At 41.0% G+C, this 68,597-nt stretch overlaps 8 protein-coding genes and 1 long non-coding RNA gene across 15 annotated transcripts in view; 6 read left to right on the top strand and 3 right to left on the bottom strand.

The window, feature by feature from the left end:
* ankdd1a (ankyrin repeat and death domain containing 1A) overlaps window positions 1-8,023 on the top strand; it is an 11,422-nt gene extending 3,399 nt beyond the window's left edge. The window contains exons 7-15 of one of the 2 annotated variants that reach the window (XM_068710752.1): window positions 764-862; window positions 1,276-1,374; window positions 1,505-1,603; window positions 2,095-2,193; window positions 2,341-2,439; window positions 3,478-3,570; window positions 4,207-4,408; window positions 4,693-4,824; window positions 5,112-8,023. In XM_068710752.1, the coding sequence (XP_068566853.1) occupies window positions 764-862; window positions 1,276-1,374; window positions 1,505-1,603; window positions 2,095-2,193; window positions 2,341-2,439; window positions 3,478-3,570; window positions 4,207-4,408; window positions 4,693-4,824; window positions 5,112-5,173 (984 nt within the window). In that variant the 3' untranslated portion in view covers window positions 5,174-8,023. Of the gene's footprint in view, window positions 1-763; window positions 863-1,275; window positions 1,375-1,504; window positions 1,604-2,094; window positions 2,194-2,340; window positions 2,440-3,474; window positions 3,571-4,206; window positions 4,409-4,692; window positions 4,825-5,111 lie in introns of both variants that reach the window. The other variant, XM_068710751.1, reaches the window with a different exon arrangement.
* A 617-nt stretch (window positions 8,024-8,640) lies between these two features.
* On the top strand, window positions 8,641-11,956 carry znf414 (zinc finger protein 414). The gene is made up of 5 exons (XM_068710749.1): window positions 8,641-8,757; window positions 9,065-9,175; window positions 9,632-9,737; window positions 9,816-10,363; window positions 10,837-11,956. Exons 1-5 carry the CDS (start codon window positions 8,709-8,711, stop codon window positions 11,004-11,006), a joined length of 984 nt encoding a protein of 327 aa, XP_068566850.1. The 5' UTR covers window positions 8,641-8,708; the 3' UTR covers window positions 11,007-11,956.
* A 422-nt stretch (window positions 11,957-12,378) lies between these two features.
* Window positions 12,379-19,719, bottom strand: mtch2 (mitochondrial carrier homolog 2). Its single transcript, XM_068710750.1, has 13 exons — window positions 19,613-19,719; window positions 18,284-18,368; window positions 17,894-18,000; window positions 17,354-17,380; window positions 17,205-17,261; window positions 16,018-16,075; window positions 15,790-15,841; window positions 15,635-15,694; window positions 14,847-14,940; window positions 14,229-14,276; window positions 14,067-14,134; window positions 13,901-13,976; window positions 12,379-13,222 (listed from the first exon to the last, which is right to left on the bottom strand). The coding sequence occupies exons 1-13, from the start codon at window positions 19,697-19,699 to the stop codon at window positions 13,136-13,138; spliced, it is 906 nt and encodes a 301-aa protein (XP_068566851.1). The 5' UTR covers window positions 19,700-19,719; the 3' UTR covers window positions 12,379-13,135.
* Window positions 19,720-26,596: 6,877 nt separating this feature from the next.
* On the top strand, window positions 26,597-33,568 carry LOC137872506 (high choriolytic enzyme 1-like). The gene is made up of 10 exons (XM_068710739.1): window positions 26,597-26,702; window positions 27,219-27,249; window positions 27,337-27,402; window positions 27,641-27,793; window positions 30,042-30,159; window positions 30,359-30,537; window positions 31,258-31,339; window positions 32,102-32,226; window positions 32,448-32,546; window positions 33,374-33,568. The coding sequence occupies exons 1-9, from the start codon at window positions 26,640-26,642 to the stop codon at window positions 32,501-32,503; spliced, it is 873 nt and encodes a 290-aa protein (XP_068566840.1). The 5' UTR covers window positions 26,597-26,639; the 3' UTR covers window positions 32,504-32,546; window positions 33,374-33,568.
* Window positions 33,569-37,748: 4,180 nt separating this feature from the next.
* On the bottom strand, window positions 37,749-40,808 carry LOC137872508 (hatching enzyme 1.2-like). 2 transcript variants are annotated; one of them, XM_068710741.1, is made up of 9 exons: window positions 40,745-40,808; window positions 40,515-40,603; window positions 39,837-39,912; window positions 39,564-39,719; window positions 39,223-39,343; window positions 38,956-39,134; window positions 38,321-38,402; window positions 37,997-38,121; window positions 37,749-37,887 (listed from the first exon to the last, which is right to left on the bottom strand). In XM_068710741.1, coding segments are annotated over exons 2-9 (819 nt in total). In that variant the 5' UTR covers window positions 40,593-40,603; window positions 40,745-40,808; the 3' UTR covers window positions 37,749-37,885. The 2 variants fall into 2 exon arrangements, with proteins under 2 accessions (XP_068566842.1, XP_068566843.1); XM_068710742.1 differs by having other exon boundaries at window positions 37,749-37,884.
* Window positions 40,809-41,814: 1,006 nt separating this feature from the next.
* On the bottom strand, window positions 41,815-44,156 carry LOC137872342 (uncharacterized). Of its 2 annotated transcripts, none has more exons than XR_011102866.1 (4): window positions 44,078-44,156; window positions 43,191-43,315; window positions 42,871-42,969; window positions 41,815-42,049 (listed from the first exon to the last, which is right to left on the bottom strand). It is a non-coding gene; the product is annotated as an uncharacterized lncRNA (long non-coding RNA). The 2 variants fall into 2 exon arrangements; XR_011102865.1 differs by lacking the exon at window positions 44,078-44,156 and adding an exon at window positions 43,650-44,005.
* A 2,169-nt stretch (window positions 44,157-46,325) lies between these two features.
* Window positions 46,326-64,165, top strand: LOC137872510 (hatching enzyme 1.2-like). Of its 4 annotated transcripts, none has more exons than XM_068710747.1 (9): window positions 46,326-46,403; window positions 46,545-46,634; window positions 47,237-47,311; window positions 47,429-47,584; window positions 47,831-47,951; window positions 48,040-48,218; window positions 48,867-48,948; window positions 49,066-49,190; window positions 64,030-64,165. In XM_068710747.1, coding segments are annotated over exons 2-9 (819 nt in total). In that variant the 5' UTR covers window positions 46,326-46,403; window positions 46,545-46,555; the 3' UTR covers window positions 64,032-64,165. The 4 variants fall into 4 exon arrangements, with proteins under 4 accessions (XP_068566848.1, XP_068566845.1, XP_068566846.1 ...); XM_068710744.1 differs by having other exon boundaries at window positions 64,027-64,165; XM_068710745.1 differs by lacking the exon at window positions 64,030-64,165 and adding an exon at window positions 49,303-49,437.
* Window positions 56,801-62,696, top strand: LOC137872507 (low choriolytic enzyme-like). Its single transcript, XM_068710740.1, has 10 exons — window positions 56,801-56,903; window positions 57,434-57,464; window positions 57,552-57,617; window positions 57,856-58,008; window positions 59,519-59,636; window positions 59,836-60,014; window positions 60,767-60,848; window positions 61,219-61,343; window positions 61,565-61,663; window positions 62,463-62,696. The coding sequence occupies exons 1-9, from the start codon at window positions 56,841-56,843 to the stop codon at window positions 61,618-61,620; spliced, it is 873 nt and encodes a 290-aa protein (XP_068566841.1). The 5' UTR covers window positions 56,801-56,840; the 3' UTR covers window positions 61,621-61,663; window positions 62,463-62,696.
* A 3,657-nt stretch (window positions 64,166-67,822) lies between the features above and the next one.
* LOC137872952 (hatching enzyme 1.2-like) overlaps window positions 67,823-68,597 on the top strand; it is a 4,798-nt gene continuing 4,023 nt past the window's right edge. Inside the window, exons 1-2 of the mRNA XM_068711492.1 lie at window positions 67,823-67,919; window positions 68,098-68,189. Of these exons, the coding sequence (XP_068567593.1) occupies window positions 68,111-68,189 (79 nt within the window). The 5' untranslated portion in view covers window positions 67,823-67,919; window positions 68,098-68,110. The remainder of the gene's footprint in view (window positions 67,920-68,097; window positions 68,190-68,597) is intronic.

Raw genomic sequence — 68,597 nt, 5'->3', positions numbered from 1 at the left:
AAAAATATGTTTTGAAAGCAAATTTCTCGCACTGCAATCAAAAATCAAGTAGCTTTTGGTTTTGAAAGCAAAGGTTTTTGTTTTGCAACCAAAAATTATAGTTTCATAAGCAAAACTAACAAATAATTTATTCTCAGTTTATATATTTTCACTTACAAACTTGATTTTTGATTGCAGTGCGAGAAATTTGCTTTCAAAACATATTTTTTTGTTTGCGTAATAAAGACACAAATCTACCTTCATAGGCAACAGGCCACCATAGACTATGGCTGGTGGTTGCCATGTGTTGTGTGCCACACAAACATTCCATCAGAGGTAGTTTGATTTTTATATTAAACAATTTTTGTTGGGGTTATAGCAGATGTTCATGGAGCTCCACAGTGTTCAATATTAAATAAATAGGTAACTCTTTGCTCCATAATGTCACTTTTTAATTGTGACATTCAACTTGACCTGAAATAAATACGGAGGCCCTGAGATGCAAGTAAGATGAATCAAATTGAGGCGATCCATTTTTTGAAGTCTGATCTAAATAGTTCTCTCTCCTGTTTACGACTTGAGAACTGGTGAATACATTGTGCGGTAGGTAGCATGTTACATTAAAACTGGTTTATGTGGCGATAGTCGACACACTCCCCCTCTCGGGTTTAGACCGTCACACCGGCGAGGTGTTGACAGCCGCTCTTGACTTGTTTTGCTGGACACGCTGCGGTGTAGAGGAAGTAGTCTCAGATCGTAAAGCGCTGTTATGTCTGGACTACAGGAAGGGAACACAGCCATGCATCTGGCAGCGAAGTGTGGGCACACAGAGGTCCTGCAGAAGATGGTGGAGACCGGAGTCGACGTCGACGACAGGAATGCAGTGAGTGGACTGGACTGGGCCGCATACTCCAAGGCCCGGTTTGTGTTACTCAATTACTGGGGCTGTGGTGCATAATTGGCAGCTTGTCTGCATTTTTTTTCCCAGTTACACTTGTCACAGTAGTACCTTTTATACAGTTTAACTGCAGTGTGTTTTCTTGCACCATCAAATACATGAAATAAATTCTGTGTGGAGAAATAAAATATAAGTAAAAATAAAAGTAAAATATATATAGGATATATATACAGTTCAATGGCTAAAACCTGATAGTTGTGTGTAACAAAAAAAATATAAAATGATATTACAAAATGAATATATAAAAATACATTAAAACAGATTATAAATGAATGAAAACACCCCGTCACAAACAAAGCAGCACCATGCTATCTCCGATGTACCTGTTGTGTTTTTAGGATGGTCTCACAGCTTTGCACCTGGCAGCTGATGGAGGTCACTACGAATGTGTCAGACTGCTGCTGGAGTCCGGCTGCAATGCCAACGCACAAACTAATGTACGGTTTGTGCGTTCCATGTCATATATCACTTGCAATAAACACAAGGTCTAACTTTGCACTTTCATTTTTATCGTTCGACACACTGAAAGACCTCCGAGATGAAATCCTTGTTTTGTTCTGTCTGCAGAAGAATATGAATGCTCTCCATTACGTGGCTCAGCATGGCTTTGACAGGGAAGCCAGTTTGCTGCTGGAGGCAGGAATCAACAGAGATGCTGTAGACAATGTAAGTAGCGGTCGCTCCCATGCGACGCACGTCTTGGTTCATATGATGTAGAAGACGCAAGCGGCTGGTGCTGAAATATGGAACAAACTGCAGTTCCTCAAATGGCCACATAGACATGTTTACAGCCTGGTACAAAAAAAACAAACATTTTAGTCTCTATAGCTAATATTCCGGTTTGGGACAACTGTACGGGGGCTGAGATTCTGCCAGTTTAATGTTGATTTTTGAAACCCAAGGTATCGATTTAGGGGAAATTTGAGCGTTTGGGTCCAAAACATCAAAATCAAAGAGTGCATCGTTAAGGTCTGCTTCTGAAATTCCCACATGACTAAAGAATCATTTTCAATTGTATGATCTTTGAAACTAAATAGCCATGTTTAGTGTAAAGAGGAAAACATCGTAATAGGCAATATAACAGACAGCGTAGCATAAGATCTGCTATTCATTCACATGTCAGATGTTCTTCATCTTTCTCTTGTGTTTGAAAACAGCAACACAACACAGCGCTCCACTTAGCTGTGTTCAACAACCACACCGAGGTTTTACGGCTGCTTATAGATGCCGACTGTGACCTGGACATCACTGACAGCGTGAGTACAAACCTCTGCAGCTGTTAAACACATTGATGAACAGAAAAGCAGCTGGCTCCGCGCGACCACGTTCAAGAATGCACATTTCAGAAACGACACAGCGGCTACAGTGCAATCGTGTCAGATTTTCCGTCATGTGGTTCGCAGAGACAACAGACTGCTTTGCACATAGCGGCAGAGCACGGCTGGCAGGGCCTGGCTGAGATGATGCTGATCTCTGGTGTTAACCTCAATCTGACCGACAAGGTACCGCACAGCACACGGCGTCACCCGGGACACAATACAGCGTCATGATTTGCTGCTTTTTATTATGGACCACGGCAGTGTATCAGAAGTGATGCTGTTGTTGCTAATCATTGATATATCTCACTGAGGGGAAAAAAAGTATTTCGTAAACAGAAAGTAATATTAAAACAAAATGTCATAAGAACAGTGGCATTATGTAAACAAACTGTGACTTAAAGTGTTAAAATTCTGAAAATAAAGGCATATTTGGTAATTATGATCAGGACTGAAGTTGGTTACTTAATATGATATGATATAATGGAAGTATAGAAGTTAAGTACGAGTAGCTCAGGCGGCAACCTCCGGTTCTGCCGAGTGAAGCTGATGCGGAAGTGTCATAAAACTTGCATTCTCTCTAATGTCCATCAGGGGGCGACTCCTCTGGTTGTATAGAAGTCTAGTCTAAAATGACTCTACTTCTCTCTTGATTTATTCCCTCAGTAAACATTGTAAACACGAGTTTATGGTCTCAATCTCTAGTTTCAAGTCTTCTTCAATACAGCATGATGTTCATTTAGTACATTATGGTCCATTTAGAGTCAAACAGACCATAAAGCAGAGTATGCTTTAGGGCGGAGCTACACAGTGATTGACAGGTCGCTGCCGCTACCAGAGACGTATACGGCGTCTCTACGTCACTCCTCCACATTCCAAATATGGTGACTTCTGTTCTTTGCTTGCATGCCTACGTCTACTTTTTACATACAGTGTATGGAGTAGCTCAATATTTTACTTAAATATAGTACTTAAGTGAATGTATTTAGTTACAATCCACCATTGTCCATATGCCATATGTGGGTTTATTAACTGTCACTAATTATTTTTTACATTTTATACTCAAAACAATTAAATTATGGAAAATTATATAATACTATTATATTCAAATAAAAAAATGTAGGTTATATTTTCCTGCTAATTCTGTTGCATCCATGTCATCTTACACAGTAATGGACGTCTTATACACATTGTGTTTTACTGACCATATTATATACTCAGCAGGGGAAAAGGTGTCTGGAGGTGGCAGCCAGAGGAAACCATGTCATCCTGGTCGACATGATCATCAAAGCTGACCGTTTTTATAAATGGGAGAAGGTGAGTTTATCTTCATTGCATCTGAAACCTTGCATTCTCTCTAGTGACCATCAGGGGGCGACTCCTCCGGTTGTATAGAAGTCTAGTCTAAAATGACTCTACTTCTCTCTTGATTTATTCCCTCAGTAAACATTGTAAACATGAGTTTATGGTCTCAATCTCTAGTTTCAAGTCTTCTTCAATACAGCATGATGTTCATTTAGTAATTTATGGTCCATGCATGGGATGCTTTAGGGGCGGGGCTACACGGTGATTGCCAGGTCTCTACCACAGCGTTGTCAGGTTAGAACTTTAACCCTTTCAACGTGTGTTTTCACTTCATAGAAGTTAATTGTAACATTTTGGGCGCCTACAAATGTCTTGTTCAGCATTCGGTTGTACTTGTACTTTGTGGAGCTCAGTGCCTGATGATTGTTACCTATGTGTGACAGTAAAGTCTTGGCCCTGCTGGATTACCTTCACTGCTGCGTGCCAAGGTTCATGCTTTGCCAAAGCATCCATGTGGATTTGTTGTTGTGCCTTTGTTACATACCCTTGATTTCATTTGCATCTAATCGCAAGTTTTGCTGGTTTTAATAGTTATTTAACATTTTTTTTTTGTATACCTATATGCACACTTTGTATGAAAAACGTCAGGATCAGATGGGCAGCGAGCAGGACTCCTGGGTGCGGAGACCTCTTAGCTTCAAGCAGGACCACCAGCAAGAGACACAGCACCTCCGGTCCGTCCTGTGGAGCCTCGCCACCAAGCACCTCTGCCGCGGGGAGTGGAAGATCCTGGCCCAGCACTGGGACTTCAGCAACGCACACATACGAGCTATAGAACAACAGTGGACTGGTGAGCTACGCCTACCTCTGGATGAACCAGTGCATTTGATAGGTGGCACTGAGTTGTACAATTTTGCAACACTTTATGAGATGGGATGTTTTCTTGTCGCAGCACTACTTTTTAATTCAAAATGATTAGATGAGGATTCATTTTGGGTTTGCTTCCTCTACTTAAATGTCACTCTCTCAATACTGGTCTTTGGTCACAATACATGTCTGTGGATTTTCAGTTTTCACCCATCTCAACTGGGACTTCAAGATATTGATATACGTATTGTAATTCTGAACCTCTAGGTATGAAAAGCTTCAAAGAGCATGGTCACCGAATGCTGCTAATCTGGCTCCATGGAGTCGTGATGGCGGGGGAGAACCCGATCAAAGGCCTCTACGAGGGGCTGGTGGAAATCTCACGGACAGACTTGGCAGGTGAGCACAGGAAACTGCACTGCGGTTTGTATTCTTGTATAAGTGTCACTGCCGTATGGACGCCCACACAAGGGCTTTTTTTGTCTTCTGAAATACTTTTGCATTCCACGGCACTCAGCTGTGGCTTCGGGCACAAGTCTGTACCGTTATTAAGGTCCTTAATAATGCTAAGAGTAATTTATTACTTTTTCTATTTCTGCCGAGTAAATTAGCATTTTCGTCTATCCGTGATGGAATCTGGAATGTGTAGGTGCATGATGTCTCCTTGTTGTTTTTCAATCATCCAGAATGCATCCGGCAGAAGGCAAACGCAGAGACCAGCTCTCCCAAAATGTGCTCTGCGATGTGATGAACACTGCGAGTGACTGTGAAGGCATAGTCTCGCATTTTAACACGGCGCCAAAGAAAGGTCTGGCTCCACACATTATCATTCCGGTATGGGACGCTCGGTTTTGTACGTCTTTAAACCCATTACAACCGTCTTGGGCGGCGTAAAGCACAGGATGCAGCGGCAATGTCCGTCAAAATAAATGCAATGTGGCCAAATGACAGGCTTATACACAGTCAGTGAGTCAGACCGCTGCAACGGTATAACAAAGAAATCCAAGATTTCAGTTCACTTTAGGACTCTTTAACTGTAAATGCCCAGAACTGAGCCCATGAAACATTGCTGTATTATCCGTGGCATGACCTGTTTACATAGTCACACATTGAATATACTGTGATTGTTCTGAATTCAGGTCACAGAGAAATTATTTTAGGGTTTGGGGGGAAAAAATGGTTGTTTAAATGCATGCAGTAAACACCTGGCACTACTCACACTGTACTGTTGCTTTGTACACTAAGGGCTTTTCAGCACATTATGACAAGTTTTCATTCAGCTTACTATAATTTAATGCTTTCTCCTGTAATGTTTCTCCTCTTAAAGCTGCATTAAGTGATTGAGGGGGGGCTGAGGCTCCAAAACACACTAAATAAATAGTTGTTATGGCCGATATGTTACGGCAGCAAAGAGTTGCCCTCTTTCACATCCACACTTCAGAAACGTTGTCAACTTTTGTTTGTGTCAATGACTAAAAGTACAAAAATGCTAACTAATTTCCAGGTTTTAGGACTCATTCCTGCAGCACTCTATACATAATAATAATTATAGTTGCATGTATTATTATAAATATTTATTTCAGAATTCAAAAGTCTGCTTAATGACACTTTCATTTCTGTCACTGCCCTCGCAATCTCATGCCCCAGCCCAAGCAAGCTCAGCAACTGCTAGAAGATTTAAGCAGCTAGCACCTGTTAGCTAGAACAATTATAATACTGCTAAAATGATTAGCACAAAACACAGACACGGAGTGAACATGTATTTACTTCGCTGCACATGCTCCCTATCCAGCCTGCTAACTAGCTAGGCGGAGTTGTGAGCTTAGAGTGACAGTTAGCATTGTTGTTGCTCTAGCTAGCTAACAGCAGCTAGCTGGCTAAATGTAGTAGCATTGGTAGAGCCTGCTAGCGAAGAGGCTGAAAGGTTTGGGTGAGGTGACCGATGATAAAGGCAATTATATGACATAAAAACTAACTTCAATATATACTATATATTAGTGAAATAAATATTATATCAGCAAACATTTCAAAATAGGCTAATGAATTGGCTAAATTCCTCAATTATTTTTTACAAATTGTTGATTAAATCCTATATTTACACAATGTGATATGATATTCATTCCATGTTGTCCTTTTTTATTAATTTAATATTGAACACTAAAAATACTCACTTTGGAGGATCTGTGTGGACTTAACTTTGCTTCATTTTTCTATTGTTCTCTTGCGTCTCCGTCTTTTGTATTCATCTTCATTTTGAAGTACTCTGTCTGTTTTATTCATCTTTTATTGTGAAGTACTTTGTGATGTTTGCTCTAGGGCGGTGCTATATAAATCAATCTTACCAGGGAGACTAATGACACCAGCCACTCACTCGAGCCGTTAAATACACTGTAAACAGCTGGATTTTTTTTTTATATAAACGTACCAGCATCTTCTTCTTCTTCTTGTAACATTAAGTTTTAAACCGTTGTGGTTCCACAACAGCAGTCCTTTCTGTCTGCAGGACTTTGGGCTCTGCACTTTGTGGCCTTAGAAAATGTGTTCATTCTTTTTTAATAACCGGAGTGTTCCATTCATTTTGGCCATAATTGTTTGCATAGAGAGCGCGTAACGACAACTTCATTCAATGAGTCCTCAATTGGTCAAACTGGTCATTGAAATCAAGCATTTTAATTTGATGTTTGAATGTGAATTCTTGACCACATTTAGACATTTATATAGCGTTGTAAATTAAATCTAACCTTTTAGTAGTACCTCCGTGGACCACTAGGTGGTGCTCTTGAGGCCAACCACGGCCCACTGGTTGAGATTGGCTGCTGTAGGCTGGATAAATGGGAGTTTAGTGGTCTGCCTTTGTTTTCATCTCCTTCCACTGAAGGGCTCACAAGGAGGTTTTGCAAGATGATTAGAAGGACAGCAAAGTAGAACATTTTAAAAATGATGTGTTTATTTTTTTCACATTTTTTTCATGTGAATAGTTCTTTTTAATTCTTCTGGCCTCTAAAATATTTCAATGAAAGGGGAAAAAAAGCTCTTTGTCGATCTGGTCATAACTCATAAACGTATGCAACGGCTTGTGAGGGTCACAAGTAAACACAAGTTGTATTTTGAGGGGGTCACCAGCCAGGAGGTTGGAAAGCACTCTTCTAGGTAACTGGGTTAAACTGGGCTCCCCCTCACTGGTGTGTGTGAACTGCAAGAAATGGGGAATGAAAAATAAAAAGTTTATTAAAAACAGAACTTGAGGAATTGTATGTGTGTACATTTACAAGTGTTGTTTTTGTTTCTGCTTTATTCGTGTTTATGAATCTACTGGATTGATGCACTAAACCAAGTCATACATTGGACTTTTGTTTTTTTGGGGACACTCAAAATGTATTTTAATGCACGATGTGAACAAGTTTAATGGTGTGTTAAATATTTGCCTTTTTTGCATGAATACATATCTCATTTTCACAAAGTAATCGTCCGTTTTTGTAATGATTTCTATGGTAAATCTGAGGGTTTTTTAAGTGCTGTGTTTTGCTGGATTTCAACATGAATGCACCTTTTGGAATGATCACTACTGGATTAATAAAGAACAGGGTGAGCATGTTAAGAGTCAAGCAGCTGTGTTGATGGGGAATAAATACAAGTTTGACATTTTCTGTGCAGAGTCACCTTTTAAAAAGCCCGAACTGGTCCTCGAACCACTCATAAGATAAATGATTGTTGTATAATTAATCAATGCAATAACTAGAGACTTCTGCACCAATGCAAATTCCTTTTGTATATTGTATGTATAAACTTCATAAGACATTTCATAAGACATAAGACATTGCAACATTTCCATGTTGCAATGTTTACCTACAAATATGGACCATCATTCTCTAACAACAAACAGAAATAGAAGATTAAAAAACAAACTGCTGGTGTTATTGCAGCCTTTGATCATACACAACTGAAACATGCACCATCATTCAAGGTAGCTTGTCCAGCAACCCCAAGGTTGACTTTCCTCGACTAATCAATTAATTCTGTTATTTGATGATGCAAGTAGTTACTGATAATTTTACATGTTACATAATAAAAAACGACAGGTACAATTATATTTATTTTAATTAAAATCCCAATAAAGTCTTTGTGTAAATTAACAGAAAAAAACAGTAAGTTTCAAATGTCAAATGAAAAAACGTGTACGTGCCGTTCTTGTCGCATTGCATTCTGGTTCTTGTAGTCGATTTGTGTTGTTCCTCTGTTGTTGTTTTGTCGTCGCTGCAGAGATCAGCTGCTCCGTCCTCACGATGTCTTCAGGCAGCACAGCCATGCAGACAGCCGAGGCTGGAAGCGGAGGTTTGTAATTGAGCTCAAAAACATCGCAGACAGACGCCACACGCGCTACGCTGCTGTCCCATTGTGCTTAGCGACACGCGCTAACTTAAAGCTCGCTGACCAAGCTAGCTAGCATGCTAACCCGCTGTGCTTCTGTCGCTAACTTCGGGGCGTTGTACACACACACACACACACACACACACACACACACACACACACACACACACACACACACACACACACACACACACACACACACACACTGTTCCCACGTATGTGGATAATACATTTTTACGGAATTGTATTAAGTCTCGTTTGTCTATCTCAGGAAACAAGAGGACGTCGTGTCCGCTACACGGCTGTAGGCGTGTGTACTCGGACAACACGTCTCTGGAGAGCCACATCAAGGACCACGAGATCTCCGCTCAGTCGCTACCAGGTGAGCCCTTCACTTCTGCAAGTAAATCAGTGGCTGTGCTGTTTTTAATGCGACGTCAACGGCTAACCCTAACATGTTAGACAGGAACCATTATTGTTGGCTTAAACAAACATAACATTACCCTTCGTTTCCTCCAGTGATAATGCAGGTGAACGACACCTAATGCTGGTCCGAGAAGGGGGTTTGGCTCGAGCTTTGGAAAGACAGTATAGCAATGAGATGTACATTGTTTGGTGTAAATTGTGTCTTCACCTTAAAGGACTTTATTCCACTGGTAGATGAGAGAGAGCTACTACAGACCCAACCACACAATGTGGAGTTAGGAGAATAAGGTCCTATCTGGCTGTAGTTTTTTGGGGTTTGGAGATGAGATGGAAGGGGTCACGAGAGAAGCTGTGCTGCCGTTGTGCGGTTAGTGAACCTACATGATGTGAACGCCGTCCGTCCTCTCCTCAGGAAAGGTCCTGCTGTGCTCCACCGTCGGTTGCAGCGGATCCTTCCCCGACATGCAGAAACTGATGGAACACATGAGGCATCATCACAAGCCCAACATATTCTTCCTGTGAGTTGCTCTCAGTTTTTACTCCCCTGCATTCAAACTGTTTTGAGTCGCGTAATAAGTCGCTTCTTCCTCCGAAAGGTGCGAGAGCTGCCGCACAAAGTTGCGGTCCTACCGCGGCCTCCTGACTCACCTGCACACCTGTTCCAAAGTGTCACGGGGCAGGCCGAAGCCGTCGGAACCGGTGCCCCCCCCCGCGCCTGCTGCTGCTGTGACCGACCCGGACCCGGACCTGGACCAGAAGCCCCCGCTGCTTGACCCGGTGTCCGCCCCCCAGCCGCTTCTCTCTGAAATCCCAAACACGGAAGGTTCCTTCCTTGCCGCTGTTCTAGAGGCAGACCCCGCCCCCCCTCTCCTCGGACCCCCCTTCTTGTCCAACCCGGAGACCTCCCCTCTCCACCTCGCTCCACCGCAGCTCACATCGTCAGCACCCCAGCCTCGCATCAAGAGCGAACCCTCGGATCTGCCTCCACCTTTAAACCCGGATGGCCCGACCGCAGCTTCGGACTCCCCGGATGCCCGGGGTCAGCACCTGACACAGACCGGGTGTCCTGAGCCCGTCCACCCTGCTCCCGGACCGGCGCCACGCTCTCCTCCTGGGTCCGCCGCTGTCTGGAAGAAGGGTCAAGGTGAGCCTCTCGTCCTCCCACTAAAGCACATAGCTGTAGCAGGCCAGATGTGGCTTCGTGTTTAGTTCCACCAGTGCGGTCACGATGAGTCATCAGTTGTCATATTGGTATCGGCCACGGCAATCAAATAAGCGTCGGTTATCTTTATCGGCCCTGAAATGCCACATCGGTGAGTCTACATGAGACGCAGTAAGAAGACCTTGAGTTGACATTAGTTTGTGAAACTGCTATTTTCTTGGTGACTCCTAAGCAGCAGAGCGATGTTGGTCCATCTGTCCGACGCCGTAGAGTTTTAGTTTTAGTCTTAGTTCAGAAATCACCGCTGAAGGTTCCTGTCACAGATTAGCCTTTTAAAGCCTTGTCCAAAAATCCCAAAGTATTCTTCATTTGAGACGGGCTTTGACACAAAGTATTGTGATATAATTGTGTATAAACAAGCTTCGGAGCATCCATTTTGTCCTTTCATCCATCAGGGGCGGCCTGCAGCAGACGCATCCTGTGGGAGCACACTAAAGGGCGCTACACCTGCGTGCAGTGTGGCCACACGGTCGCCAACCGCAAGGAAATGACTCACCACATCAGCAGCAAACACAGCGGCAGCAAACCCGCGGACGGCGCGGCGAGCTCCGCCGCCGGCTCGTAGCGTGGAGACGGGAGGACGGGAGGACGGGAGGACGGGTCCGTCACCTTTTTTTATTCTGAGCGAACTGCCTGCAGCGGGGAGTTATTAACTGATTATTTGGTAGCGATCTTGACCATTTTTTTTGCATTACTTTATTCGTTTCAACAGGCACACATACAATGAATTTTCATTAAATATCAGACTGCTGGGTCATCCACTGCCACATGTCCTCCACACACTTGAAGATTGTACATCGTTCATTACTACTACTACTACTACTACTACTACTGTAGTAGGTAACCTGAAGAGTAGTATCTTCCCAGGGTAAGTAGTAGAGACTCCAGTCTATAAGATTTGGTTATTGACAAGCAAAACCCAACAATGTCATTACTTTTTTTTGTCACTGCATTAAAAAAAAAAATAACTGTACTGTAACTTTGGGTTTTCACATTAAAAGTAGATTATCCATTGTACGGTACTGTTATAGCTGGATGGACACACAGGTTGTATTTCGTTTGTGGATTGTGTAGGCGTCGTTAAAAGGACCGGCGTGTAGGATTTAAGTCGATCTATTGGCAGAAATATAATTGTTTTCACTAGTGTATCGTTTTTTTGAGTGTATGAGCCCTTCACATCTGCATAGGCAGTAGCTAACAGGCCAATCAAACACTGGCTCTAGAGAGGGCGTTTCCTGTTCTTACAATGAAACGACAGCTTGAATAGAGCTTGGAGAAAGGAGGGTATCCAGGTGGCTGCAGTCTGCAACCTCACCACCAGATGCCACTAGATCCTACATTGCTGCTGCTTTTAACGGTTGCTTCTCTTGTTTAAAGTTGATTTTGGTGTGAAACAAAGCCAATGAAAAGAGAAACCAACAACGAGGTAGTTTGTTTCTCAATACGCGTCTGTGGCTCTCTACCCATTGGTTCCTATTGTAAAGCTTTTTAAAAAAATAAAACGGCTCACCAATGCATTGTTTCATTATTTATAAAAGGTTCCGCAACTTCCTTAAACTGGTCACTGTAGATACCCAAACAGAAGGACACAGTGCATTTGTTGGGGGACTATTTGTAGCAGCGGATTAATCCACATTTGGTGCTCTAGTGAGTGTTTGTGGCAGCAGGTGTGTGTGTGAGAGAATCAAAATAAAGTACAGTGTTTGTGTTAATTGTAATGAAGCAACATGTCACCCAGTGTAACAGCGCAGCTCCCTGATGTGTTTTTAGTAGTTTCTGGACAACAATGAGCTCAGGAAGAAGACCCATCAGGCTTTGGGAGACTCTCGTTAGCAGATAGTTTGGTCTATTCACGGGATTAAAAGACAAGATAAATATTGGATCATTTTTTCTCCCCTTTCTACACCAAACAGCTTCACAAGAAAGACGAGGTCAAAAAAAAGCAATATTTTTTATTATTATTTGGGTGAGTCAGAACGAGTTGATACAAGCACTTGGCTGCTCAGAGCGCCAAGAAACCACTGGTCAGCTCCGGCTACCCTCCATGCCGCCGCACATCCAGACATGCTCCTGAACGCCCCTCCCCTCGGAGTCCTCTCCCTCTCCAGTAGCGTTAACGCGCCCGCCGAGCAGCGAGCTTCACAATTAACACATCGAGACAATACCACATGACAAGAGGTCCCACTTGATCACTACCGTGTGAATTATTAGACGTTACCACATGCAGACTGAAGTGCTGTTTTCAACAAACAAATCCCATCACGTTGGATGAAGGGGAGCCATTATCGATACTCTATACATTAAAAAATAATTAACACATGGGGGGGGGGGGCTTTTGAGACATTGGTCTGCCATAACATGAGTTCGACAGCGTGAGCCATCCACCCATCAGATTCAGTACATGTGGGTTTTTAAATGATAAATGCTCTGTCTTATTATCTTACAGCCCTGCAGTTTCAAATCTGTTCATTTCTGTAAATAAAACCAAACCTGCTGGAAATGTGTTTTTATTTCACATGATGGCAGGTTGAGAAGAAGAAAAAAAAAAAGAAAAAAAAAAAATAGTAAACAAGTGCATACAAAAAAAACAAAACAAAAAAAAGATTAAGTGCTGACTGTCCAACCTCCGGATCAGGCAATGTTGATTTCTCTTTTGTTATCACAACTATGTTCAGCTCAGTTCTCTTGAGGCTTTTAAAAAAATCTCTTCTGGTCGACGGCGTAGATCTTTCCTGCCGGGAGCTTCCGGAAAAATAAACTGTTGCCTCTGCTCATGTTGCCCTGGAAAGAAGAGAGGACACAAGTGTTTCAGTACAGTAGACATGTGACCAAAAGGACATATTCTCAGCTTTGTACCATGAAATTAGAAAGTAAATATAATTGCTTAAGGCACACGAGGAGATCACTGGGCCTGTTTATAGACGCGTACATCTGGGAAGATCAAATACACAAAATGATCACGAAGAGTGTCGTTAGTCAAAACTGCAGCTGGACCTCGTGTCTCAAATAAGGACAACCAGGTAGAAACGGGACCGAAACGCTAGCGGCGGTTAGCCAACGCTAGCGGCGGTTAGCCAACGCCACGACGACTGGGGAGACGACGAGGTCCAGGAGCCCCTTACCCTCCGAGCAGAGGACCAGATGGATGACCCATAGGGACGTTAGAACGCTATACGTCACACTGTACGCCTCTTATGCTCCCGTGACGCCGGCGTACTGTCTGAAGGAACACACTGGGACGGTGCTTGGCCATCGGCGTTTTAAATTGAAGCTGGCGTAACAGCAGATCTTTAATCTCTGCGTTCTTTATGTTAGGAGTCTAAAATATGTCTGTTATGTTGGCCCATATAACCCCACTGAGAAACCTTCTGTTTGTATCTTCCGGTCTGAAAACATCCCACCACTGTGGTGCTTCATGTGACATCTGTATCACAGATGTTTGGTGTGCCGTGTGTTTACCTCTCTGCTTAGATGCCTCCAGCAGTCCACCCAGGTGGGACATACCGATGCATAGGGAGGCAGGCCTCCGGCGAGCCTGCGAGGACAAAAAAAGAAAAGAAACTGTAACTCCGCTCCATCCAACGCAAAACGAGGATTTACAGTTGCAATGAAGCTGCCGACTCACCCGCAGTTATTGACAGCCATGAGGTTTGACACCAAAACGAAAGGATATGTGAGCATACTGGCAAAGAACTGGAAGAAGAGAGCAGAGATGGGGGGGGGTGATCAAAATGTCAAATGTTGTGGACATCCGATGCTGTAGACGGGCCTCGTTTGTTACACTTACCCCGGTCACAGCCTGAGAGCAGTTCTTGATTTCTCCTGTGTGACTCATCTGGACAGAAGAACAGATAAAACCGTCAGTTCTGTACGTGAGCCTGAACTGAACACAAACCCTCAGCATGGAGGGGCAGAGGGAACGCCACTTCTGTCTATGTGACGCACAACCATAACCCTCAGCTTAGCTTCTGGATTTAGATTATGGACCCAGGGGTCTCGGCTCTAGGCTAATATTATTATTATTATTATTAGCTCATTGGGGAACTGTTCGTCATGACTTTTTAATTTGTGAAAGAATATTACATTTTCTGAATCTGCTCTTTTGATTGTGCAAATATGATTTTAATAAAAAGGGCAGACATGGCCACAGGAATTCAGTGTTCAGACGAAGGTTTTGATATGTTTAAGTAATAAAATGAGAATGTAACTATAGCAAGTTTTGTAAAGGCTTTTTGGGCTTCATCTATGGTCATAATAACGGCAAAAAAAAAAAAAAAAAAAAAAAAGATGTAAAATTGCATAGTTTTCAATCAAAAACATTAGAATTTTGAGCAGTCACAGAAACAACGTGGCTCTATTTTTTTTAATGATTAACATTAGCAGAGCGAGAGAAGAAGTGGCGTACCGAGTCGTCGATGGCGTATGTATTGATGAGGTGAGCCAGCAGGTTACAAATCCACAGAGACAGGACGTCACCGAGCAGACGAGGAATCAAACCACTGAACAGGAAAACACGGTTAAAACATCAGGAGCATGGAGGGAGCATAATCAGCATACTGGAGACGTAAGATCACACTACTGCAAAAGAATAAAGCCGCTCTAGAACTCATGGTTACAATTCAGATCGACACCGAAGGCAGAGTACGGTACCGTATGGCTAAGCTGTAATGTAGAACATGTATTCAAATATTAGGTCCCCTAATTTGGCAATTTCGGGGCCGATAAGTCATCATGTTCACCGGGGACGGCGCTTTTTGAACACTTTAAATGCTTGTTTACGTGATGCCACCGTTATTGGGGAATCATTAACTATTCTCTGTATACCAAAAGCTGTGCGGACATAATGATTAACAACAACACTGATTTTTTTTTTTTTAAGCATTGCGTCAAAACACACAACATAGCAGCAATGCCCCGAGCGGAAACATTTCCCTGATATAATAGAGTGTGAGACTTTATGCTGTAATGGTCTAAATAGAAAAAAAATAAAAATAAAAATGGAGTTTCAATGAGGGCCGTTTTTGTCCTCGAGGGTCTGAGTGTCTGTATTTCGGCTGCACAGTTTATTATAGGAGATTGAACTTCCGATCCATCTCCTGGGGTATTTTGCCTTAAGAATGATTCAAAGTTAACCATCGAGTCAAAGCATCAAAATCCGTAGTAAAAAAGAAAGACAAGGAGAGTCAAACTTACGCAAAGAAGCCCAGTAGGCCTTCTTCTCTGTAGACTGTGACTATGGAGTCAAACACCCCGCTGACAACAGAAGAAGCGGACACACATTTGTAAGGGTTAGACCATCGTCGCGGCTCTTCTCATTGAGGTTGGTGTCTAAAACATGGAAACTTTACCTGTATTTTGTTTCTCTCCCAATAAACTGGACCATACATCGCAAAGTAATCACTGAAAAACAAGTCGAGGAGAACAGACTTGACATGCAGACTAGTGTCTCTCCACACACACACAATTGTCAGATCCAACTAAAACATTGAAATGCATCACAAGTGGAACCGTTTCAGAATAACACAGCCTGTGGGAGCGTCACATGCACGGCGCTGTGGTCGTGGAGAGTGACGTACCGTGAAAGGGATGCGTGACAATGGTGGCGCAGGATCGGGCGATCATCTCTTTGGTTGTCTGTGGAAGAGAAAACAAGCAACTTAAGAGTATGAAACGTGACAATACATTATTATTATTAATAGACACATAAGCCTAGTTTGATCCTCAAAAAGAAAATCTGAAATTACAGTTTTATATACTTCTCATTAAAAAAAAAAAAAAGGAAACTAAATGACATTTAGTAAAGGGAACTAGAGGAAACCGTGCCGACTGATTAAAATGTGCATACCTCTTGATGTAAATGCAATAAAAAATATTTTCCATTGACCGTTCAGAAAAGCTTTGCAGCTGAACTTTGAGATCGGCACATTAGTGACTCGTGTGAAACGTATTGGACGACGCACTGCAGGCTGGTTGGATTTTTATTGCACATATAAGAGACTAAAAACAAAAACAAAAACCCAGCTGTAGTATGACGCTGTAAGTTCGTCAGAATGACGTCACTGAGCTTGAAATGGTTTTTTTAAAACTGCTGATTTTAGGTTTATTTCCAAATTGCATGTCACTCAGTAAAGATGCATAAGGTAGAGAAGGAGACATAACACTGAACTAAAGCCATTTCAGATTCTCAACGTGTGCATCCTCGAGGTCGAACAGACATGTTACAGATGTTTTCTTCCTCATGAAAACATCTGTAAGATATTGTTGAATGATTGCCTACATTCGTTTTTGACTGCTTCTTCGCGGCCTTTGTTGTTGCTTTCTGAAGCGTTAACGTCGTCAGCTGTTTTCGGATTTCGTCTTTAGACGAGAATGTCTTTTTAGTTTTAAGTCACATTTATCATTACCATTAATTAACTTTCAGTCAAAACAAAACACTTTCCATTAATGAAATAAACACAATGTCTGACGTTGTGCAGCCTAAAGATAATGACCAACCGAAGGTGTATTTTGTAACATCTGCCGTGGGACTACAGACGAAAAATAACTCTGGCGCATTAACAGCAACGTATTAATGTGCACTGTCCCTTATCAAATAAACCAATACATGAATGTGCCAGACCACAATGAAAGAAGATGAAGCTGTGGCGGGACTTTGTCGAGCTGCATTCTGAAGAGGGCGACTTCTACATCCTAAATGTAATGAACGTAACAGACGCTTGTCTTGCTTGGCGTGTTGCTGCCCCTCGTTGTAGCCGTGCGTTACCTCGTTAACAACGTGCTGCAGGGAGCCCTCCGCAGCCTTCTGCTGACCGCCCGGTACCTGGACAACAGAGTCCAACCTCAGCTCAACCCGTCTTTAAACAGTATCAATGTCTAGACTTCAAACAATAAATCTGAAAAAAAAGCTCTTACCTGATGTGTGCCTTGCTCTTGACATTTCTGTAAGAAACTAGAGGTTAACATGATAAAAACTGCCCTCGTGAATAAAGACTCGGTGCGTCACATTTATCAATCGATGCTATATCCGTTAGCAAACCTCGGGGGTTTTTAGTCTTTATTTTTTTCCTCCCCCGACATACGTTTGCATTGCAGAGGAATTTAACTGCTTTTGTCCTGAGTTATGAATTCTTGTCATTTAAACTGCCGTCCCAAAATAAAAACAACAAAAAAAAAAATCTATGCCATATCCAATATGTAGAACCCATTCTACACCTCAAAATGAATTGTTGAGCAAGACTCAAGCTCAGTGAAATGATATAGATATATAGAATTACTATAGCCTATGATTAAACAGCCCTTTCTATTCAAGTGAATTCATGTTAAAAGAAATGCTTTCAGGACGATACTGATTGCACTACATTGCCATACAAGCACATCATTGCATACTTTCATCTGAAGAACAGGCTGCAGGTATGACGACATACTTCTCATGGTGCACTTGATCATTCCTACCTGCACAACAGTGCTGTGCACAATGGTGCCGATGGAGCCGGCGCAGAGCCTCGGCCCGAGCCCTTTGAAGAGACCCGCTTTGCCATCTATCTTGATGATGTGTTTGGCTGGAACCGTCGGACAAAAACACACACACACACACACACACACACACACACACACACACACACACACACACACACACACACACACACACACACACACACACACACACACACAGCAGAACAAGTTAGGAAAGGCCTAAAAACAGTACGAGGTTCATATCAAGTAGATGCCTAAAGAAACCTCAACTCGTGTCATTTTAAAAAGACACGATTGAAGAAGCTTCAGAGTGCTGTAATAAATGTCACAGATTTGAGAACAAGGCTTAATGTGGAGAGCCACACTCACCGTAAGCAAACAGTCCGGGCAGCTGGTAGACTTGTCTGCCAAAGAGGTTCCTGCCCAGGCTGGGAGCGAGCGGCTCATGTCCTACCTAACACGCGCGCGCGCGCACACACGCACACACACACAAAAATAAGAAGTGATAAGTACTGTAGCTGTGTATGCACTTTGGTCAAGTGCCTCAGCGACACAAACAGTCTCTTCCACACCTTCCTAGTTTCTTTGACACATTTAGTCAACTTTATTTTGTTTCCGTCTCAATATCTTGTTCACTTCGTCAGTTGAATAAATTCCGTTTTCCCGCGACACACGCGTTTCTCCGTGTGCTACTTACGAAAAACAACTTTGGACCGTAAAGCTAACGTTGTATCAAGTTGGCTTACCGATTAACGTTGACTTTAGCAAGTTAGCAACAGATCATGTTAGCTTACGAGCTATGTTAGTGGGCCAAAGGGCGCCGGTCAGTAAATGACAGAAGAGCCCGGGACACTGTACTCGTTAATGTAGTCATTAATGTTATATATGTGTGTTATTCAAGACAGGAGGATCTTATTATTATTATTTTTATAAAATAAAAACCAGCATGTATTCGCGAAGAAATGCTAGCTCGTCCCTGACCTTCCACTTACTGTTAAACAGGTCAACAAAGTGTGTGTGTGTGTGTGTGTGTGTGTGTGTGTGTGTGTGTGTGTGTGTGTGTGTGTGTGTGTGTGTGTGTGGAATGTAAACTATTAACCGCTTTGTCACTCCGGGAAATTGCTCTAAAATGCAGCAACACAGAAGCAGTAACGTTAGATAGCAGTGGCAGACAGCTGGTCGGCTGACAGCTAACGGTAACTAGCCGTCACATTAACTTGTTAGCAATACAAACCTAACGTATGCATCTGGGAATATGTGACAGGACGTGTTCTGGTACATGACGAGTACAGAACATGAACAAAGCAGCACAATGAATGAAGTTTAAGAAGCGGCTGTCACACCTCACTTCCGCCTACTGCCGAGTGTTTTGTTAACGGAAGGTCATCGGGACAGGAGACGGACCAATGCTGTAGCCGTCAGTTGGTGTTGTTGTCATGCCGTTTGCTGGTGTGCATTAACGCGAGGTTCACGCCGAATTATAGAGCCAATGGTAGCTAACGGACGGGCTTAAGCCACGCACAACAATTCACTCATAATCGATGCTATTTTCAAAGTACTTCAGCAGTTTGCTCTTCAAGCTGCTAGCTAGTTGGGTCGTGCAGTATTTACGTTACAACTGCTAGCTAACCGTGACCCGAGCCGCTGCTTAACCCCGTAACATCTTCCCGTCGTCTGCACGAGCACTTCTTCTCTTACCTGGATCAGGACTTTGATGTACATCAGAGGGTGGGAGAGGACGGTGAGCCCTGATCCCAGCAAGACTTGGCCACACGTGTCCGCCATTTTTGCAGAGACAGCTACGAGGAAGTCTTTCTCTTTCGTCTTGCGCCAGAGGAGTCGATAGCGCCCTTTTTATGACGGTACCGCCATCTGGTGTTCTTCTTCGTGTACTGCTTGTTCACTAAAAGCGGCCTCTTCCTTCACGTCCCCTTCCTTGTTTCCTTATGGGAAATGTCTCAACATTTAGTAGCGATGTTTTGTACAAAGGTGTTTTATTATTCTATGAACATGTTATATTTTGATTCTTTAGATATGAAAGAACATTTGAGGAAAGAGCGTATATCATACCTGTATTTATTATTTTTGCCAAATATTCATAAGTGTAAGTTTACGAGCCAAAAACCCATATTTTGGTGTTTTTTGCAAAGAGTTTGAAATTTATTTAAAAACCTGGAATGCTGTACCAACAAAAATGCCATAAGAACAGTAATGGCATGCATTGCCTGTGATATATGTTTGTAATTACACAGTCACAGTTTGTGCCTTAGTGTCCCCTTTTTCTCTTTATATTATTTATTTACCTTTCTATTTTTCTGCTTTTATTTCTGTCTATTTGTTATTCTCTGCGGTTGCCCCCCTGGAATGTTAGTTTAAATGTCTGTATTTTGCCGTTTCTTACTGACAATTTGTGAAATTGTACATGTGCAATTGTTAAATAAATTTAAAAAAAAAGAAACGTCCTTGTTTCCCTATTTTTTATGAAGTAGGACGCATGCTGATCTCCCCTGCTTCAGCACATCATTCAAAACCAAAAGCCGGCATGTGTTGTTTGCCAAACACTGCCATTAAGATACCACACTCGGTTCTTAATCACTTGCACCCAGAATGCACCTGTGAAAAAACACCTGTAACCAATTAGATCACTTAGCAATGAGCTAGAGCACTATAAATAGGGTTTAGGGTTGCTCTTTGGTGTGTGCAACGATGGAGGACAATTTAGGAGTGAGAGCCAGAGGACTGAAATTGCATTGCATTGTATTTCAATGGCAGTGTTTAGCAAACAACACAGTTATTAATTTATAATGATGCATCTAATGTAGATAACTGCGAGTAGGTTAACAGACTATATGACCATGAAAAATTCAACATTTTGTCAATATGTTAGCATGCATGTTGAGGTACCTTTCCCTTTCGTTTTTTCAAAATCTTTTTGTTTTTTATTTTATTTTATATATAACTTATTTATAATGTATTTATATGTACATATATTAATTTAAATTGTACAGAAACCGTCCCTTTAGTTCAGTGCTCCGCTGCTCTTACCACACTTCTACTGCTTTCCTCCAAACTGTTGCCTTGATCTCTGATTTGCTCGATGGGACTTGTTGTAAATCGTTAGCATCTCTCTGTAGCTTGTTCCGCTAACCGGTCCTCCTCCACATTAATTTCCCTTCAGTACTTGTGACACAAAAACTGTGTCACAATGATGACAGAACATAAAAGTGCAGAGATACGTCTGACAATGCCCACTGAAATTTAGAAAAACACAGAAGGATAAAAACAATATACCATTTCATAATTCATAGTGTTTTGTCTAAAATGAGTGATTTCTTTCATGCTGTTCTAGTAGGATAAACATTATTTAACTATTAAAAGATACAAAAATCAGTTTACTATTTGGCTTGAAGTTGTAAACTGTTGATTTGTGAATGTGTAGCTTCAGGAGAAGATACAGAAGTTACTTTGAATCATCTGATGAATGAGTTTCCAGCATCACACTCCAAAAAGATGACATCCATTCCTTCATTTCTATTGGTTTAAAGAAAGCAGTGAAGATAAGTAGAGACGTCTGTCTCCAGAGTGGACATTTAAAGAAGTGGACCAAATGTTCTTCCTCATTATTACAGAATAATCAGTCTGAGTTTAGATATGTTGAGTAATGTTTGTGTTTCCTGTATAATTTCTGTCTATCATCTTAAAATCTATTTCTTTAAATTAATTTGATAATGAAAAGTCTCCATGAAAAATGTGTTTGAAGGACATTATTTACCGTCAGGAAGAACTTTGAGCATTTATTATCATTATTCATTCCGTAATATATTACATTTTTCATTGTGAGGCTTGAGACCATAAGAGCCGTCCCTTCAGTAAGTGGATGAAAGAAAGCAAAGAGAGAGCCGTGTTCCAGTCAAAGTGTCTTTGTAGTCGGATCATTGACTGTTGTGCAGATGAGTTCAGGTCTGCAGCTGCTGCTGTTCAGAGAGCACCAGGAGACAGTCTTCCCTCTGCTGCGTCTGTCAGGACATCTGAGCGGGCTTCTTCTGGAACGGTGAACAGCACAGAGGTGGATCAGGTCAAAAAGTGAGTGATGGACACAGACTGCAGACAGTGTAACACGGATATTCACAGTGCGTTCATGTGGACACTCACAGCAGCTGTAGAGCTTGTTGAGTCTGGCGATGTCGTTGCGGCTCATCTCCTTGGCGTTGCCGAAGGACACGTTGGAGTTGGGGATGGGGACCATGGTGGGCTGGTTGTTCTTGGAGAAAGCGGTCCTGGAAGAGGACACGGAGCAGTTAGAGGGAACTACAGCACATCCTACACACACACACACACACACACACACACACACACACACACACACACACACACACACACACACAGTAGGGCCGAAGTGAAGCCACGTGTTCTCACTTGTGGTACTGCATGACAGAGCCGTAATCGTAGGGAGTGCCCTGGTTGAGGGTGGCGATCTTCCTGAAGTTGTGCTCCATTCCTGGAAAAAAACAAGAAGAAGAATGACATCATAGTTAACATTAAAGTTACAGTTGTTTGGTTTGAATTGACTTTGACTGGTTTTATATTCAGAAAGTGTGAAGAATTTAAAGTTAAAAAGCAATGTTAGTGTGTTTAATAATCACTCCTAGTGGTGGATATAATGTTATAACATGTTTGTTTGGAAAAGTGTTAAATCATAAAAGTATAATCATTCTATGTATCAAACTATAAAATACAGTTAGTGAATGTTTTGAGGGAAAGAGAGAGACCTTTGAGACAGGCTTTTCAGATCTGAAAACAACTGTATGATAATGAGATGAGTTTGGTGAGCTGACTTCAGGAATGTGGGGTGTTAACAGTGGGGGAAGGAGATGTATTGATCAAACAGAGATGTAGATGAAGACAGCCCTAAGAAAACATGGGGGTCGGGTAAACGCAGTTTTATGAGGAGGAGGACAGGTCGGACCAGAGGACACTATTCAGACATTATGCGGATCACTTAGACCAATGGAGAGCATTGTCCGAGGACAGGAGGAGACAATCAGATTCCAGCCAATCACAAAGCTGATAATGGACTTTTGAAAGTAAACTACTGACTTTTGGGTATAAAAACATTGTTCGGAGAGATGTTGTTCAGTTCTTGTCGATCCTCTTTACTGTAAACTGGCGTTTGTGGGCCGGTAGGGGGGGAGAGTCTTTGAACTCGGTTTCGCGATTCCTTACTGTCGACAGTGTAATTCAGTTTGTAATTGTCTTTTTAGCATTTGTGAATTATAAATACTTTTTCATTGTAAGCCGGATCCAGCTGATTTTTCTTAGCGTGACTTCGTTGCTCAAACAACAACGAAAGAGCGAGAGGTCCGCGGCCTCCTGCGAGCAGAGGTCTCACTCCATTACAAAAGCTGCAGTCACACAATGGCTCTCTCCAGCAGCTCAGAGACAGAAAGCTCCCCGGAGTCCTCCTCTGCAGTGTCTTCTGCACAGTGACATCAACAACAACGCAGTTTCACTTTGTATTGAAAATACACCAGTCACAATCCTGAGCATGTCGGTGCCACAGCTCTGATCATTAGAATAGATCACATACCTGCCTGCAGGTTCAGCATGGGATGAGAGGAGGAAAGACAAACACATTAGAAAGAAAACCACATGACACAAAGTTACAGCTGAAAGTCAACGTTACACTGTTTCTTAAAGTGGCATGTTCACGTTAAAACTGTCAGAAGTACAAAGAGATTATGAGACGCACGTTCAGCATCATTGAACCTGAAGCACCATATGACCCAAACTGTTTCATCATCTGTGAGAAATGAACTAAACACTAATACAAATATGGTGATATGGTGATATTTTCTAAATGGATAATACTTCCAACCTTGTTCAGTTTTATTGTTTAAGATAATCAAAAAAAAGAAAGAAAGTTCAGGATTGCAATTGCAAATGTATTTATTTATTTGGCGCAGATTGATGGAGCTGCATTACATATATATATGTATACATATATATATATACATATATATATACATATATACATGTATATATATATATATATATATATATATATATATATATGTATACATATATATATATATACATATATATATATACATATATATATACATGTATATATATATACATGTATATATATATACATATATATATGTATATATATATATATATATATGTATACATATATATATATATATATGTATACATATATATATATATATATATGTATATATATATATGTATCTATATGTGTATGTATGTATGTATGTATGTATATATATATATATTTGTATATGTATGTATATATATACGTATGTGCATATATATATATATATATATATATATATATATATATATATATATATATATATATATATATATATATATATTCCCAGAATGTCCCCTTAAGTATCAGTTTGTCTGGCTGCACTGTGACTGTTGGACACATCAGGACTCTGCAGGACTAAAAACCAAATCAGCAATATTTATTAACAGGAGAAAAGAACAGAATTAGGCCCTGCTCACCAACATTATCGGTTCTTTTTTTATGTGTAGGTATGCAATCATTGGCCATATAGTTGCTGAGACAGTGTATGTTTTGCTTTGACACACAACACACACTGTAGAATTGGGCATTTTGTCCAGATTGCAGAAGGAAGAAGCTACGGTAGATTCTTTTTACTTGACAAACGTTCTGCACGAACAGAATCTTATTGTTTTTAAACACAAGAAAATTGTAATTAGTACGGCCTCTTACACACTTAATAAATCCATCTTCTGGTTCAGGAAATCCTTTCTCTTCTGATTACGTGTCCTGATTATATATGTGATGCTGCAGAACCCTAACTTTTTCATATCCATTAATAAAAGGTGTTGACGTAAAACACTTGGAGACACAATCAGTATGTGAACACCGAGAGATTTTCCTCACCAGCTCTTACATCAGCAGACATGTCACAAGACAAAGCCACAGCAGCTCTACTTGAAAACGTAGAGCTGTGATGAGAAGTGGTTCCAGCAGGCTGGATTTCATAAGATCAGAACTTATGCCATGCAGAAGACAATTTGACAATACTTCATGTCTTTCACTGATTTTTTTTATGGACATCACAGTTATGTTTCTGTTTTTTTAAATAAGGGATCAATCAAATTAAAGTTTTAAATAATCTGTTCGTTGTTGACAGAAGTACTCAGATCTATTACTTGAGTTAAAGTAGCAATACTACAGTGTACAAATATTCTGTTACAAGTAAATATTGGCATCAAAATGTACTTACAGTACCAAAAGTAAAAGTACTCCCTATGCAGAATGGCCCTTTGCAGAATAATACACATAATATCTCTGGATTGTAAATATTGATGCATCGATGTGTTCATCACTTTAATGTTGCAGCTGGTAAAGGAGGGGCTAATTCTAATCTCTTTACATCAATAACGGAACACTATCATTTATTAGATGGTTTATTTTTCCTTTCCTGACAAATAATTGTAGTCGGAGTAAAAAGTACAAATCTGCCTTCCAAAATGTTCGTGAGTAGAAGTTTAAAGTAGCATATAATGGGAAGTACAAGTACCTCATAAAGATACTTAAGTACAGTACTTGAGTAAAGGTAGTTAAATTCCATCACTGGTTTTTGATGACTATTACTTTTTTGTTATTAAGGCAGTCTCCACAAATCTTTAAATGAAGCCTTTTTCCCCATAGTCATTGTTCCTGTTGTTGTAAGACGTTGCAAGACTGTCTGTCAATCAAACATACTTAGCAACTGTGCCCACATTTTGGAGAAGTCATGTAAACACAAAAAAAAGACATTTTGCAACTCTGCCCCTCAGATTTTAACCACACAGAGGGGTTGTGTAAACACCAGTTATGAAGCATTATGATCCAAGTAACCAGATCTACTCAAAACTGATCAGTAAAATGATTTGTGTGTTGTATTCTCCTCACAGTTTTCATCATCACCAAGGAGACTATCGACTTTCACCATGTTTTTAGGAACAAAATATTATATAAATCAGATTATGAATGATATATGAATAAATACCTCTGTACAAACCTGCAGAATATAGATAGGAATGAAACTGGAAAGTTTGGTATATGTAAGTGCTGCTTAAGTGGAGAATTCTGGCTCAGAAAACAGCCTTTAAATAATCTATTGTAAAATACATTGAAGACACACAAACAAAATAAGGAATCGATATCATCATGACACTAACCCAGTTGATCGCTGACAATCATTTTTTTGAATTACAAGTTTTCTGAAATGTTTTGTTTAATTATGCAGATGAGACATTATCTAATGGTAACTTTGGGTGATTTTAGGATTAAATCTAGTCTGAAAGAAGACATGTTAGGAATATGTCCCCTAAAAACATGTTTTTCATGTTGAAGTCCCACACAGGAGAAATGTTTGGGTCGGTTAATTGGTCAATTTGACCTGTTTCTTATTCAGCAGATCACTGACTGTTAAATTATGTAATCTGTTCATGCTTGGGAAAAACAGGGGAAAACAAAGAACACATCTTACACAAACTACAGTCCGTTTTAAGTAATAACTGCCACTTCTTTTTGTGCTGAATTTGTCAACAAGTCTTTGGTCAGCAGTGCACCATATTAGGACAGAAGTTAGTTGTCTTTCCCTCCTATATAAGTTTGGAACACCTCTGTTTCCCCAGGTTTCTTCCTTTGGTCTGCTGCTGTGGTCCTATAACAGCCATGATCCTCCAGGCTGCTGCGCTCAGTGTCCTCTTCTGCTCAGTCCAAAGTTTCACTCTACAGGTAAGCATCAGCAGACATTTATGTCTCGATAATTAGATATAGACATATAATTTTTTATGACACAATTTGAAATGAAATGTGATACATTCTGAAATTCAAAAGTCCCAAATACAGTTTTTCTTCAATAATTGTGTGTAGAGTGTAGGGGAGTATTTATTTTTTGGAATTTGAAATAGTTTCTTAACAAAGACAATTTGGTAAATTGCTAAAAGCTAAATGTGATTCTGTTTCATTTTATACTTTGTAGTTTGTGGATTGCATTAATTTCTTATCCAGTGCAGGAATGCTCAAATGTAGCTTTCCTGCCTTGAAAATAACATTAACAAGAACTACTACTTTCCATTGTTCCTCATATTTCCCCCTACATGCTACTTCTATGGGACCTGCACCTCCCATAGTCGTCTCAAACTGAAGTTGAATCTCTGCTGGAACTAAATTTTATCTGAATTTACATTGAAGCAAATTTAACATCTTTAATTCAGTGAACTGCAATTTACCAACTTTGTCTAATCACAGGGTCCTTTTGAAAATGGTGAAGAGTACTCTGGTAAGATGGCTTCTTTTCAGACGATAAAATTCTGTAAAGACATAATGGTTCATCAAGTAACTGATACAAAGTGTTTCTATTCCACAGGCAACACCGTTGAGGATGACGAATTCAGTATCTCCACGCTGTTAGAGAAGGCCAACGTTAATGTTGGTATGTTCATCACTGCAACTGCTTTATTATTTCTTCACTACAGCAAATGTACAGTAATAATGATAAAATATTGAAATGAAAAAAGTCATTAAAACATTCGAAATAATGCATGATGCTGGTGTCGCTGACAGTTGTGGTTGTATCCAACCCAGAATTAACACAGCAGTTTAATCAAGAAAATGAAATGCAGCTCAATAAAAAAGATCACAACATTTTCTCGATTTTTGTCATTTTGCAGGAAAGAACTTCGATGATCCTCTGGTGATGTTTGGTGACATAGCGGTGCCAACAGGTCTACAGAACGCTGATCCCTGCGTAGAACGAGGTTGCCTGTGGCCTAAAGCCACCGATGGCAACGTCTACGTCCCCTACCGCATCTCCAGTGACTACAGTAAGTACTGAGGGCGGGGCGCTTTTTTTGTACAGTTTCACTTTGTGAGTCTGTGAGTGAGTCATCATGCCAAAATCTGGTCCTGGAGACCTCAGCAACTACCACAGAAGTGGATTTTGAGTACTTCAGGTCAGTCAGGTGTGTATGTGTCTGTCTGTGGACAGATTTTGTCACCACGATAGTGTCACAACCGTGCAAGATGCAGTCATGAAACTTTACAGTTGTGTAGTTGAGATCCAAATGAAGGCCACTCTAGAAGATGGGTGTGGTTTGAGCAAAAGCGCTGGAGGTAGGGGGGGAGGAAATAGGGAAGGGGCGATTGGCGTCGATTGGTGGCTGGTTCTGTAATTTAACAATATCACATGTATAGTTGTCAAGTTAGTTGTAGGCATAGTAGCAGTAATAAGAGAAGTAAATGTTACAGTAGTAGCAATAGCTAGCAATAGCAGTTGCAGATTTAGTGGTAGTAGTAGTAGCAGTATAGTAGTAGTAGTAGTAATATGCAGCCTAAAGTAGTAGCATTAGCAGTGGTGGCTAAAGTTATTTGTTGTGGTAGTAGTAGTAGTAGTAGTAGTAGTAGTAGTAGTAGTAGGACTATGGGTATCACAGAAGTAGCAATAGCTTTAGAAATAGCAATAGCAGTTTTAAATCTAGTGGTAGTAGTATCAGTTTATTAGTAGTAGTAATAGTAGTACTATGTAGCCTATAGCCAAGTAGTAATATTGCTGTTGTTCGTAGTAGCAGAAGTACCAATAGTAGTAATAGTAGCATTAGCAGTGTAATATTAGTTGTGGTGGTAGTAGTAGTGGTGGGAAGTGGGGAAGGGGCGATTGGCGTCGATTGGTGGCTGGTTCCTTAATTTAACAATATCACATGCGTAGTTGTCATGTTAGTTGTAGGCATAGTAGCAGTAATAGGAGAAGTAAAGGTTACAGTAGTAGCAATAGCTAGCAATAGCAGTTTCAGATTTAGTGATAGTAGTAGTAGCAGTATAGTAGTAATAGTAGTAGTAGTAGTAGTAGTAGTAGTAGTAGTATGCAGCCTAAAGTAGTAGCATTAGCAGTGGTAGCTAAAGTTATTTGTTGTGGTACTAGTAGTAGTAGTAGGACTATGGGTATCACAAAAGAGCAATAGCTTTAGAAATAGCAATAGCAGTTGTAAATCTAGTGGTAGTAGTATCAGTTTATTAGTAGTAGTAATATTAGTACTATGTAGCCTATAGCCTAGTAGTAATAGCACTAGCAATTGCTGTTGTTCGTAGTAGCAGAAGTACCAATAGTAGTAGTAGTAGCATTAGCAGTGTAATATTAGTTGTAGTGGTAATAGTAGTAGTAGTGGGAAGTGGGGAAGGGGCGATTGCCGTCAATTGGTGGCTGGTTCCTTAATTTAACAATATCACATGCGTAGTTGTCATGTTAGTTGTAGGCATAGTAGCAGTAATAGGAGAAGTAAAGGTTACAGTAGTAGCAATAGCTGTAACAATAGCAGTTGCAGATTTAGTGGTAGTAGTAGTAGCAGTATAGCAGTAGTACTAGTAGTAGTAGTAGTAGTAGTAGTAGTAATATGCAGCCTAAAGTTGTAGCAATAGCAGTGGTGGCTAAAGTTAGTTGTTGTGGTAGTAGGAGTAATAGTACTAGTAGTAGTAGTAAAACTATGGGTATCACAGAAGTAGCAATAGCTTTAGAAATAGCAATAGCAGTTGTAAATCTAGTGGTAGTAGTATCAGTTTATCAATAGTAGTAATAGTAGTACTATGTAGCATATAGCCTAGTAGTAATAGCACTAGCAATAGCTGTTGTTCGTAGTAGCAGAAGTACCAATAGTAGTAGTAATAGCATTAGCATTGTAATGTTAGTTGTGGTGGTAGTAGTAGTACCAGAATAGTAGTAGTAGTAGTAGTAGTAGTAGTAGTAGTAGTAAAAGAAGGCTGGAAACAATACCAGCAGTGGCATAATCATTAGTAGCAGTTGTCGAGTATATAGTAGTACTAGCAGTACAGTAGTAGGCCTAGCAGTAGCCTAATAGTGGTAGGCGACTAGTAGTATTATAGTACTGGTTTAGTAGTAGGCTAGTATACTTGAATGAATGAATAAAATGAGTGTTGCTATTATCTAAATACGAATACTTGTATAGTATTAGTTCTAAAAATCCCATTTTACTATGATGGCAGAGTGATGTAGAAGATGAAAGCAATGAAACCCACTAAACTGATAATACATGTTTTTTTGTTTTGTTTTTTAATGTCAAGGCCAAAGAGAGAGAAATACCATCATCCAAGGTCTGCGGTCATTTGCTGCGTCCACCTGCATCCGCTTCACCCCCCTCAACAGACAGCGGGACTTTGTGGACATCCAGTCGCGCTCAGGGTACAGATCACAAAATACCTACCACAGATGCATTCATGAATACGATCTTATAGACCTCTATTTACACCTCGGGCCTTACAACTGAGCTTTCATCTGACTTGTCATCAAACAGGGTCAAGGGAAGCAATGCAACTTATTCACAACGGTGCTGCTCAATCTGTTTTACTGTTTGGAGGTTTTATTCATTGCTCTCTTTCAGGTGTTTCTCATTTATTGGGCGTCGTGGTAGAGGCCAGGTAGTGTCTTTGATGCGCCGCGGTTGTGTTTTCCGGCAGATCATCCAGCACGAGCTGCTGCACGCCCTGGGCTTCAACCACGAACAGACTCGGTCCGACAGGGACCAGCATGTTCGCATCTTGCTGGAGAACGTTATTCGTGGTGGGTCACATGCTTTAATTATGACGAATATAGATGGAACTTTATTAAAGAATTTTCCAGATGATAGAAACAAATGGGGTCTCACAAATAACACTACAGACCTTTATTAATATAAGCTCTCAAGTGAAAAAGGTATAAGGTCCCATATTGTAGAAAGTTAGATTCCTCCTTCTTCTTTGATCATAAAGCAGGTCTAGGTCCTGTAGATATAGTGAAAGTATCAAAATGCTCAATCCACAGAAAAATGCACACAGCCCGTATTCAGAAACGCAGCCTTTTAAAGGAGCCATCAGGACTTCCGTAAGGTTGTGATGTCACAAATATACAGTCACTGGTAGAAGTAAACTCTGTGTAGTGGACTCACCCAGTGAGTACCCGGCTGCAGTGACGCTGTGAAGACGGCATCAGTGCAGATGCAGGAGACTGGAAACGCTGACCAATCAGAACAGACTGGGTTTTTGTAGGGAGGGGGACTTAAAGAGACAGACACTAAAACGGAGCGTTTCAGACAGAGGGTGAATATAGGTATATCCAGACAGACTGTATGAGAGAAATAATGGTGTTTTTGAACATGAAATCATGTAAACATGTTCTAGTAGAAACCACAAATTCAATTATGAACCTGACAAATGAGCATGATACGTCTCCTTTAAGTACAAATAAATAGATCAAAATATGACTTGACTTCATCATATCATATATAAGTGTGATCCTTTGCAGGAATGGAGTTCAATTTCAGGAGGGTCGAAACAAGGAACCTTGGCACTCCCTACGACTACAACTCTGTCATGCACTATGGAAGGTAGCGTCTCACATATGTAAAAACATATTCTAATTTTCAGCCGAAGCTATTGAGAGGACAGATGGAGTGGGTATCTTCCGACGTTAAATGCTCTCTTTTTGCTACCATCCCTCCGCAGCAGCTCAGCAAGGAAACACTGTCCCTGAAAACATAAAGAGGGAATTCTGTTCTAAAGTGACCATAGCTTCAGAAGAGATTAGTCTAACTCAGTGTTATGATCAGTGAGTGAGGAGCCAGATGCAGGGTTTTGGCAAGAGGCAAGTGAAGCAAAAAAAGAAGGTTAATATATTTAACCAAGGGGTAGGCAGGGAGGGAGGAAGTAAGGAAGTAAGGAAAGAAAGAAAGATATTTGGATTAACTTTAGGATGGATTTTTTTGAAGAAAAAGCGCTGCAGGTTTTGTCCGCCATGGCTTACATTCTTTTCCAGGTCAGTGTAAACTACAGGAATTATTACAGAAAACTTTCCTTTTTTTCATTATTATGTTTTTTGGCCACACATGTCGTATTCATGAGGACACAAACGGGACTCCAAATGAATGATAACGTTTCTCTGTGTCTGCTAAATAAATTGTTTGCTAACATGTCAGCCGTAACGACTTCATACGGTGGTATTGTGTCAGACTACATGTTTTTCAGCTTTCAGCTTCTTAATGCAGCTTTAAGCTTGCAGCCTTTTCCACACATCAGCTCTCGGTGGTCATTACAATGGTCCCAATGTACAGTTTAAACTTCTCATCGCCTCTGTGTGTTTTGCACCTCAGGGACGCCTTCTCTAGGAACGGCATGCCGACCATCGTTCCCATCCCCAACGGCAACGTAGCCATCGGCAGGGCCACCCAGATGAGTGCCACTGACATCCTTCGGGTGAACCGCCTTTATCGCTGCAGTACGTATCTTTTTAAAGAAGTAGCCTACGACCTCTTCAACTAAACTTCTGTCTTGCTACCTGCTACCACCAGCACTCTCTCACTCCATGTTCCTTCTGACAAACTTGACTGACATAAGTCGGATTGAGCACAGATCACAACCTGTATATGTTTATATGCATTGTAGCATAAAGAAGCCAATCAGCTTTTACAGTTTGCTGTCTCTTTGAATTCATGTCAGATTTGACTGCTTCCATGCCTGACCTGAAACCCGTGCGAAGAAACCATTTCCTCTAGAGGATAAAGTGTGCTGTGTGCGCTATCGTCAACGCGATGTAACGTAAGTATGATATTCACATGAGCCTGTCTGTACATTCTGTCTTCAGATGGAAGTTTCCATCTTTTTATGTTTGTAGTAGCTGTTATTAATTGCATATTCATTTTTTTTATGTCGTAAATTTAGCATTTTGCCATTCTAAGATAGTGATGGATACAGAGAGTTTTTCTGTCAGCTATCAACCTGTGATATACACTGTATGTAAATTTGTAAAATGAGGGCATTATGAAATTGCTTCCTTCATTAGTGAGAGGTTGTAAGCAAAGCCCTGTGGTGGAAGGCATACAAATAAATGAAAACAATTACACAAAACAACATAGGACAGGGGCCCGACATTGAACCAGGGATTCTCACTATCACAACAGACCTGTAACTTAAAAATGAAATATAAAATAATAATAATATATATTTTTCCTGTTACCTGTAGCGCCTTTTATCAATCTATTTTGTTTTGGTGTGAGTTGCGTGTTGATAGTTTTGAGATATCAGTCGTAGAGATGTCTGCCTTCTCTTCAATATAATTGGACTATATGGCAATCAAAAAAAATAAGTTTGAAAACAGTTAAGAGAAAAAATTATCTGTTGATTTTTTTTAAAATGTGTTTAGTCAATATCTCTATGACTAGGCAACTCACAAGTAAACAATCTAGTTTGATCAAACAGCACTACTGTTAAGAGGGAAATCATGGATTTTGGATTTAGGGATGAACTGTCCCTTTAAGAACTTTAACATCTCTCAGTTTTTGCACGCTCATGTGTTTGTGTGTGTGCGTGCACATGTACGCAGATTCATTCAAGAGTTTGAACAAATCTCCTTTTTCCTCCAACAGGAAATCAAGAGGAAATGAGGCAAAGTGATGCAACTTTTTTTTTTTGTCATCTACAAACACAACCAGAAATGCGTCTTGTGCTTCATGAATTTGCTTTAATTGAGAATTTTATTAAATTAGCTTGTGTTGTCCTAATGCTGAATAAAAATGTGTCCATCATCACAAATGTACTCCTCAATAAATAACTGCTTGTGAGCTTGATACTTATATTAATAATGAATACATATTCACATATCTTACCATCAGCCTACGTAGCAGCTTACTGTAGTTGATAAGCCGTCTTTCTGGCCTTGCTCCCAACTCCATGTGCAGTACGTCCACTCTCACACACATCAATCAATTAATCTACTTATTAAATATGCAAATGAGGCATTATTTTACTAAATATGTGCTAATTTGCATTACATTTCTAGAACACAAATCTCAACGTTGAATGAAGCCATTTTGTTTACATATTAGAGCCAAAGGTTTTTTAGGGAATTTTTAATATCTCTTTTTATCACTCCACAAATCAGAAAACACTGTCAATACCAGTGGCGGCTGGCCAATAGTGGGGGCCAGAGTGCCCCCCCCCCCTCCTTGAGCCACAAAAATAAATAAATAATAAATATAATAATAAATTATACAAACTGTCAATATTTGTATTTTTGAAATATGGAATGCACCCAGTAATATGTGTAAAATATGATATCTGCGCAAAATATATGCTTTTCCTGGACGTCCTCTCCGCCTGTCTGCATGTCTCAGCAGCGCTGGGGCGCTGGAGAAATCGTCCACAGGAGGCGGGTCTGTGAAGCAGTTTAGCCAATTGCTGATTAAAGAAATTAATGTATGACATACAATTTAGTCAATCAGTGTCCTGAAATACATTCACTTAGGACAACATTTGTATCGCCCCAAGCTGCACATCCTCGTCGCGATTAATCGCATTGTTATGCGTAAAATTCAATAATGAATTCAAAAGTAGTGTATTGCACACTTTTATTTTAAAAGTACTGCTATATGAACAAAAGTGCAATGACATTTGGTTTGCTAACACTTTAAACAAATAAGGTTCTTTTTAACAGCAGTATTCTTTTACACAGTAGCAGTTATATTTCTGTGTACTGACTTTATTTGAAACGTTCCACTGCTGTGCAACATGAATAAAATGTTCGGCGCACGTTTCATCAACATGTCTGTCTTCTGTTTTCATGACAGTCAAAGCATGTGAATGCAGCTCCCACTGTTCATCAATATATGCACCGTAACTCCGAGGTGATTATGGTTACCCAGCGATGTCCGGTAGTCTCCAGTGAGAGCAACAGCAGGTGCACGTTGTAACGCCGTCACTTTTGTAGTTCTTCTTGTGGTGGTGCGTCTGGAGGGAGGCTCATACGTTCCGTCATTCGTTGATCCTAAGAACGTTCCTCAGACCGACATCTTCCACAATACTAGTCATCTATCCACTTCGCTGTGGCGTTTGTTAGCTTGTCTTGCTTTTGTTTATCTATTCTTCTCCAACATGCTGCATCCAACGTAGTCTGCTGAAGCCTCCCTCCACCTTTGCCAGAGAGCAACAAACTTTCAAAATAATAGAAAAAAACCCAACTTCGGTAATGTTAATGTGCGATAAAATAATTGTCGGTGTTAATTAATGAATGCGTTAATATGATAATAACGCGTTAACTTGCCCAGCCCTAATTATTGTATAATACTAAATTGCCTGTGAGGGTGACAAAAATAAGATGTCCTGACGTGTTTGTCAAAATGTTATTTACTGCTTTTCTTCGTGTTGGAATAAATGTTGAATATTTAACTACAAAGTAGTAATGCCTTTTTGACACCTTAATGTTTTTGCATTAAATCATACTGGGATGTTTGCTGAAAGTGATTGGATGTGACACAACCCTACCTAGAACATTTTCCACCAACCGCCGCTGAAAATAGCAATAACTTTGTGATTCTGTTTAGGCCAGCAGAGAAGGCTTTGCTGGCCCTGACGGCCCACCACTGACCTTGACAGAACCCCCCAAAACCCACGGATGGCCTGCATCTGTGGAGAAGAATCAGGGAAATTCACCAGCTTGTTGTAGAAAATGTTACACCACTCCAGTGATCAGACAGAAGAGACCAGACACGCAGGTCAGAGCGGCATGATAGAGATTGTGCATATTTGGGAGTGTAAACAAAGTTTCAGTAGCGAGGAGTCTGAACTATAATTTGGAGCTGATTGCCGCATGAAGTCCTTGGTGGTGCTGATGGTAACAATGTAGTAGGAGCTGCATCGTTTACCAGGGATTGAAGGCGAGCATCGATGGTGTGGATGGAGCTAACCGTGACTGCAGGGTGGAAATGACAGCGTTGTCTGCATTAGAAGGGAAGGAGTTGCTGGTCGAGAATGAGTAGCGGAAGCAACCTTCTTCCTCTTCACCTGCGGAGCTTGGGATGAGCCTGGCTCCTTCCCGGGCGCGGGCACCAGGGAGGGATCGACTGGATCGCGGCTAACTGTTAGACTCACTAGCTGGTGGAGCTGGAGAGAAGAAGGCCTGGTGCTGGGATACCACTGAGAACATGTTTAAAGTTTGACAGCAACGATGTGTTTGGTTTAAAACCAGATACACCCGTAGGTCCCCCATTTGGACGCAGAGTACATCAAAACTTAGAGAGTTTTGTGTTAAAAGTAACTGGCAGAGAACCCACGAAGAACGAATATAGTGATGTTATAGTTCTGCAGAAACCTCAGCGTCCTGGGAACAACATGAACTAGGTCACTTCTACATGAGACAAACACATCTCCCATCAGCCAAGCAAACAAATAACAAAATATCATAAATCATACTCGATATGACTGGGACAGACCGGAGAAAACGGCTGCTACACTCCGTTAGCAACGTGCTACCTACGAACATGCAGCATGAAAAAGCACGAGCGCCTGACGGAGATTACGGACATAGTTTCCATTTCTCTCCCCGGTAAACCATCGCAGAGATATTCAGCTTCGAACACAAAAAGTCACACAGCTTTCATCGAATATTGTACTTACTTTTGGTCGAATCTCAGCGAAAAAATGGAATATCTCCGTACTTCCAACGCATGTTTGTCCAGCGGCTGGTGCTCCGTGTGAATCCGTTCGATTCGTGTCTCTCCGACACTCCTCGGATTCTTGGGAGGGTTGGAAGCTCAGCAAATCAGATTTCAGAGCTGGACCTTTTTGAGCTTTATTGGCTAATAGTGCTGTCAATCATCTAGCTTTCAATTCCAGGCAATTCTATTGGCTCCTACGGTTCGAAGGATGTCTCAATGGTGAAAATCGGAGAAGGGGGGGCTGAGATACAGCCCTGAACAGAGAGTCTGAAGCAGGATTTGACCTTAAACTAAATAACTAAAAAGGGCATAGAAAGAGCTTAAAACACTCAAAAAAGGTCCAATCTTCGGTCTATTGATTCAATGAACATCATGAGTGATACATAGAAGTGATATAGAGTGTTTTTGAATTTTAAAAATACTTTTTTATTCAAATATTGGAGTATTTGATCAGTTTTCTAATTTGAAATGCTCTATATTTCATAAATGTTTCACTGTATCTATGTATAGCTGTGTATATAGAGCCTATATCAGTTGTTCTAAGAGCCCAGCATATTAAAAGTCTTGGATACCCATACTTTCCAAAAAACAATACCCTAAAAGTGCTGTTTTTCAAGATCGAGCTTTTGAGTTTTCCAAGTTCTGCTGTGTTCCATCCTTATCTTATGTGAACCAGTAACATGTATTCTGATAGTTCCATGATTTTTCTCATCTCAAAAATATATAAAAAAAAAAAAAAAATTATTATTTTTTTTTTTTTTTTTTTTTTTTTTTTATACAATTAATTAGGTATTTCTTATCTTTATTCGAGCTGAGGCCTGCAAATAGGCCTCGTTTTTAAAAGGTTTTAAGGAAACTGTGCATAATCTGGTTGGTTAATTTAAAGTGAACGCCCACCATCAGCTGACAGAGTAGTCACATGGAGAGAGAAACTGAGAGATTATGAATGGAAAGGAGTGAAAGAGAGTCTTCCTGACTGAACCTCTGCTTAAGCTTCATTTAGGAGATGTGTGTTTTATCATCATTGTAATCTCTTTGTGAGATGCCTTTATATTGATGGCCGATGCCTTGAAAAGTGGGTTTGATGAGCAGCTGGTTGGTTTTCCAGCCTTGATACCTAAATTAAAATTCCTCTTAAGTTCCTTTGTTTATTCAGTCTACAACTTTGAGACATTTAATGTCCTCATCACACTTGGCATCATACCAGGACAGTTCTGAATGAATAACTGAATGATTGAGTGAATATGCTTAGTCAGCGTTTGAGAAAACAAACACGGATGTGATGAAAGAAAGCAAAGAGAGAGCCGCGTTCCAGTCAAAGTATCTTTATAGTCGGATCACTGACTGTTGTGCAGATGAGTTCAGGTCTGCAGCTGCTGCTGTTCAGAGAGCACCAGGAGACAGTCTTCCCTCTGCTGCGTCTGTCAGGACATCTGAGCGGGCTTCTTCTGGAACGGTGAACAGCACAGAGGTGGATCAGGTCAAAAAGTGAGTGATGGACACAGACTGCAGACAGTGTAACACGGATATTTACAGTGCGTTCATGTGGACACTCACAGCAGCTGTAGAGCTTGTTGAGTCTGGCGATGTCGTTGCGGCTCATCTCCTTGGCGTTGCCAAAGGACACGTTGGAGTTGGGGATGGGGACCATGGTGGGCTGGTTGTTCTTGGAGAAGGCGTACCTGAGAGAGGACACGGAGCAGTTAGAGGGAACTACAGCACATCCTACACACACACACACACACAAACACACACACACACACACACACACACACACACACACACACACACACACACACACACACACACAGACACACACACACACACACACACACACACACACACACACAGTAGGGCCGAAGTGAAGCCACGTGTTCTCACTTGTGGTACTGCATGACAGAGCCATAATCGTAGGGAGTGCCCTGGTTGAGGGTGGCGATCTTCCTGAAGTTGTGCTCCATTCCTGGAAAAAAACAAGAAGAAGAATGACATCATAGTTAACATTAAAGTTACAGTTGTTTGGTTTGAATTGACTTTGACTGGTTTTATATTCAGAAAGCTGCAGTCACACAATGAGCTTTTATATCATGGAGGATCAGTGATTTGCTAAAATGTGGTGTTCAGCCTCTTTTTGTCCACTAGGGGACACCAGAGACCCGCTGTACTTGCATGGATTTTGTTTTGCATTGACATTTATTAAGGACAATATATTAAATGAATACATGGTCATGGATGTCAGTATCATCACACTGTAGCTGAGGAGCTCAAGAAGACTTTTCCACTTCTAAACAAACTTGTTCAGGAAGCTACAGAGAGTTTTAAAGTCACTAAGAGATGTGAGAGAGCCGTTAGCTCCTTTAAAGAGCGGCATGATGCAGTTAATGAGCAGAAGTATTCAACATTAGGTCTGCATGTTGTTAAGAGGAAACAAGTCAGTGTCTCTTCTCTGAATGAACTTGTCTGAAGTTCACTGGCTCTCCTCTCTAATATATCAGAATATCAAACAGCTGCATTACCAGACTGAACGTTCTGCAGCACGACTCTGATGTGGTTGTCCCTGTCGGAGCGGGTCTGCTCGTGGTTGAAGCCCAGAGCGTGGAGCAGCTCGTGCTGGACGGTGCCGTGGTAGAGGCATCCGCTACGGGCCAGAGACACCACCTGCTTCCCTCCACGACGGCCGACGTAGGAGTAGCAGCTGGACGGGATCAGAGATGAGTTGAACGACACCGAAGTCTGAGGAAACGCTCTCAAGTGTAAACGGCTCCCCGACGTCTCTTTCTTACCCGTTCTGGGACTCGATGCTCAGCCAGTCGCGGTCGCTGCTTCTGCTGGGCCTGAAGCGGATGCAGGAGAAGGAAGAGAAGGACTCCAGTCCACGGGTGATGATGGCCTTCTCACGGGAGGCTGGCAGGACCACAGAACACAACATTCAGCTGTTTACCGTGAATGACAGAGGACCATACTGGCCCCGAATATCTGACAGATTTTCAAAAGCCTTTCTGTTAAAGTTGCTGCATTAGAAGTGAAATCTTAATGTAAATAGACAAAGCGTGTGTGTGTGTGTGTGTGTGTGTGTGTGTGTGTGTGTGTGTGTGGGCCTCCCAGGCCTCTGTGGGACACTTACAGAAGTGGTTGGTGATGTAATAAGGAATGTAGACCTTCCCGTCAGTGAACTTGCCCCACTTGCAGCCTCGGCTGGTGCAGGGGTCGGCGTTTTTCTCGGCCTCGCTGTCGATGGCGATGTCTCCTCCGGTCAGGATGGGGTCATCGACGGAGCGGACTGAAACACATCACAGCAGCAACTCAGACACCTTGTTGAAGTGCTGCTACTAAAAGAAGAGAGCAGAAATATCAACAGCTGTCTGGAGGAACACGGTGACCACAGCAGCTCACTCACTCAGATTACTGTTGGCTCTCTCCAGCAGCTCAGAGACAGAAAGCTCCCCGGAGTCCTCCTCTGCAGTGTCTTCTGCACAGTGACATCAACAACAACGCAGTTTCACTTTGTATTGAAAATACACCAGTCACAATCCTGAGCATGTCGGTGCCACAGCTCTGATCATTAGAATAGATCACATACCTGCCTGCAGGTTCAGCGTGGGATGAGAGGAGGAAAGACAAACACATTAGAAAGAAAACCACATGACACAAAGTTACAGCTGAAAGTCAACGTTACACTGTTTCTTAAAGTGGCATGTTCACGTTAAAACTGTCAGAAGTACAAAGAGATTATGAGACGCACGTTCAGCATCATTGAACCTGAAGCACCATATGACCCAAACTGTTTCATCATCTGTGAGAAATGAACTAAACACTACTAAAAAACAGTGAACAATGGGGATTCAAAACTCAGCTGAGGTGTAAATAAATGCTCTGTTTAACCTCCTAACAGCATCTTTGTGAAGGTGGAGAAGACGACGGGCTTCACATGAGAGACAGGAGGCCGTTCATGTTCATGACTGTGACAGAGGACGTTCAACATGCATTGTTTTTTAACATGTAGAAGTGTTGACGAATGACCGGATATCTCACTGCGCTGCCGTCGTCTCCCTCTCCTCTCTCACGGTGATCCTACCTCATTGTCGGCCCAACAGCAGGCGGACAGCAGCAGCAGAGCCACAGCTGAGAACCTGAACACAGACATGCGAGCCATCCTTAGCAGACCTGCAGGACACAGACAGGAATCAGCTACAGCCTCCACTCACAGGAAAGACACAGTGTTTGAACCGACAACATAGAAAACAGACAGAAATTGCACACTTTTCTACTTCATATTGTGCTGCAGACGTTTGCAGCTGAACTCACCTTGGATCCTTTGTGTGGACTTGTGCAGCTGAGGTTTCCCTCCAGGTATTTATATACGTTCGACTGGTCCGGTGAGCCCAAATATGGATTATCTCAAGAAAGCAAATAATTAGCTAAATCCACCGGCTTATCAGTCACAAATGGTCTCTCAATACCACTGAGGGTGGGAAGAAGCACACTTGTTGCATTTACCATCACACTATGCAAAACACTCGGATGTCATGGAAAGAAAGGTCACTGTCATGTTTGATCTTCTTGTGTCATTTGCTCTATTAAGGTATTAACTTACCTTGGTAGTTCAAAAAGTGTAACGAGTGTTTAGTTACATGAATTCAATTACATTTTTTTTGTATAGCCCAATATCAGTAATTTGCCTCAGAAGGCTTTACAATTCGTACAACATACGACATCCTTAGTCCTTGGACCTTCACATTGGATAACGACAGGATATTTACATTTATTTACTCTGACAACAAAGGTGAAGCTGGTCACTCACACATGCAGAGGTGTACAAAATAAAAGGAATACTGAGAATAATGAGAACGCTGCTGATCACCTGTGAGTTCTGCTTCTACATGCAGGGGGTCGGCAACATTTTTGATATAAAGAACCATTTTAATCATCAGTGGGACATTTCAACGTTCAGGTTAACTGTACGTTGAATTATGAAAGAACATCACAATTTAAATCTCTGTATTTTTATTCCAACCATATAAGCAACATACATAGCAACATATTTAATAAAAATCATAATCAGGACACAGTAATGAGAGCACTTCAAAAGAAAGCTGCCGTCCTCATGAAAACATCCACGTCTGAGTTGAAATCCTTGACCCGACCAAACCTCCAACAATCTTGTTCTTTGACAAATTCTGAGAAGAAGACGGCGACTACTAGCCAATCAGAGGCAGAGCAGGGCGGGTCTTCACAGAGTGCAGGGTGGGGAAAAAATAATTACCATAAATAAGCGTCTGTGCCAATGGCTGTGAACGAGGTCATTTGGTGTCACCTTGGGTTTCACTTGTATCTTTGCAGATTAAAATATTGAGCGAACACACACAGGCTGATGGTAAGATATGTGAATATTTGATTCATTATTCATATCAGTATCAAGCACACAAGCAGTTATTTAATGAGGAGTACATTTGTGATGATGGACACATTTTTATTCATCATTAGGACAGCACAAGCTAATTTAATAAAATTCTCAAAGCACATTCATGAAGCACAAGACGCATTTCTGGTTGTGTTTGTAGATGACAAAAAAAAAAGTTGCATCACTTTGCCTCATTTCCTCTTGATTTCCTGTTGGAGGAAAAAGGAGATTTGTTCAAACTCTTGAATGAATCTGCGTACATGTGCACGCACACACACAAACACATGAGCGTGCACAAACTGAAAGATGTTAAAGTTCTTAAAGGGACAGTTCATTCCTCAATCCAAAATCCATGATTTCCCTCTTAACAGAAGTGCTGTTTGATCAAACTAGATTGTTTACTTGTGAGTTGCCTAGTCATAGAGATATCGACTAAATACATTTAAAAAAAAATCAACAGATAATTTTTTCTCTTAACTGTTTTCAAACTTATTTTTTTTGATTGCCATATAGTCCAATTATATTGAAGAGAAGGCAGACATCTCTATGACTGATATCTCAAAACTATCAACACGCAACTCACACCAAAACAAAATAGATTGATAAAAGGCGCTACAGGTAACAGGAAAAATATATATTATTATTGTTTTATATTTCATTTTTAAGTTACAGGTCTGTTGTGATAGTGAGAATCCCTGGTTCAATGTCGGCCCCTGTCCTATGTTGTTTTGTGTAATTGTTTTCATTTATTTGTATGCCTTCCACCACAGGGCTTTGCTTACAACCTCTCACTAATGAAGGAAGCAATTTCATAATGCCCTCATTTTACAAATTTACATACAGTGTATATCACAGGTTGATAGCTGACAGAAAAACTCTCTGTATCCATCACCATCTTAGAATGGCAAAATGCTAAATTTACGACATAAAAAGATATGCAATTAATAACAGCTACTACAAACATAAAAAGATGGAAACTTCCATCTGAAGACAGAATGTACAGACAGGCTCATGCGAATATCATACTTACGTTACATCGCGTTGACGATAGCGCACACAGCACACTTTATCCTCTAGAGGAAATGGTTTCTTTGCACGGGTTTCAGGTCAGGCATGGAAGCAGTCGAATCTGACATGAATTCAAAGAGACAGCAAACTGTAAAAGCTGATTGGCTTCTTTATGCTACAATGCATATAAACATATACAGGTTGTGATCTGTGCTCAATCCGACTTATGTCCGTCAAGTTTGTCAGAAGGAACATGGAGTGAGAGAGTGCTGGTGGTAGCAGGTAGCAAGACAGAAGTTTAGTTGAAGAGGTCGTAGGCTACTTCTTTAAAAAGATACGTACTGCAGCGATAAAGGCGGTTCACCCGAAGGATGTCAGTGGCACTCATCTGGGTGGCCCTGCCGATGGCTACGTTGCCGTTGGGGATGGGAACGATGGTCGGCATGTCGTTCCTAGAGAAGGCGTCCCTGAGGTGCAAAACACACAGGGGCGATGAGAAGTTTAAACTGTACATCGGGACCGTTGTAATGACCACCGAGAGCTGATGTGTGGAAAAGGCTGCAAGCTTAAAGCTGCATTAAGAAGCTGAAAGCTGAAAAACATGTAGTCTGACACAATACCACCGTATGAAGTCGTTACGGCTGACATGTTAGCAAACAATTTATTTAGCAGACACAGAGAAACGTTATCATTCATTTGGAGTCCCGTTTGTGTCCTCATGAATACGACATGTGTGGCCAAAAAACATAATAATGAAAAAAAGGAAAGTTTTCTGTAATAATTCCTGTAGTTTACACTGACCTGGAAAAGAATGTAAGCCATGGCGGACAAAACCTGCAGCGCTTTTTCTTCGGAAAAATCCATCCTAAAGTTAATCCAAATATCTTTCTTTCTTTCCTTACTTCCTTACTTCCTCCCTCCCTGCCTACCCCTTGGTTAAATATATTAACCTTCTTTTTTTGCTTCACTTGCCTCTTGCCAAAACCCTGCATCTGGCTCCTCACTCACTGATCATAACACTGAGTTAGACTAATCTCTTCTGAAGCTATGGTCACTTTAGAACAGAATTCCCTCTTTATGTTTTCAGGGACAGTGTTTCCTTGCTGAGCTGCTGCGGAGGGATGGTAGCAAAAAGAGAGCATTTAACGTCGGAAGATACCCACTCCATCTGTCCTCTCAATAGCTTCGGCTGAGAATTAGAATATGTTTTTACATATGTGAGACGCTACCTTCCATAGTGCATGACAGAGTTGTAGTCGTAGGGAGTGCCAAGGTTCCTTGTTTCGATCCTCCTGAAATTGAACTCCATTCCTGCAAAGGATCACACTTATATATGATATGATGAAGTCAAGTCATATTTTGATCTATTTATTTGTACTTAAAGGAGACGTATCATGCTCATTTGTCAGGTTCATAATTGAATTTGTGGTTTCTACTAGAACATGTTTACATGATTTCATGTTCAAAAACACCATTATTTCTCTCATACAGTCTGTCTGGATATACCTATATTCACCCTCTGTCTGAAACGCTCCGTTTTAGTGTCTGTCTCTTTAAGTCCCCCTCCCTACAAAAACCCAGTCTGTTCTGATTGGTCAGTGTTTCCAGTCTCCTGCATCTGCACTGATGCCGTCTTCACAGCGTCGCTGCAGCCGGTGATAATGTTTCATCTGCATAATTAAACAAAACATTTCAGAAAACTTGTAATACAAAAAAATGATTGTCGGCGATCAACTGGGTTAGTGTCATGATGATATCGATTCCTTATTTTGTTTGTGTGTCTTCAATGTATTTTACAATAGATTATTTAAAGGCTGTTTTCTGAGCCAGAATTCTCCACTTAAGCAGCACTTACATATACCAAACTTTCCAGTTTCATTCCTATCTATATTCTGCAGGTTTCTACAGAGGTATTTATTCATATATCATTCATAATCTGATTTATATCATATTTTGTTCCTAAAAACATGGTGAAAGTCGATAGTCTCCTTGGTGATGATGAAAACTGTGAGGAGAATACAACACACAAATCATTTTACTGATCAGTTTTGAGTAGATCTGGTTACTTGGATCATAATGCTTCATAACTGGTGTTTACACAACCCCTCTGTGTGGTTAAAATCTGAGGGGCAGAGTTGCAAAATGTCTTTTTTTTGTGTTTACATGACTTCTCCAAAATGTGGGCACAGTTGCTAAGTATGTTTGATTGACAGACAGTCTTGCAACGTCTTACAACAACAGGAACAATGACTATGGGGAAAAAGGCTTCATTTAAAGATTTGTGGAGACTGCCTTAATAACAAAAAAGTAATAGTCATCAAAAACCAGTGATGGAATTTAACTACCTTTACTCAAGTACTGTACTTAAGTATCTTTATGAGGTACTTGTACTTCCCATTATATGCTACTTTAAACTTCTACTCACGTACATTTTGGAAGGCAGATTTGTACTTTTTACTCCGACTACAATTATTTGTCAGTTTCCAGCTCTACGTTTTCAAGTAGAGCTGCTGTGGCTTTGTCTTGTGACATGTCTGCTGATGTAAGAGCTGGTGAGGAAAATCTCTCGGTGTTCACATACTGATTGTGTCTCCAAGTGTTTTAAGTCAACACCTTTTATTAATGGATATGAAAAAGTTAGGGTTCTGCAGCATCACATATATAATCAGGACACGTAATCAGAAGAGAAAGGATTTCCTGAACCAGAAGATGGATTTATTAAGTGTGTAAGAGGCCGTACTAATTACAATTTTCTTGTGTTTAAAAACAATAAGATTCTGTTCGTGCAGAACGTTTGTCAAGTAAAAAGAATCTACCGTAGCTTCTTCCTTCTGCAATCTGGACAAAATGCCCAATTCTACAGTGTGTGTTGTGTGTCAAAGCAAAACATACACTGTCTCAGCAACTATATGGCCAATGATTGCATACCTACACATAAAAAAAGAACCGATAATGTTGGTGAGCAGGGCCTAATTCTGTTCTTTTCTCCTGTTAATAAATATTGCTGATTTGGTTTTTAGTCCTACAGAGTCCTGATGTGTCCAACAGTCACAGTGCAGCCAGACAAACTGATACTTAAGGGGACATTCTGGGAATATATGTATATATATATAATATAATGCAGCTCTATCAAACTGCGCCAAATAAATAAATACATTTGCAATTGCAATCCTGAACTTTCTTTCCTTTTTTTGAATATCTTAAATAATAAAACTGAAAAAGGTTGGAAGTATTATCCATTTAGAAAATATCACCATATGATATTACACCTAACAATAATCCCTGGGATATTTCCAGACTCTGTCACGACGTGGAAAATTGTCATGTCAGACATACCATTAATTGCTGACACGTGTCCAATTCCCACCTATATAGAGTAGTGTACAGTAGGTATGGACATACGTGTCCAAACCATATGTAACTGATAAGCCGGTGGATTTAGCTGATTATTTGCTTTCTTGAGATAATCCATATTTGGGCTCACCGGAGCAGTCGAACGTATATAAATACCTGGAGGGAAACCTCAGCTGCACAAGTCCACACAAAGGATCCAAGGTGAGTTCAGCTGCAAACGTCTGCAGCACAATATGAAGTAGAAAAGTGTGCAATTTCTGTCTGTTTTCTATGTTGTCGGTTCAAACACTGTGTCTTTCCTGTGAGTGGAGGCTGTAGCTGATTCCTGTCTGTGTCCTGCAGGTCTGCTAAGGATGGCTCGCATGTCTGTGTTCAGGTTCTCAGCTGTGGCTCTGCTGCTGCTGTCCGCCTGCTGTTGGGCCGACAATGAGGTAGGATCACCGTGAGAGAGGAGAGGGAGACGACGGCAGCGCAGTGAGATATCCGGTCATTCGTCAACACTTCTACATGTTAAAAAACAATGCATGTTGAACGTCCTCTGTCACAGTCATGAACATGAACGGCCTCCTGTCTCTCATGTGAAGCCCGTCGTCTTCTCCACCTTCACAAAGATGCTGTTAGGAGGTTAAACAGAGCATTTATTTACACCTCAGCTGAGTTTTGAATCCCCATTGTTCACTGTTTTTTAGTAGTGTTTAGTTCATTTCTCACAGATGATGAAACAGTTTGGGTCATATGGTGCTTCAGGTTCAATGATGCTGAACGTGCGTCTCATAATCTCTTTGTACTTCTGACAGTTTTAACGTGAACATGCCACTTTAAGAAACAGTGTAACGTTGACTTTCAGCTGTAACTTTGTGTCATGTGGTTTTCTTTCTAATGTGTTTGTCTTTCCTCCTCTCATCCCATGCTGAACCTGCAGGCAGGTATGTGATCTATTCTAATGATCAGAGCTGTGGCACCGACATGCTCAGGATTGTGACTGGTGTATTTTCAATACAAAGTGAAACTGCGTTGTTGTTGATGTCACTGTGCAGAAGACACTGCAGAGGAGGACTCCGGGGAGCTTTCTGTCTCTGAGCTGCTGGAGAGAGCCAACAGTAATCTGAGTGAGTGAGCTGCTGTGGTCACCGTGTTCCTCCAGACAGCTGTTGATATTTCTGCTCTCTTCTTTTAGTAGCAGCACTTCAACAAGGTGTCTGAGTTGCTGCTGTGATGTGTTTCAGTCCGCTCCGTCGATGACCCCATCCTGACCGGAGGAGACATCGCCATCGACAGCGAGGCCGAGAAAAACGCCGACCCCTGCACCAGCCGAGGCTGCAAGTGGGGCAAGTTCACTGACGGGAAGGTCTACATTCCTTATTACATCACCAACCACTTCTGTAAGTGTCCCACAGAGGCCTGGGAGGCCCACACACACACACACACACACACACACACACACACACACACACACACACACACACACACACACACACACACGCTTTGTCTATTTACATTAAGATTTCACTTCTAATGCAGCAACTTTAACAGAAAGGCTTTTGAAAATCTGTCAGATATTCGGGGCCAGTATGGTCCTCTGTCATTCACGGTAAACAGCTGAATGTTGTGTTCTGTGGTCCTGCCAGCCTCCCGTGAGAAGGCCATCATCACCCGTGGACTGGAGTCCTTCTCTTCCTTCTCCTGCATCCGCTTCAGGCCCAGCAGAAGCAGCGACCGCGACTGGCTGAGCATCGAGTCCCAGAACGGGTAAGAAAGAGACGTCGGGGAGCCGTTTACACTTGAGAGCGTTTCCTCAGACTTCGGTGTCGTTCAACTCATCTCTGATCCCGTCCAGCTGCTACTCCTACGTCGGCCGTCGTGGAGGGAAGCAGGTGGTGTCTCTGGCCCGTAGCGGATGCCTCTACCACGGCACCGTCCAGCACGAGCTGCTCCACGCTCTGGGCTTCAACCACGAGCAGACCCGCTCCGACAGGGACAACCACATCAGAGTCGTGCTGCAGAACGTTCAGTCTGGTAATGCAGCTGTTTGATATTCTGATATATTAGAGAGGAGAGCCAGTGAACTTCAGACAAGTTCATTCAGAGAAGAGACACTGACTTGTTTCCTCTTAAACAACATGCAGACCTAATGTTGAATACTTCTGCTCATTAACTGCATCATGCCGCTCTTTAAAGGAGCTAACGGCTCTCTCACATCTCTTAGTGACTTTAAAACTCTCTGTAGCTTCCTGAACAAGTCCACTTCTAAACAAACTTGTTCAGGATTAAAGGAAACACCAAATCCTGTGATATCTTGTTGTAGTCTCCTGCTTTTGAGTGGAAGTTGTGTAGCCGTCTGTGTGCTGCTTGAGAGCTGATGAGGCTCTGTAGAACCTGATCAATGACACTGTCCTCACAAGTGGACAAAAGTCTTCTTGAGCTCCTCAAATACAGTGTGATGATACTGACATCCATGACCATGTATTCATTTCATTTATTGTCCTTAATAAATGTCAATGCAAAACAAAATCCATTTTAGCAAATCACTGATCCTCCATGAAACAGAAGCTCATTGTGTGACTGCAGCTTTCTGAATATAAAACCAGTCAAAGTCAATTCAAACCAAACAACTGTAACTTTAATGTTAACTATGATGTCATTCTTCTTCTTGTTTTTTTCCAGGAATGGAGCACAACTTCAGGAAGATCGCCACCCTCAACCAGGGCACTCCCTACGATTACGGCTCTGTCATGCAGTACCACAAGTGAGAACACGTGGCTTCACTTCGGCCCTACTGTGTGTGTGTGTGTGTGTGTGTGTGTGTGTGTGTGTGTGTAGGATGTGCTGTAGTTCCCTCTAACTGCTCCGTGTCCTCTTCCAGGACCGCTTTCTCCAAGAACAACCAGCCCACCATGGTCCCCATCCCCAACTCCAACGTGTCCTTCGGCAACGCCAGGGAGATGAGCCGCAACGACATCGCCAGACTCAACAAGCTCTACAGCTGCTGTGAGTGTCCACATGAACGCACTGTAAATATCCGTGTTACACTGTCTGCAGTCTGTGTCCATCACTCACTTTTTGACCTGATCCACCTCTGTGCTGTTCACCGTTCCAGAAGAAGCCCGCTCAGATGTCCTGACAGACGCAGCAGAGGGAAGACTGTCTCCTGGTGCTCTCTGAACAGCAGCAGCTGCAGACCTGAACTCATCTGCACAACAGTCAGTGATCCGACTATAAAGATACTTTGACTGGAGCACGGCTCTCTCTTTGCTTTCTTTCATCACATCCGTGTTTGTTTTCTCAAACGCTGACTAAGCATATTCACTCAATCATTCAATTATTCATTCAGAACTGTCCTGGTATGATGCCAAGTGTGATGAGGACATTAAATGTCTCAAAGTTGTAGACTGAATAAACAAAGGAACTTAAGAGGAATTTTAATTTAGGTATCAAGGCTGGAAAACCAACCAGCTGCTCATCAAACCCACTTTTCAAGGCATCGGCCATCAATATAAAGGCATCTCACAAAGAGATTACAATGATGATAAAACACACATCTCCTAAATGAAGCTTAAGCAGAGGTTCAGTCAGGAAGACTCTCTTTCACTCCTTTTCATTCATAACCTCTCAGGTTCTCTCTCCATGTGACTACTCTGTCAGCTGATGGTGGGCGTTCACTTTAAATTAACCAACCAGATTATGCACAGTTTCCTTAAACCAAACACATCGTTGCTGTCAAACTTTAAACATGTTCTCAGTGGTATCCCAGCACCAGGCCTTCTTCTCTCCAGCTCCACCAGCTAGTGAGTCTAACAGTTAGCCGCGATCCAGTCGATCCCTCCCTGGTGCCCGCGCCCGGGAAGGAGCCAGGCTCATCCCAAGCTCCGCAGGTGAAGAGGAAGAAGGTTGCTTCCGCTACTCTTTCTCGACCAGCAACTCCTTCCCTTCTAATGCAGACAACGCTGTCATTTCCACCCTGCAGTCACAGTTAGCTCCATCCACACTGTGAGGGACCAGGGTACGCATAAAGCTGGGAGAGCAGGTAAAGTGGGAAAAATAGGGATTTTATTTACCCAAAATATGTACAATAATTAGGATGGGTAACAAAATCAAGCAAAAGTGACAGAATAACTGTAAACTTAACATAATTGCTCAAATCTAAGTTTAACATAATTAAACAGAACTTAGTTTAAACAACATAGCGAGTGCTTTTCTGAACAAGGGACACTACATTCTCCATCTCCTAACTGCAGGATATATACAATGCTGCCCAGTCCATAGTCAATTGCAGGGGTGTGAAGACAGATGCAGATGCAAAGGCTCCCGACAACACCCCTCTTGTTGATGCAGAATGGCACAGTCCAATTATCCAGGCTACTCTACTTAGAGAGATGTGATGCAGCTGCTCAGTCTTTTGCCAGGATGGTCACTTTTATTGACCTTAACTCAATATCACTGGATAGCGTGCACTCAATCTAGCAATACAAAGTCAGTCAAAACAAGTGTATTTATAGTTGATGGTTTGGCTAGTTTGCAGCCACCACACACTCCCCTCCTTCTGATATCACGCCATGAGAGCGCGATAGAAAGTCGGCGGTGGTGTCATCTCACCCGGGAATGTGCTGGACGGTGAAGTGATAGGGCTGCATCGCCAGGTACCAGCGGATGATTCAGCTGTTAGCATCCTTTGTTCACTTCAGGGCTTTATGGTCAGTTTCCAAAATTAACTCTCTTCCTAACAGATAATACTTGAGGGAGAATGACTTCAGCTGGGTCTTTGTCTGCGGACGCAGACAGGATTGAATGGCCTGGAGCTTGTGTGTCTGGGGTTTGATAACCCCGTTGCCAATAATATAGCCAAGATATTCAGTCTCGGTGCTAGCAAACTGGCACTTTGAGGGGTTGACAGTCAGTCCGGTCTCCTGGAGATGTCCGAAAGCCGATTTTCAACATTGCACAATGTTAGCATCTGGCTAAGCGTTGTGTGTTCACTGACAGTAATGTATTGAAGCCAGGAGCCTTGAAAACGTGGATTTGCTCTGTTATTGTTTGACTGCATTTCATTAGTAACAGCTAGCGATACGTTTAGGCTTGTCAAGCCCCTCGTCTAGAGGAGACTTCATGCTTTCTAACGATGTATTGCATGTGCAAATTGAGCTTTCCTGGGGGCGTATAAAGTCACGCGTAACTGAGCTACCCGCATACTCAGTCGTGGCTATTACGCACAGCAAGTCTGCTATATATTAAGGATTTTTCAGAGAGGTGTCCTCTTTTTTTGAACAATCAGTTTTCTTCACTTCGGCAAATTGTCCTTCTCTTTTAAGGATGTGAAACAAAAACAAAGCGACCAGTCTCCATTCGTCCAGCGAATCTAAAACTGACTTGGGTTCCTTTTTAAAAACAGCAACGTTGCGTGCCCCTTTTACCGACGTTAGTCAGACTGGAATGGCAATGCGTTCAGGGGTGCTCAGGGGTTTTGTAGTTTGGTGGCTGAGCCACAGGGGATCTTAGGGTGTCTTTGGGCCTTGACCAATGGGAGGCCAGTGTTGCATTTGGGTGCAGATTTCACAGGTAGGTGTGAACTTCTTTCTTGTGGGGGTTTGGTATCTATCTACCCAAATCAGGCCCTGAATGAACATACATGTCCGATCCCTTTGTTTCAAAGCACATGGTCAGAAGCACATGGTCCCAACACATATAATAATATTCAGTATAATATCAAACACACACACACACACATACTGTATATATATATATAGATAGATAGATAGATAGATAGATAGATAGATAGATAGATAGAATATGTTTATTTATTGAGATGCCCCTATGGACCTTGTTTATTGGGGAAACCAATAGGTAGGTAAAGATCAGGAGAAGTAAACATGAAGTGTAATTAGGAATAATGGTGTTAAATTAAGCTATGGTGACTTTTCACTGTTAATTTACCAGTCTCAATTAAATGTTGATTCCTCCATGACCAAGTTAAGCAAATAAGACTGTGTGCTGAGGAAACCTGGATGTTTTTTTGACAGATTATTTGTAGAGGAATTTTGCTCTTCTATATTATATCTTATGAATGTCCCTGACAACTTTCTTCTCCATGGAGAGCATAGCCAGAGCATTAAGGCGATCCTGTGTCATCATGATGTTTCTCAGGAAGGTCTTGATCCTCTTCAAAGTAAAGAAACACCTCTCGGATTCAGCTGTGGTCATGGGTGTGGTGATGAGGGTCTTGAGAAGACTGACAGTCTCTGTGAAGGTGCTCTGAAGGTTGTTCTCCATGAAAAACTGGTACATAGCCTCTGCACCACTGCAAGCTTTGAACTCACTGTTCTCATAGATGAGGGACAGTTCTGTTTTGAGCTTGGCCTTGTTCAACATGGGGTAAGCCTCCACTGTGGTTTCAAGCGCTGAATCAGGGAGCTTCCCACCGTGTTGTGGGAACAACTCTCCATGCAACAGTGTTGCGCTGATGAGGTGCTGGGTGAAGGAGAACCGCTCCTTGGCATGCATGAGGATGGGATCACATACCTGATACATCATCAGCTTCAATTTACAATGAAGCTATTTTGATGAAAGCGATTCTGATTGAACACATGCTTATGTCCAAGTCAAGTATATGACTACTAAGGTTTTAACACCAATATTCCTAATTGCACATTACAGGATGTTTACTACTCCTGATCTTTAACTCCTTATTGGTTTCCTTAACAAAACAAGGTCTACAGGGGATTGGTTAGATTCTGGTAAAACTGAATATGAGATGGATTCATTTGAAAATATTTCCAAAAATGATAACATACCACATAATCAGTTTTATAGATACTCTAGTATTAGAGATAAATAATAAGTTATTTAAAAATACAATGTGTGTAAAATTTTGGACAAAATGTGCCTGTTTTTATCCACCTCCTCATTGTGTTTCCTCACCGCAATCCTGTGTCCGTCGTCCAGCTGGGTAGCGATTTCCTTACTTTCTCAGACTAGGTGCTTCATATCCCTCACTCCCATAACTGTCCATGCTGGATCTGTCCCTGTTGTTTTAAAAAGCAAGCATGGAAAGCAAAATAAGGCATTAGCGTGACTGCATCCAGCTAGCCAAACCTTTCTTGTGTACAGCAACTAGAGAAGCTTTGCATGTACTGCTTCCCTTTCCCGCTAGTCTGCTGTCTGATTGTGAGGTCAGGTTGATCTGGGCCCAGATCTGTCACCTGCAGTTTCTCCACCAAACCGAGATTTTAGGGTTTAGGAGAGTTAGGGTTGGGTCTTAGTGCTCGCGCTCGCCATTGTCATGTAGTTAAACTGGCGACTGTAGGGACTAGTCCTGACGAGGACGCGCAGCTTTATGAGATAGAAATATCGCCCCAAGCTGAATGTATTTGAAGACGCTGATTGGCTAAATTGTATGTCATACATTCATATCGTAAATCAGCAATTTGCTAAACTATTTTTTACCTGCTATGCCTCTTTAGTAGTACAGACAGCCTTACCACACACCTGCTATGCCTCTTTAGTAGTACAGACAGCCTTACCACACACCTGCTATGCCTCTTTAGTAGTAAAGACAGCCTTACCACATACCTGCTATGCCTCTTTAGAAGTAAAGGCAGCCTTACCACATACCTGCTATGCCTCTTTAGAAGTAAAGACAGCCTTACCACACACCTGCTATGCCTCTTTAGAAGTAAAGACAGCCTTACCACACACCTGCTATGCCTCTTTAGAAGTAAAGACAGCCTTACCACATACCTGCTATGCCTCTTTAGTAGTAAAGACAGCCTTACCACATACCTGCTATGCCTCTTTAGTAGTAAAGACAGCCTTACCACATACCTGCTATGCCTCTTTAGTAGTAAAGACAGCCTTACCACATACCTGCTATGCCTCTTTAGTAGTAAAGACAGCCTTACCACATACCTGCTATGCCTCTTTAGAAGTAAAGACAGCCTTACCACATACCTGCTATGCCTCTTTAGTAGTAAAGACAGCCTTACCACATACCTGCTATGCCTCTTTAGTAGTAAAGACAGCCTTACCACATACCTGCTATGCCTCTTTAGTAGTAAAGACAGCCTTACCACATACCTGCTATGCCTCTTTAGTAGTAAAGACAGCCTTACCACATACCTGCTATGCCTCTTTAGTAGTAAAGACAGCCTTACCACATACCTGCTATGCCTCTTTAGTAGTAAAGACAGCCTTACCACATACCTGCTATGCCTCTTTAGAAGTAAAGACAGCCTTACCACACACCTGCTATGCCTCTTTAGAAGTAAAGACAGCCTTACCACACACCTGCTATGCCTCTTTAGAAGTAAAGACAGCCTTACCACATACCTGCTATGCCTCTTTAGTAGTAAAGACAGCCTTACCACATACCTGCTATGCCTCTTTAGTAGTAAAGACAGCCTTACCACACACCTGCTATGCCTCTTTAGAAGTAAAGACAGCCTTACCACATACCTGCTATGCCTCTTTAGTAGTAAAGACAGCCTTACCACATACCTGCTATGCCTCTTTAGTAGTAAAGACAGCCTTACCACATACCTGCTATGCCTCTTTAGTAGTAAAGACAGCCTTACCACACACCTGCTATGCCTCTTTGTAGTACAGACAACCTTACTAAATCAAACAGGCTGTATGTTAACCCATTCAGACCACACTATATTCACACTAGTTCTCAATATGCGGATGTCATACTACAGTGTAAATATATTCTTTGACGAGTAAATATTTCCATCAAAATGTACTTAAAGCACAAAAACTAAAAGTACTCACTATGCAGAATGGCCCGCTGCAGAATAATACATATTACATACATACATACAAACATACATACATACATACATACATACATACATACATACATACATACATATTATATCTCTGGATTGTAAATATTGATGCATTAATGTGTTCATCACTTTAATGTTGCAGCTGGTAAAGGTGGGGCTAATTCTAATCCCTTTATATCCATAATAGAACACCATCATTTATTAGATGATTCATTCTTCCTTCATATTAATCTCAATCTGCCAAATAAATGTAGTGGAGTAAAAATGTGAAATTTGGCTTCCAAAATGTAACGGAGTAGAAGTATAAAGTAGCATATAATGGAAAGTACAAGTACTTGTAATTACATTTCATCACTGGTTTTTGATGACTATTACACTTATGCAGTCTCAAACAATTTTTAATTCAAACTTCTTTTCCCATAGTCATTGTTCCTGTTGTTGTAAGACGTTGCAAGACTGTCTTTAAATCAAACATACTTAGCAACTGTGCCCACATTTTGGAGAAGTCATGTAAACACAAAAAAGCGTTTGCAACTCTACCCCTCAGATTGTGACCACACAGAGGGGTTGTGTAAACACCAGTTATAAAGCATTATGATCCAAGTAACCAGATCAACTCAAAACTGTTTTCAGTAAAACCTGATCTACAGCCATCAATACATTCATCTCTGTGAGGATGAATGACAATATACACACATTCTTTCATTTACATTTAATTCTGCCCACCGTTCCTCTCTTTCTGTTGTTGCTATATACATATACAAATATATGATGGGGCCCTGGGGATGGGGGTGGTGTGCTTGGGGGACTGAACTAGTTTGGGACAGCTTGGAATCAGAGGACCTGATCCTCACTAAACCTTGTAATCCTCCCAAGAGTGGGGGCTAAATTGGTAAAAAAGAGGTTTATGTTACTGTAACTGAAAGGTAAATAAGTGTAATGAATGTAACAAAGTGAAACAGGGTGGAGACCAGCGCAGACAGACACTGTCTGACTGCCACATACAGTCTTGCAGCCAGGCCAGGTGAGCTGAATCTCAGTATGACCTGACTCCTCCCACTAGGTTCCTTCTCAGAGAGGGTCATCACAAATCTACTACCTGATGAATTAACTAGTTTTCTGAAAAAGTATGTTAAAATATGCAAATGAGGCGTTCTTTTATTCAATATGTGCTCATTTGCATACATTTATAGAACTGAAATCTCAACGTTAATAAAGACAGGTTAAAAATTCTTGTTTTATTTTGTTGACATATTGGAGCTAACGTTTTTTACGAAGGGAATTTGGAATATCTCTTTTCATCACTCCACAAATCAGAAAACCATGAAAAAGAAAAACGACTTTCACCATGTTTTTAGGCACAAAATGTTATATAAATCAGACTATAAATGATATATGAATAAATACCTCTGTACAAACCTGCAGAATATAGATAGGAATGAAACTGGAAAGTTTGGTATATGTAAGTGCTACTTAAGTGGAGAATTCTGGCTCAGAAAACAGCCTTTAAATAATCTATTGTAAAATACGTTGAAGTCCCACACAGGAGAAATGTTTGGGTCGGTTAGTTGGTCAATTTGACCTGTTTCTTATTCAGCAGATCACTCACTGTTAAATTATGTAATCTGATCATGCTTGGGGACAAACAGGGGAAAACAAAGAACACATCTTACACAAACTACAGTCCGTTTTAAGTAATAACTGCCACTTCTTCTTGTGCTGAATTTGTCAACAAGTCTTTGGTCAGCAGTGCACCAAATTAGGACAGAAGTTAGTAGTCTTTCCCTCCTATATAAGTTTGGAACACCTCTGTTTCCCCAGGTTTCTTCCTTTGGTCTGCTGCTGTGGTCCTATAACAGCCATGATCCTCCAGGCTGCTGCGCTCAGTGTCCTCTTCTGCTCAGTCCAAAGTTTCACTCTACAGGTAAGCATCAGCAGACAAATTATGTCTTGATAATTAAATATACACATACCATTTTTTTATGACACGATTTTAAATGAAATGTGATACATTCTGAAATTCAAAAGTCCCAAATACAGTTTTTCTTCAATAATTGTGTGTAGAGTGTAGGGGAGTTTTTTTATTTAATTTTTTTAATTGTGGAAATTTGAAATAGTTTCTTAACAAAGACAATTTGGTAAATTGCTAAAAGCTAAATGTGATTCTGTTTCATTTTATACTTTGTAGTTTGTGGATTGCATTACTTATCCAATGCAGGAATGCTCAAATTTAGCTTTCTCTGCCTCGAAAATAACATTAACAAGAACTACTACTTTCCATTGTTCCTCATATTTCCCCCTACATGCTACTTCTATGGGACCTGCACCTCCCATAGTCGTCTCAAACTGAAGTTGAATCTCTGCTGGAACTAAACTTTATCTGAATTTACATTGAAGCAAATTTAACATCTTTAATTCAGTGAACTGCAATTTACCAACTTTGTCTAATCACAGGGTCCTTTTGAAAATGGTGAGGAGTACTCTGGTAAGATGGCTTCTTTTAAGACGATAAAATTCTTTAAAGACATAATAGTTCATCAAGTAACTGATACAAAGTGTTTCTATTCCACAGGCAACACCGTTGAGGATGACGAATTCAGTATCTCGACGCTGTTAGAGAAGGCCAACGTTAATGTTGGTATGTTCATCACTGCAACTGCTTTATTATTTCTTCATTTCAGCAAATGTACAGTAATAATGATAAAATATTGAAATGAAAAAAGTAATTAAAACATTCGAAATAATGCATGATGCTGGTGTCACTGACAGTTGTGGTTGTATCCAACCCAGAATTAACACAGCAGTTTAATCAAGAAAATGAAATGCAGCTCAATAAAAAAGATCACAACATTTTCTCGATTTTTGTCATTTTGCAGGAAAGAACTTCGATGACCCTCTGGTGATGTTTGGTGACATAGCGGTGCCAACAGGTCTACAGAACGCTGATCCCTGCGTAGAACGAGGTTGCCTGTGGCCTAAAGCCACCGATGGCAACGTCTACGTCCCCTACCGCATCGCCAGTTGCTACAGTAAGTACTGAGGGCGGGGCTCTTTTTTTGTTCTGTAATTTAACAATATCACATGCGTAGTTGTCATGTTAGTTGTAGGCATAGTAGCAGTAATAGGAGAAGTAAAGGTTACAGTAGTAGCAATAGCGGTTGCAGATTTTGTGGTAGTAGTAGTAGCAGTATAGTAATAGTAGTAGTAGTAGTAGTAATATGCAGCCTAAAGTAGTAGCATTAGCAGTGGTGGCTAAAGTTAGTTGTTGTGGTAGTAGGAGTAGTAGTAGGAGTAGTAGTAGTAGTAGTAGTATGCAGCCTAAATTAGCAACATTAGCAGTAGTAGCTAAAGTTATTTGTTGTGGTAGTAGTAGTAGTAGTAATAGGACTATGGGTATCACAGAAGTAGCAATAGCTTTAGAAATAGCAATAGCAGTTGTAAATCTAGTGGTAGTAGTATCAGTTTATTAGTAGTAGTAATATTAGTACTATGTAGCCTATAGCCTAGTAGTAATATCACTAGTAATTGCTGTTGTTCGTAGTAGCAGAAGTACCAACAGTAGTAGTAGTAGCATTAGCAGTGTAATATTAGTTGTAGTGGTAGTAGTAGTAGTGGGAAGTGGGGAAGGGGCGATTGCCGTCAATTGGTGGCTGGTTCCTTAATTTAACAATATCACATGCGTAGTTGTCATGTTAGTTGTAGGCATAGTAGCAGTAATAGGAGAAGTAAAGGTTACAGTAGTAGCAATAGCTAGCAATAGCAGTTGCAGATTTAGTGGTAGTAGTAGTAGCAGTATAGCAGTAGTACTACTACTAGTAGTAGTAGTAGTAGTAATAGTAATAGTAGTAATATGCTGCCTAAAGTAGTAGCATTAGCAGTGGTGGCTAAAGTTAGTTGTTGTAGTAGAAGGAGTAGTAGTAGTAGTAGTAGTAGTAGTAGAACTATGGGTATCACAAAAGTAGCAATAGCTTTAGAAATAGCAATAGCAGTTGTAAATCTACTGGTAGTAGTATCAGTTTATCAATAGTTGTAATAGTAGTACTATGTAGCATATAGCCTAGTAGTAATAGCACTAGCAATAGCTGTTGGTCGTAGTAGCAGAAGTACCAATAGTAGTAGTAATAGCATTAGCAGTGTAATGTTAGTTGTGGTGGTAGTAGTAGTACCAGAATAGTAGTAGTAGTAGTAGTAGTAGTAGTAGTAGTAGTAGTAGTAGTAAAAGAAGGCTGGAAGCAATACCAGCAGTGGCATAATCAGTAGTAGCAGTTGTAGATATAGTAGTAGTAGCAGTACAGTAGTAGGCCTAGCAGTAGCCTAATAGTGGTAGGCGACTAGTAGTATTATAGTACTGGTTTAGTAGTAGGTTAGTATACTTGAATGAATAAAATGAGTGTTGCTATTATCTAAATACGAATACTTGTATAGTATTAGTGCTAAAAATCCCATTTTACTATGATGGCAGAGTGATGTAGAAGATGAAAGCAATGAAACCCACTAAACTGATAATACATGTTTTTTGTTTTGTTTTTTAATGTCAAGGCCAAAGAGAGAGAAATACCATCATCCAAGGTCTGCGGTCATTTGCTGCGTCCACCTGCATCCGCTTCACCCCCCTCAACAGACAGCAGGACTTTGTGGACATCCAGTCGCGCTCAGGGTACGGACCACAAAATACCTACCACAGATGCATTCATGAATACGATCTTATAGACCTCTATTTACACCTCGGGCCTTACAACTGAGCTTTCATCTGACTTGTCATCAAGCAGGGTCAAGGGAAGCAATGCAACTTATTCACAACGGTGCTGCTCAATCTGTTTTACTGTTTGGAGGTTTTATTCATTGCTCTCTTTCAGGTGTTTCTCATTTATTGGGCGTCGTGGTAGAGGCCAGGTAGTGTCTTTGATGCGCCGCGGTTGTGTTTTCCGGCAGATCATCCAGCACGAGCTGCTGCACGCCCTGGGCTTCAACCACGAACAGACTCGGTCCGACAGGGACCAGCATGTTCGCATCTTGCTGGAGAACGTTATTCCTGGTGGGTCACATGCTTTAATTATGACGAATATAGATGGAACTTTATTAAAGAATTTTCCAGATGATAGAAACAAATGGGGTCTCACAAATAACACTACAGACCTTTATTAATGTAAGCTCTCAAGTGAAAAAGGTATAAGGTCCCATATTGTAGAAAGTTAGATTCCTCCTTCTTCTTTGATCATAAAGCAGGTCTAGGTCCTGCAGATATACTGAAAGTATCAAAACGCTCAATCCACAGAAAAATGCACACAGCCCGTATTCAGAAACGCAGCTTTTTAAAGGAGCCATCAGGACTTCCGTAAGGTTGTGATGTCACAAATATACAGTCACTGGTAGAAGTAAACTCTGTGTAGTGGACTCACCCAGTGAGTACCCGGTTGCAGTGACGCTGTGAAGACGGCATCAGTGCAGATGCAGGAGACTGGAAACGCTGACCAATCAGAACAGACTGGGTTTTTGTAGGGAGGGGGACTTAAAGAGACAGACACTAAAACGGAGCGTTTCAGACAGAGGGTGAATATAGGTATATCCAGACAGACTGTAATAGAGAAATAATGGTGTTTTTGAACATGAAATCATGTAAACATGTTCGAGTAGAAACCACAAATTCAATTATGAACCTGACAAATGAGCATGATACGTCTCCTTTAAGTACAAATAAATAGATCAAAATATGACTTGACTTCATCATATCATTGTAGCAGTCGTGTAGAAGTAAAACTTTTGATTGATAAGTGTGATCCTTTGCAGGAATGGAGTCCAATTTCAGGAAGATCGAAACAAGGAACCTTGGCACTCCCTACGACTACAACTCTGTCATGCACTATGGAAGGTAGCGTCTCACATATGTAAAAACATATTCTAATTCTCAGCCGAAGCTATTGAAAGGACAGATGGAGTGGGTATCTTCCGACGTTAAATGAATATGGCATGCACACATGCCATATTCATGAGGACACAAACGGGACTCCAAATTAATGATAACGTTTCTCTGTGTCTGCTAAATAAATTGTTTGCTAACATGTCAGCCGTAACGACTTCATACGGTGGTATTGTGTCAGACTACATATTTTTCAGCTTTCAGCTCGTTAATGCAGCTTTAAGCTTGCAGCCTTTTCCACACATCAGCTCTCGGTGGTCATTACAATGGTCCCGATGTACAGTTTAAACTTCTCATCGCCTCCGTGTGTTTTGCACCTCAGGTTCGCCTTCTCTAGGAACGACATGCCGACCATCGTTCCCATCCCCAACGGCAACGTAGCCATCGGCAGGGCCACCCAGATGAGTGCCACTGACATCCTTCGGGTGAACCGCCTTTATCGCTGCAGTACGTATCTTTTTAAAGAAGTAGCCTACGACCTCTTCAACTAAACTTCTGTCTTGCTACCTGCTACCACCAGCACTCTCTCACTCCATGTTCCTTCTGACAAACTTGACGGACATAAGTCGGATTGAGCACAGATCACAACCTGTATATGTTTATATGCATTGTAGCATAAAGAAGCCAATCAGCTTTTACAGTTTGCTGTCTCTTTGAATTCATGTCAGATTCGACTGCTTCCATGCCTGACCTGAAACCCGTGCAAAGAAACCATTTCCTCTAGAGGATAAAGTGTGCTGTGTGCGCTATCGTCAACGTGATGTAACGTAAGTATGATATTCGCATGAGCCTGTCTGTACATTCTGTCTTCAGATGGAAGTTTCCATCTTTTTATGTTTGTAGTAGCTGTTATTAATTGCATATCTTTTTATGTCGTAAATTTAGCATTTTGCCATTCTAAGATGGTGATGGATACAGAGAGTTTTTCTGTCAGCTATCAACCTGTGATATACACTGTATGTAAATTTGTAAAATGAGGGCATTATGAAATTGCTTCCTTCATTAGTGAGAGGTTGTAAGCAAAGCCCTGTGGTGGAAGGCATACAAATAAATGAAAACAATTACACAAAACAACATAGGACAGGGGCCGACATTGAACCAGGGATTCTCATTATCACAACAGACTTAAAAATGGAATATAAAATAATAATATACATACTTGCGCCTTTTATCAATCTATTTTGTTTTGGTGTGAGTTGCGTGTTGATAGTTTTGAGATATCAGTCGTAGAGATGTCTGCCTTCTCTTCAATATAATTGGACTATATGGCAATCAAAAAAAATAAGTTTGAAAACAGTTAAGAGAAAAAAATGATCTGTTGATTTTTTTTTAAATGTGTTTAGTCGATATCTCTATGACTAGGCAACTCACAAGTAAACAATCTAGTTTGATCAAACAGCACTACTGTTAAGAGGGAAATCATGGATTTTGGATTTAGGAATGAACTGTCCCTTTAAGAACTTTAACATCTTTCAGTTTGTGCACGCTCATGTGTTTGTGTGTGTGCGTGCACATGAACGCAGATTCATTCAAGAGTTTGAACAAATCTCCTTTTTCCTCCAACAGGAAATCAAGAGGAAATGAGGCAAAGTGATGCAACTTTTTTTTTTGTCATCTACAAACACAACCAGAAATGCGTCTTGTGCTTCATGAATTTGCTTTAATTGAGAATTTTATTAAATTAGCTTGTGCTGTCCTAATGCTGAATAAAAATGTGTCCATCATCACAAATGTACTCCTCATTAAATAACTGCTTGTGAGCTTGATACTGATATTAATAAAGAATCAAATATTCACATATCTTACCATCAGCCTGTGTGTGTTCGCTCAATATTTTAATCTGCAAAGATACAAGTGAAACCCAAGGTGACACCAAATGACCTCGTTCACAGCCATTGGCACAGACGCTTATTTATGGTAATTATTTTTTCCCCACCCTGCACTCTGTGAAGACCCGCCCTGCTCTGCCTCTGATTGGCTAGTAGTCGCCGTCTTCTTCTCAGAATTTGTCAAAAAACAAGATTGTTGGAGGTTTGGTCGGGTCAAGGATTTCAACTCAGACGTGGATGTTTTCATGAGGACGGCAGCTTTCTTTTGAAGTGCTCTCATTACTGTGTCCTGATTATGATTTTTTTAAATATGTTGCTATATATGTTGCTTATATGGTTGGAATAAAAATACAGAGATTTAAATTGTGATGTTCTTTCATAATTCAACGTACAGTTAACCTGAACGTTGAAATGTCCCACTGATGATTAAAATGGTTCTTTAAATCAAAAATGTTGCCGACCCCCTGCATGTAGAAGCAGAACTCACAGGTGATCAGCAGCGTTCTCATTTCCTGTCATTCTCACGTCGGTGGCCTTAATGAACTGTGAAGCCCTCTTGATGAACACACACAGGTGATCAAACGTAGCAGCGTACTGTAGTTGATAAGCCGTCTTTCTGGCCTTGCTCCCAACGCCATGTGCAGTACGTCCACTCTCACACACTCGCCTGTGGGGACAGTATGCTTTTTAATTCTGAAAAGATGTAACGAGGGGCTACACGGTGGTGTGTTGGCTGGCACTGTCGCCTCTCAACAAGGTGTCTGAGTTGCTACTGTGATGTGTTTCAGTCCGCTCCGTCGATGACCCCATCCTGACCGGAGGAGACATCGCCATCGACAGCGAGGCCGAGAAAAACGCCAACCCCTGCACCAGCCGAGGCTGCAAGTGGGGCAAGTTCACTGACGGGAAGATCTACATTCCTTATTACATCACCAACCACTTCTGTAAGTGTCCCACAGATGCCTGGGAGGCCCACACACACACACACACACACACACACACACACACACACACACACACACACACACGCTTTGTCTATTTACATTCAGCTTTCACTTCTAATGCAGCAACTTTGACAGAAAGGTTTTTGAAAATCTGTCAGACATTCGGGGCCGTCTGTGTGCTGCTTGAGAGCTGATGAGGCTCTGCAGAACCTGATCAATGACACTGTCCTCACAAGTGTACAAAAGTATTCTTGATCTCGTCAAAGACACTGTGACTATCCGTGTTACACTGTCTGCAGTCTGTGTCCATCACTCACTTTTTGACCTGATCCACCTCTGTGCTGTTCACCGTTCCAGAAGAAGCCCGCTCAGATTTCCTGACAGACGCAGCAGAGGGAAGACTGTCTCCTGGTGCTCTCTGAACAGCAGCAGCTGCAGACCTGAACTCATCTGCACAACAGTCAGTGATCCGACTACAAAGACACTTTGACTGGAACGCGGCTCTCTCTTTGCTTTCTTTCATTCACTTACTGAAGGGACGGCTCTTATGGTCCCAAGCCTCACAATGAAAAATGTAATATATTACGGAATGAATAATGATAATAAATGCTCAAAGTTCTTCCTGACGGTAAACAATGTCCTTCAAACACATTTTTCATGGAGACTTTTCATCATCAAATTAATTTAAAGAAATAGATTTTAAGATGATAGACAGAAATTATACAGGAAACACAAACATTACTCAACATATCTAAACTCAGACAGATTATTCTGTAATAATGAGGAAGAACATTTGGTCCACTTCTTTAAATGTCCACTCTGGAGACAGACGTCTCTACTTATTTTCAATGCTATGAATTATGAAAAGTATATTGTTTTTATCCTTTTGTGTTTCCTAGTTTTTACTACAATCATAAAACTCTAAAATTATTTAAATTAATTTTAATTCACTTTTTAACTGCTAATTATTCATTTCTAATTTTCAGTGGGCATTGTTATCCAGACGTACGATGTTTTTGTACGATTAAAATAATAATGTCAACTCTACATTTAGAAACTATGGAGCCAGAGAGGAGACATGAACATGACTTTAAAATGTATTTTACAGATATTTGACTGCACACTTTTTGAGAGAATGAAAGGGAAATCCACATCAAAATACATTCTAACATATTGACAATATGCTTCATTTTCTCTCTCTCTCATTTCTAAGTGATCTAATTGGTTCCAGGTGTTGTTTTCACCAGGTGCATTCTGGGCGCAGTTGATTGGTCACTGAGTGTGGTATTTCAATGGCAGTGTTTAGCAAACAACACACACGGGGCTTTTAGTTTGTAATGATTTAATGAAGATAATTGTGTGTAATTAGAATTCTAAAAAAGTGTGTTTTAGAATTTAGTGTCATGCAACAATGTGCTTATGGTTCGGCCATTAACTTTCAATATTTGTGCCACAAGTACCAGTTTGTGTGTGTTGTCTTGTTTTGAATGAGGCGTCAGACATTTCGTATTTTGTGTGTATGTTTTTGTTTTTTGTGTGCAGTTTTGACAAAGAGGGCCCAAATTTCAGAAAATGTCTTTTAGCGGTTACAAATGCATCTGCAATTCCTCTAGAATCTTAACGCACAGCAAGCACAATGTGAATATATTGAGATATGTGTTGATATATCGGGCACATTAGCTGTGGATGGTACGACCCATCCCCACTGGCTACATACAGTACGTGTCTGCCAGGCCTTGTCTCAACAGTTTCCTGCTGTGGGTGGGTGGGGGGGTTATATTGACAACAGTGTGTTGAATGTCCCACACTGATAAGAGCAGAAGAGGGTGTGTGTGTGTGTTTTTCTTTTTCTCTCAGAGTGACAGATGTTTCAAACTCAGACTCTTCACCATAACATGTAAGAGTCGGTGAGGATACAGTGAAAATGCAGACGAGGACGTTATACGTGAATCAGGACGATAGCAGGATTATAGATACAAGATGTCCCCAGGCCCATAAAAAAAATCAATTGTAATATGATTACATTTTAAATACACGCATGATTCATTCAGGACGAACTCCATCTGATGACGAAGTCTATGTGATCATATCAAAAGCTCCTGAATAGCTACAAAATGAACCTTGAGGTGAGATTTCGTTCTCAGTCGATAAAATAAGAAATTATTTGAGAAAGCTCAGAAGCGACGAAAAAAACAAAGTACACTGTGTGGCCAAAGTATGTGGACACATGTTTGTGTGCACTCTCTGTCTGAGGCTGTTTCTGGTGGGCTGGGCCCTTTGTAGTTTCAGGTAACAGGAAACGTTGTCATTCATTTCATATCAGTATTGTGAACAATAAACAAGGACATATCTAAGATATCTGAATGAACTCTGATTTGACCAACAAGGACAATAACACACAGTGGCATCTAGTCGCCATGCGGACAGATGTTAGCCTTATTCAGATATTCAATTAAGGGCTTCCAGGGGAAGAACGTGCCTCCATTCAGATACAATGAGGCGTCTGAGGCTGTTTTTTAATCAATGGAAAGTTGGCTGCCGCGGGGTGTTGGGACTCCAAATACGGCCGCGGGAGGTTACGGCTCATGCCAAAAAAACTTTCAAAGTGTGTTTATTATTTGATGCCAGAAAACTGTTAAAGTTGCAAATGAAACCGGAGCAGGTGAGTTTGCACCAAACATCACTGGTATCTGGGGCAATTTCTGCCAATCGCTCATTTGTAGAATCGACTCGAATAAATCATGCCTAGCGCACACAGAAGAAGAGTGGACTAGATCGATATGGATAGGGTCTTACCGGTTGTCACGTTGTCACATCACTTTCCTGCTCCCAAATCAGTTTGAGAGGGGCTGTCAAATTGGGCCTAAGGGAATCAATGGAGTTATAGATTAATCAGCTGGAGCATTTCTTTGCAGGAAGAGAATCAATCAGGGACCCAGGAGGGTTGACAGGAACCTTAGTGTGACATGGTTAATTAAGTGTGGAAGAACTTGACTTGATCTGACTTGACCCCATCCAACACCTTTGAGAGGAAGTGGATCTATGACGACGTGAGCCGGACCTGACCACCCAACGTCCGTGTTGGAGCCTCGCTAACGCTCTCGTGGCCGAATGGGAGCAAAACCCTGCATTCAGGCAAATGCTGTTATACTAACTCATGTATCTATCTATTGACCAGGCTGAACCATAGAGACATCATTCAAAACTAAAATCCAGTTTGTCTGTTGCTAAACACTGCCATTGAAATTCCACACTCAATTATCAATTGCCTGCACCCAGAATGCACCTGTGAAAACACCTGTAAGCAATAAGATTTCTTAAAAATGAGAGCTTCAACACTATGAATAGGATTCAGGTTTGCTCTTCGTTGTGCACAACAATGGAGGCCAGTTTTGGCGAAAGGGAGTCAGAGGACTGTAAATATAATGTACCGTATTTGGTTTACGGTACAATACAGTAGTATGTTCACGTCACCTTCAGTTAAGGGGAGAGACCACAGGTGAATATTTTGAATGATAGATGTCGCCATGAAACTTCCCCAGTTGAGTACTTACATTAAGGAGATAATATTTTATATGTTCTGAAATGTTTGAATATGCAAATGAGGCATTATCTAATGGTAACTTTGGGTGAATTTTAGACCAAGAAATAAAACAAACACCTAGAAATTCATTGTGGGTGTTCTCTTTCCACTAGTCTGAAAGAAGTTATGTTACGGAAGCAAAGTAGCCCAAAAAGTAAGAAATGTAAGACTATTTAGAAAAATAGTGTTTTATTACATCAGTGCGCAGTCGGCATGTGGGAAGATTTATCTGGTGTTCGTGTGTAAAGTTTTAAGAAGAGTTTATATATTGCTTTAAAATAAGTATTTGCTTTTGAATGAGATTGAAGATGTTTTGCAATTTTCTTTAATGTTTTTGTGTGTTTTGTGTTTCTGCTTCTTCAGAAATTGCGTTTTAGCAATTACACAAATAAAGAACCCTAGGATATGTATAACTATTTCTATTGCTGCACAGATAAAAAGAAAGGAAAAGGGCAGTACTGTACTGCACCCACCCACCGAGACACCTGGGACAGTCGCAGCGCTTCACACGGGTTGCGGAGACTTTCCATTTACAGTGATAAAGGTGTGCTGTTGTGTTTGCACACTCTGATATATCATGTTGTGTATTAGCTCTTGCAGTACCTGGACTGTATAAAAACTGTCACTGGGTAACAGCTAGACAACCATTCTCTGTTAAGGCTTTCAGGTAAGAACACCATCAGCGATAGTATAAGTAATACAACCTACATGGATTATGTATTTTTGACAACATGCTATTTTTTTGGTTAATTTGACTTAACTTAATTTGGTTAATTTCCTCAGTGTGAGTTCTGTTTTCACTTCATCTCCCTCCTCATTGTCTTCACGCTCTCTGGTTACTCTAGGTCTGTTGCAGCCATGTTGGTCTTCTCTTGGTCTCTTGTGACCCTGCTGCTGGTGTCCTCTTCATGGGCCGAGGTAAAATATTCCCCGACATGACATGAAGACCTGCGCGTTGGCTCCAAACAGGCCAAACAGAAATGAATGTCATAAATGTGGTAAAAAAGAGGCACCCAAAAAACAAGTTCCAACACTGTATTTTATTTGAAATGTAATGTTTTCAGGCTGAAGCTACACCTCGGGAAAAAATCATCCAGAAGAAGGGAAATAGATAGAGAACCATGTTAAATATTTAATGTTTTATCAACTACTAGAAACAACCAGGCCCAAATAAAAAAGTAGATATTGGAAACAAACACAGACATGTCTTGGAGCCAAAAACATATAGACATAGTTATCCATAATAGTTTATTTACAATTTTTTTGTATTTTATCTAACTTTACTCGTATTACTTATTTATTTACACATGCAGTTTTATTCACTCTAAAAACAAAAAATATTGAG

Source organism: Cebidichthys violaceus, unplaced genomic scaffold (genome assembly GCF_023349555.1).
Source record: "Cebidichthys violaceus isolate CVI_PGR_0920_01 unplaced genomic scaffold, fCebVio1.0.p SCAF_16, whole genome shotgun sequence".
NCBI classification, from domain to species: domain Eukaryota; kingdom Metazoa; phylum Chordata; class Actinopteri; order Perciformes; family Stichaeidae; genus Cebidichthys; species Cebidichthys violaceus.
The sequence above is the reverse complement of the archived record's forward strand: the minus strand, read 5'-3'. Positions and strand labels throughout refer to the sequence as shown.

Bases quoted from the DNA above. Each gene is read 5' to 3' on its own strand.
- znf414 (XM_068710749.1), top strand. From the start codon at position 8,709: ATGTCTTCAGGCAGCACAGCCATGCAGACAGCCGAGGCTGGAAGCGGA. The intron at 9,176-9,631 runs GTGAGCCCTTCA...TCCTCTCCTCAG, and splicing joins CTCCGCTCAGTCGCTACCAG to GAAAGGTCCTGCTGTGCTCC. The intron at 9,738-9,815 runs GTGAGTTGCTCT...TTCCTCCGAAAG, and splicing joins AAGCCCAACATATTCTTCCT to GTGCGAGAGCTGCCGCACAA.
- mtch2 (XM_068710750.1), bottom strand. From the start codon at position 19,699: ATGGCGGACACGTGTGGCCAAGTCTTGCTGGGATCAGGGCTCACCGTC. The intron at 18,001-18,283 runs GTGAGTGTGGCT...CGACGGTTCCAG, and splicing joins GCCCGGACTGTTTGCTTACG to CCAAACACATCATCAAGATA. The intron at 17,262-17,353 runs GTAAGAGCTTTT...TCTGTTGTCCAG, and splicing joins AAGAGCAAGGCACACATCAG to GTACCGGGCGGTCAGCAGAA.
- LOC137872506 (XM_068710739.1), top strand. From the start codon at position 26,640: ATGATCCTCCAGGCTGCTGCGCTCAGTGTCCTCTTCTGCTCAGTCCAA. The intron at 27,403-27,640 runs GTATGTTCATCA...GTCATTTTGCAG, and splicing joins GAAGGCCAACGTTAATGTTG to GAAAGAACTTCGATGATCCT. The intron at 31,340-32,101 runs GTAGCGTCTCAC...TTTGCACCTCAG, and splicing joins TCTGTCATGCACTATGGAAG to GGACGCCTTCTCTAGGAACG.
- LOC137872508 (XM_068710741.1), bottom strand. From the start codon at position 40,592: ATGGCTCGCATGTCTGTGTTCAGGTTCTCAGCTGTGGCTCTGCTGCTG. The intron at 39,913-40,514 runs GTAGGATCACCG...TGATGTCACTGT, and splicing joins GCTGTTGGGCCGACAATGAG to GCAGAAGACACTGCAGAGGA. The intron at 39,135-39,222 runs GTAAGAAAGAGA...GATCCCGTCCAG, and splicing joins AGCATCGAGTCCCAGAACGG to CTGCTACTCCTACGTCGGCC.
- LOC137872510 (XM_068710747.1), top strand. From the start codon at position 46,556: ATGGCTCGCATGTCTGTGTTCAGGTTCTCAGCTGTGGCTCTGCTGCTG. The intron at 47,585-47,830 runs GTAAGTGTCCCA...TGGTCCTGCCAG, and splicing joins TTACATCACCAACCACTTCT to CCTCCCGTGAGAAGGCCATC. The intron at 48,949-49,065 runs GTGAGAACACGT...GTCCTCTTCCAG, and splicing joins TCTGTCATGCAGTACCACAA to GACCGCTTTCTCCAAGAACA.
- LOC137872507 (XM_068710740.1), top strand. From the start codon at position 56,841: ATGATCCTCCAGGCTGCTGCGCTCAGTGTCCTCTTCTGCTCAGTCCAA. The intron at 57,465-57,551 runs GTAAGATGGCTT...TCTATTCCACAG, and splicing joins AAATGGTGAGGAGTACTCTG to GCAACACCGTTGAGGATGAC. The intron at 60,015-60,766 runs GTGGGTCACATG...GATCCTTTGCAG, and splicing joins GCTGGAGAACGTTATTCCTG to GAATGGAGTCCAATTTCAGG.